The 72,089-nt window shown below is 39.9% G+C and overlaps 1 protein-coding gene across 2 annotated transcripts; it reads left to right on the plus strand.

The window, feature by feature from the left end:
* Positions 1 to 1,295: 1,295 nt before the first annotated feature.
* Positions 1,296 to 37,199, plus strand: LOC124596322. Of its 2 annotated transcripts, none has more exons than XM_047135424.1 (3): positions 1,296 to 1,356; positions 6,030 to 6,254; positions 36,906 to 37,199. In XM_047135424.1, the coding sequence occupies exons 1-3, from the start codon at positions 1,329 to 1,331 to the stop codon at positions 36,965 to 36,967; spliced, it is 315 nt and encodes a 104-aa protein (XP_046991380.1). In that variant the 5' UTR covers positions 1,296 to 1,328; the 3' UTR covers positions 36,968 to 37,199. The 2 variants fall into 2 exon arrangements, with proteins under 2 accessions (XP_046991380.1, XP_046991379.1); XM_047135423.1 differs by lacking the exon at positions 36,906 to 37,199 and adding an exon at positions 8,703 to 9,582.
* The last annotated feature ends 34,890 nt before the right edge of the window (positions 37,200 to 72,089 follow it).

Raw genomic sequence — 72,089 nt, forward strand, 5'->3', positions numbered from 1 at the left:
TGTGACATAATTAACTTCCACTTGGAAGAATGTACTACATATATAACTAATATGTCATTTATGCTAAAACCCAAAGCAATTAAACATTTCTCATGTTAAGTACGTATGTGTACCTACGTGGAGCTGTTAGTGATATGTGAAGCATCGACTCTTTCTCTGTAAGTCGTTCCTTGTGTGACATTCCCTCTAACAGAAGGGTGAGGGACAAGGTTGTAATTCGAGACAATTTACACATTTTCGCTTCTAGCCGGCTGCGTATTTGATCTTTAAATTATTTCCTTATTTCTTATCCACTTTTTATGTGCTCCAGTCTTTTTCTGCATTTTAAATGCATTTTCCAAGCCACAACATTGTCTTGTGTTAAATTACTACTTACTAAGGTGCACGACCAACGCAGTATTCGGAAACCGTCAGTACTTTATATAGGATGTCTTTCCTAAGAGACGCTACGCGCCCTTTCTCTAGAGCTGTACCACATATTTGCCATTTCCGTTATGAATTGTGTATCTAGACTCAATCCTAACAAATAATGCTCATCTAGTCTTTCGTATGACGGCCAGTGTCTACAGAAGGCGTCAGTTGGTTCTTCTTTACACGCAAAATGATTTTTTAAGGAGGGGAATTTTACGTGCCCATAGGATATAGTGCTCCCACATTTAATCTCCTGCATAAGTATATGTATAACTTGGCATAACAATCTGTAACTTAAGAATTAACCAGATATTTCAAATATATTTAATGTATTATACAGGACTTAAAGGTGTACATCTCGAAAAATTACAAACGCTGCTTTATTGAGAAAAAAAATATTCCTTTCCAGCATGTGCCTAAATTGAGTTGTACTAATGTTAATAAGTATTATCAGCAATTTCTAGAAAATCGCTTCTGTAGAAATTTGTCTTCTAATTGCGGATTTGACAAGTACTGCCCCTAAGACGTGTGTGAAAATATCAACTCCATTGTGGTGGTGAGCCTTGGCACTTAATTTCCCTGGACACCTGTCTTTTCGTTCCCTCGCCTCTACTACAGTAACACACAACGCAAAAAAAAGGAAGGGAAGAAAAAAGCAAATTAAACGACCCAGTATGGTAACCAGTTTTACTGAATGCTGTATTTGTAATGCTGATAATACGTATGACACAGCGAACGATCACAGATCCTTTCAAGTACAAGGAAAGTCAATCTGCTGCTAGTTGCTGCAACCACAGTACACGGAACGGAAAATCAGGAGGGAACTTAACGATAACATTCGATGATGCCATTGGGTGTCTAAACATATATATATGGAAATATAACGCAGAGAGCGGTAGTAGTTTTTGTCGAGTACAATGAAGGCTGCTTTGTTGCTTGTTGCTGGTAAGTATCGGTAGAATTTATTATCTTTCATTCACGATAAGCATATTTTTCTTAACTCCATTTTACATTATTTCTCATCTATTGATCCGTGTGAAATGCTATATCCATGTATTGAAAGATGGTTGTATAGCGGAAAGAAAAAAAAAGTTTCCAGTAGACTTTAAAATGCATATCTTATTCCGAATGAGAACTTTTTAATCTTCGCTACTGTGAAGCTTATCTCGTCTACTGTAAGCTGTTTGCTATATCGAATCTTCAGCAGAGTGCATTAAGCAACTGAGTAAAGCACTTAGACCACATTACATTCTTGTATCATAAGAAAATACTCACATATACTCTCCTGTGTATAAAACTGTTGCACAATAAGTGCTTCACGATGGAATTTAGACAGTTACAACCCGATCGTTATTGCACGAGTATTTTCCGTGTACAACCACCTTATAAATGTAAAAAAAAAAGAAAAAAAAGAAAGGCAACGAACGGCTGTCTTACTGTAGAAAGCCGTAATTATGTATGACAAAGTTGTATGAATGAATTTAGAAATCAGAATAAAAATTTTTTCATCTCCAGAACGATTGAAAGCTGCTTCTGGTAAATAGCTAATTACACTTAATTCACGCAAATACTGGACAACGAAGGTCACGCCTGAGCTTAGATGTAAAAGAAGAAGCGTTAAATGAATTCCAAAGACGGAAAATCTGTGATGAAATATTTTTAGTAAAAATTTTACTTGTGACTAGCAACACTTCATAGATACGGTACTGCGTCGCGCAATTCACGATAATGCTGCCTCTTTGAAAACGTCTTTAGTCGTAACAGAAAGTAATTAATTCCTTATCTGATTCTATTCGAGTAGTGCCGTAGAAACTTTCCTTTAAGGCTACAACCTATTGCCAGTAGTAATGGTATGAAGAGATATGTCATTTACAGAACACAACATAAAATCATAAAATTACTTTGGCTACAAGACAGCCAGTATACTTTTGTCACTCAAGCCTGTATTGCGCTTCTATCACATTTCGTTTCAACTGATTGTCTGCGTTACCATAGCAGTGCTGCACCACATGAAGAACGATAGTTGCTACAGCTTTCTATTACAATGACTACTTGATTGAAAATGAGTTGTCAATTAAACGGTTCCTTTTTCTTTTACCTATATTTTTCCATTAGGTTTTTCTTGGAAGTTATGATGAGAGGATAGGACTACGTTCATGGTTTGACTAAACCAATCTAATGTTCCAAGAAAGCTCCAATTGTACTGGCTTGCGTATAACACAACTATAAAATTACTGGATGGATCTTACTTTGCGGTGAGTTGCTATCGGTACAATATAATGCTTTTTATGAAATTCAATATAGACGGTAGTCTCTTTTTGATAGCGATCAACTTGAATAAACCTGGGCCACACTGATTTTTAATTAACTCTAAAAACCTTCTTGCGACCATGTACTACGCACATACACATGTGCTCCCTCACTTATACCTTACCTTTCGGTATTCTCGTACGTTGTCCACTAAATGACGATTCGGAACTGTATCGAATATTGTTCGGAATATTTCAAGGAACGAGGCTTCGATGTCGGCGACATTGCCCATACTGTGATTCCTAGTTGACGAGTACCACAAGACTTCTGTTTGCTGAATCAGTTTGGTTTCTTATGGAGGACACTTCCGTCTTCCGGGGTTCATTTATTCTGCAACGACAACGAGTTAAGCATTCAATCATGTGTGCTTTTTTCGAGTCGCTTGGAATGCTTTGCCTCTCCTTCGACTTACGATTTACTTCTGCTGGAACGGCAGGAAGTAGTATATAGGGCCTTAAAGACATCTTCCCAGATCCAGATACATTTCCACTATTGAGCTGATTTAGTTTCTATTGCTCGATCAGTTACGTCAATGTCGACTAGATGGGTCTTATGAGACAAATCAGCGAAACCTTCTTGTGTGGTGAAATAATTTCGGAAAAGCGAAATCAGTAATCCAACCTTATCTCCGTGATTTGTTGCGAGGGTTCCAGTACGGTCAAAGAGTGACTTAATAAGTGTAGTAGATGTATATATTGGACCAATACATGTTAAGATTTTTGGTCAGATCGGCTAGTGATTGTTTAATTTAAATCTCATGGCTGCTTTCAGGTTTTGCTTTTAACAAGGCTCCGAAGTCCTCTAAACTTGTACTGAAGCTCTTAATGTTTTGACAGAAACTTAGTAACGTATCACTCGAACTGTGACGGTCTTTGCATTTCTCTGAAACCTTACTCCGCACATACAGGTCTAAGATGCCGTTTGCAAATACTCGTGGAGTTGACCATTTCGTGTTTCTCACCCTCGTCACTAAAGGAGCTGGATATTCGATCTTGACAGCTGAAATACACTACAGTTCAATTCCTGATATTTCTTCTGAGGGGGAATTCTTTCCTATATCCAGTAACATTCTATTGACACCAATAGCAGTTGAATTAGTAACAGCCCTACGATTACTGACCTTCTCGTTCATAATAACTGATTCGCGAACTATAAGTCTGTTCCATTTAAGAGATTTCCCTAATAGTCACTTCTGTAAGTAAAATGCTGGAGATACTTGTCAAATATGAAGTGAAATGAGCATATGGCATTTGTGATAAAAATTGCCAAGAACAGTCTCATACAAATCCTGCCTGTGACACCAGTTTTAATCGAATGGCTCTATCATTTAATAGCTATATGTATTTTGAGAGTTAGTGACTGGTGTTGCAATCCTTTTACATTTGAGAAATAAAGAAGCATGTCGCTAAAATGTGATACGTACTGGAATGCGCACGCAACACCTCTTGTAGGAATGGTGAAAAGAGTACTCCAGGTTTATTTATGCAACAAAAAAGTTACTGCACCAATTACATTTTTCTGACTTAGGACAATAGTTTTCGCAATTTTATTTCACCTTAGAGTGTTGTTGGAAGCAACATAAGTTTTAGATCATTTGCCTGCGTGTGTGTTATTCAATGATTTTTTCCCATGCGATCGTCTCTTTATGTAATTCTAAGAGGATACTACAGATCCGACAGAGAGAGGATACCTTAGTCTTCTTGGTAGATGCCATCGTGCCGAAGAACATTAAACAGTACGGAGGGGTGGACACAGTCCCCAAGCACAAACGCAAACTAGTTTAGATCAATTATGCCTTCCATTATGAAGAATAACCGACACGAATACATTCCTCAGACCATAACGCTCCCTCACTGATTGCAGGTTGTTTGCCCTGAGACGTTTCACGCCGTACACGCCGCCCGACTTATACCCGATCTAGCATAAAACGTCTTTCGCCTAAAACTATGGCCCAAAGCGGGTCCGGTTCAGGTATTGGAGTGAAAATTGAACCCTTCGTCGCCGGTGAACAGCAGTCGACGTGAGCATACGAATGTGTCACCTGCTGTGGACAGCGGTAAATAGGAACTTTTGTTGGATGGTTGTTAGGCAGACATTGTTGGTTGTCCTATTGGTTCATCTGGGGCGTCTTTCCCTCAACTGTTGCATGCCTTTCCATCCGTACACATCTCCGCACCTGTCCTTCACTCCTGTCATCTATGGCCCATTCTGCCCCACTGGTCATGGTGTCAGTTATCAATAGTGCAATTTTACCAGGCACAGTTCACTTTAAGCAGGGTGACACTTGAACAGCTTACAAACTGAGACGTGCATCCACTCTTGCCTCGAAAGGCAATAATCATACCCTTTTGGACGTCAGATAAATAGTTTCGTTTCCGCATTATGACACCGACTTCACTGTCCCCCGCGGCTCCCTGATGATCTTTACATAGCCTCCACTGTTAATGCTGCGCCCTATCTTCATTGAGTTGTTATCTGGCGCTGATGTCGAACAAAGGCGGTGGTCACATTACTGTGACGGAACCGTGTATGTACTAGTATCTTGGACTTAACGTAGAGAGTGAAAGGACTCTGATGTCTCCCATCGTACAAAATGCGGAACATCACAAGAAGTTATGTGAGACATTCCATTCAAGGCTGTCACGTCTTTGCCTCTAAATTTAGTTTGAATGTAAAAGAAAAACAAACAAATACTAACCATCTCCATCACGGGATTTCAGAGGACGAACAGGGACAATATTTTAATAGGGTACGTTCATTATCTTGATGAGGAGCAAAAGACTTTACAGAGCCATCCACTTGGAGATATGTGTGCTTTTCAGCGAAACCCCAGCTACATGATCGTAACGAGGAAGGCTTCCAGCTCTGTAATACTTTTTATTCTTTACGACTATGGGTAGAGTGGGCTGTTTGATGTCAAAACCAATGAAGAATCTAACTTTATCAGCCAAATATCTTGCTAGCTTTTAGTGTGGCAGAGCGTTACTAAAAAGGCAAACCTTCCCAAACATAATTAAGGAAAGAACTAATATTGTCAATTTAATTGTGTGATAATATCAGACCAACAAGAACTTGAAAAACCACTGTATTTGTTTACTGGAACACGAAATTAATTAGGAGAGCTAGTCCGACGTGAGCATAGCGTGCGTGTCGCTGTTGATTCGTTTTCTTTTATTTTCTGGGACGAGCGGACTGTTCAAATAACACCTATGTAGCATACAGTAGTGTTACATTGCTAAATGGGAGAGTTCCACTAACAGCCGTTAGACGAAATGGCGATCTGTAATTACGTTCACTGACTTTTACAGCACTGGTAGCAGTGGCGGAGGTCCACGGACAACCAGAAGAGTCGACCACCGCCAACATCGGGAATGAGAATCTAAGCATCGGAAATATCACGGCTGAGAATAGATTTCTGGGAAGGTCGTCCTACACGGAAGATGATGATACCATTTGTGTCGCAGCAGACAACAGGTTCTACTTGTATGCTAATTCGTTGAAGCTGTATTCTTGCTACAACCAACTACCGAAAGGTAAGTTACTTTGAACAAAACAGTTTTCTGTTCATAATTGATAAGATAAAACCAGTTTGTTCAGCATAAAAATTCGCGTAGGGTTCCACAGCGAAAGCGAAAATATGAGTGAAATCAGATCATCAATGAACAGTGGCTACCCTTGCCTCGCCGAAATGACGAAATTGCAACTTTTCATGGTTCTTCACCAAAACCATTCAGAGCAATTTGCTGCGCATATTTAGTCCACCTTTTACAATAATTTTCTTTCCCCTTAAAACACCATGTTGGCATTAAATTGGGGCACAGACTCATTCACTGTTTTAGTGACACATCTACAATGTAATGTCGGAGCGAAATATAATCTACTTATAGACTATCACACACCGTACTACAATCAACCGTATAACCATCGCAAAAAATGTCCCAAATTTCAGGAATTTATGAATAGCAGCATGCCTCACATTTTAATCAGGAGTCAGTGAAGGTTGAATAAAGAACCTGATAAAAACACGTTACTTAGGCGTAGTACCAGTTAAGATATTCATTGAGTTAGAAGTTCTGCCTGCACGCGTGTTGGTTAGCACGAGAGTACATGAAAGTTAAATAATGAATCTTTAGATGGAAATGTCTAGAAAACAAGCGGTAATTTCTACATGTATAGTAAGATTGTTACTACACAAACACGACATTCTCTAGCTAGTCTTTTCGTGGCCACTGTTGTAAGCAGGCTGATACATTGCAGTCACCAAGAACAGTAGTTAAGGAAAACGCACCTTCTATCGGAGCTTTCAGAAGAGCTGAGCTTGTACTGTGAAATTGCTCATCGTGTTCTAGCAAAATATCACGATTAAAACTCACCATGAGCCGACCGAAATGCTCCAGCCCCAGGCGCCATAGTATTGGGGACGATTATTAAACAGAAGGTTGCCTCGCATCTCGCACAAAGCTGAAGTCCATAACTTCACAGAGATCGTGCAGAGTATCATGGTCTCAGTTTCAAGAGAACAATTCTTCAAACTCTAACAAAATGTGAATCTTCTAGAGTTGGGGTAAATGAAAGGTCTCACTACTACAAACGTTTGGTCTGTCTCAAAACAATTAACATTTTGGTGATCTTGCGCTCTCCAAACTAGGCATTCTGAGTGATGGAGAAAGATACCTGAGTCATTCAGTGTTTCTACAGGGTGATTGGGTCGTTTAGCATCCGCAGTTCTGATTTTGAGGACGGTTCTGACAGCGCGGCGCAATTGTAAATTCTTTGTGGTTGCGGTTATCTGTTGTCTATTCAAGTATAATAATTGAATTTATGTCAGCGATGGGTCTCTATCTGTGTCCTTTGATGTTCGTGTCTATTAAGTATCGCAAAGGCTAAGTCCCATCACAAAATTAGCAATCAACTATCCCGTTATCTGTCTAAACGGTAAAGACGATTTTACTTCACTCTGACTTCTGACTAATACTTCCAACCGTAAAACCTTTAAACTTCACATCGTCTTTAAATCAACCTAGAAGCGCTTAGCATGCGTACTACTATTGCAAGAGTACAAGAGAGAAATGACGTTACATTGTAGTCACCGCAAACTTACAGCTCGATAGGGTTACAACCCTCTTCTAGGAAAAATGTTATCTTTGGTCAGTTTATGATCTGGGGTTTAACCTCAGTAAATAATAATTTCTTGAATCCTTTCTGTCCCGTATCATATGGTATTCTCTCATTGAGTCCTTTCTTTATGATAAGTATTAGTGTTTACATAACATTCTTGTTAATTAAACTGTCAAGAGTGTAAATTTTGTTGTCAGTACCTGTCATCACTGTCGAGATGACTGATTTTTCAATTTCTTTTTGCAACAAAAGGGTGTTCGTTATGGGTTGGGCGAACGTTCACACGGCGGAATACCGTTCCTGACCTGTACACGAAGGACAGAGTAAACGCATTTCATCCAGTCACGTTGGATCGTTCTACTGTTAAGACAAAGTTTTACGGTTACTGGGGACCAGCGATGCTGAACATTTCCAAAACACACACTCAGGGATTGCCAGATCAGTTCTCAGCAAATGAAACCGAGGTCCCTCAGGTTATCGTCATTTGCCTCGTCGCAGGATACACGTGTTGCTCACTGAATGCTTCGCACGCCAGGAGCATTACCCTCCTAGAGGAACTTGGTTCTAGTGACACCCTTAAACTTTCGAAATACGCTATAAGTCAGGTTTATTCGCGTCGTCAATCTTCCAACTGTCTGCTATAGTACCAGTAAGGATAGGAACCCTGTAACGTAGCACACTGTGTGACCCCAAATTATCTCTGATACACGACCATAACATAATCTTGTCACAATGCTGACAGTGAAATTCGCGCTATGTAAAAAAGGTGAAGGCTTACCGTTGTCTTATCACTAGTAAAATTAAACTGCTATGTTATTTTTGTACTTCCTATCTTTAGCAAAGCGCATTTCTCTTCGTTGCAGTTTACGTGGTGAAACCAAAGAGTCAGTGTAAACCATACCTGTCAGATTGTCCCAGGAACTAGGAAAATTGCCAGTCCGTTGCCTCAGCTTGAATCGTCTGCGAGGGAGTGGAGACTAAATGGCTGACCTGCTGACTGAAGACATCTGCTGTTTCCAGAGGAGCCAAGAAACTGCAAGAGTGTCAGAACTTGACACATTTATTTAAACATAAACAATGGAATCTACACATACTATTCTGTGTCAGTTTCTGATTACTTCACGACATGCAGTAAATATCATTACTGTAAAGATTAGTATTAAAAACATAGCGTTTGTATTCTTTTTATGTTTCTGTTGTTTCCCAAACAGTTGTATGCCGACGCAAGAAAAGTGTAGTTTCATGACGTCAAATGTTATATTAAACGATAGAAGATATTTCTCTACCTACAGGTTCACGTAATTACTGACAAACTACGGCTTGTTATTAATAACATGAAATGCATTGCATCCGTTATCCACGCTGATCTCCTAAATTCCCAGTATCCAAATCCAACCTTAACACACTGACTGCCACGAGGACACCGGCGGCCACAGCAAAGACATACGATTGACGCCTCGGCTGGACCCTACGTGGCATGGGAAAAACGTGAAACATTTCTATTCCAGAGGAAATGGTGTCATATCTCACGGTTCTATATAAATTTATTGCAAGCTATTTGAAATATCACGACAAGATGCATTTTCGCATTATCGAAGTAGTAAAAGTGACCGTGTGCCGTCTCAATTACTAGATCTTGTCGACTGAAGCGTAAGTAAAGGAGCGTGCCGAAAAGTAATGCCTCCGAATTTTTATATGTGAAAACTTATAAAGCTTTATAAATAAAATAAACTTTATTAACACTCTACATTCTTATTCTTCCTGTCACTATGTTTATCCAAACAAGAGAACAGTTTCTTGATACCTTCACTGTAGAATGTTTGACTTTGTTCAAGGGGCCACAACATTACTTCTACTTGCACAGCTTCATCAATATCAAAGTGAAACCCTCTAAAAGTTTTCATCGAGTTTTGGAACGAGATGACGGGCTGATGGGGCATAGTCGGGGTGTATGGAAGATGATCTGTGACCTCGTATACAATGTGTCGGTTTGTTACACCTGTCGCAGCGCTTGTACATGCTCTGTCGTTGCCACGATAAAGGAAAGGTAGCTCCATCTGTGCAAGAACTCTTCGAATTCGTCTTTTCAGTCTCTTGAAGGAATACAACAAGCAGTATCTCGAGCTCTGTCACAGTTACGTAACACACCGCCATGTCACATGCTACAGTACGTAGCCCTCGATCGGCAGAGGGTTGCAATTGCGTTATGGAATCGTGAAAGTCGACCGAGTAATATGCACTATGCGTAATAGGGTAACATGCATTGATAACACGATGAAAAACTCGGAGGCATACATCCCCTCTTATCAATACTTACTTTCATATTTTTCTTGGGTAGCATCAGATATCCAAGGAAAAAAGCATGGTGCAAAGCGAATGCTACAAAATAGTCTTATATCAATAAACAGAAAGATACATAGAGACAGGTAAGAAAATCGTTATCAGTTAGATTAAGGAAACCATACATTAATCATAATTTATTCTGTTCAGTACTAAAACTAAATGTAAATCCCAAATGGCCACAAAACACATAATTTGCTTGGTAGGAGTAGCCAACAGCGCACACGTTTAAGAAAAAAATGCCGCACGTCACGGTAGGCATTTGATTGCTCATCCCAGTTCAATATAAAAGTGTATCTACGTAACCTTAGTCCGACTCACTGGTTAACTGAAATGCGATTCAGAAAATGAGGCTCTGGTAATGCTGTTACTGCATGCAGCGGGGCTAAAAGAACAAGTAGCACTAATTCTGGGCTGAGGTGGAGCTCTCCCATTAGGTCGGTGAGACGAGAAAATGCCGTGGAAATCGGAGACTCAGACTCGATGATGTTCAAGTTGAGTTTGCTCCAAACGTTCTTTTTCAGTTAAAGCATCAAAGAGTATCCAGTTGAAACCTCCACTTGTGGTATGTTATCTTTTTCTATCTCTCTTTATTTAAACATTAAGACATAACATAAACTTCTGACATATAAAACGTCTATTTTACTCTGTCCATGAGTTAATTAAAAACGGTTGAAAACAACAGTGCACACAATAACATCGTCGGTATCCAATGAGGTAAAAAAGACGCAACACGTAGGGGACACTAAATTGCACATTACGTTACCCATTATAATTCCATTCTAGACACCCATCGCCCAGGCGTATATTCACAGTGCTGGTACGTAGACACACGAACAAATTTCACTTTAGGAAAGGCGTTCAACTACCTTCCATTTGGAAAGACAACGCAACTAGCTGTATCATACGTTGCTGGACCCTACACAACCCGCCTGCATAAACTTTTGTTAATTTTGCCTCGCCCCTCCCCTCAACCACACACTCACACACATACCAAATCAGACTCTAGTGGATTGCCGTCTTGGGATTCTGGACGCCAGAATATCGAAAATCCATGACAGATTCAATTCCCTGGAAGTGCTTCAATTCCAAAGTGTGGCAATGTACCTTCGTTCCGAAGCCTAATGAGTAACTGAACACAAAGAAAAACCTTTAAAATGCATTGTGGAATGTGTTGCAAAGGAACTAATTACGCAAGGTACATGCAAATTGTCCAGTATTAGGTAAGGGATCAAAAGTACTTCTTTGACCATTCTAGCCTGTTGATTTATGTTGCTGCGTCAGGAACACAAGCCATGTGCAAGCGTGGTTTTGGGGTAACTTTTCTAAATTTCATGCAGCAATGGCTGGAAGGTAGTAGTTAAGGAACAGAATGTCGAATCGAATGGCTTTCGCGGGTGACGTTGATATTTAGCAAGCTGCTCTAGGAGGCATGTATACGACGTTGCACTTGGGAGGGAATGCAAGGCAAGACGAATACTGTATACAAGTGTGATGAAATCAGGGCAGCACGGGAAGTGCCCTGCTGTGAATAACCGATACATTGTAGATCGAAGCGCACCTAATGAACTGTGTGTAGGGACCAAAGAGGGCTGAGGGAACCAGAAGTTGTAAAAATCAAAGAGCAGTCCACTTGTCTCCTCCAGAGGAAATACGTCACGGGTCTAGCCCGCAGGCTCAAATGGGGGGTAGTTGTACCGCCACTATGTCCATGTTTAGAATCCGAGTCAATAACGATTGTTTAAATTGCACGCGAACCTCGACGACATTGTGGTGATGACTCTCGGCGGCCAACGGGCCCGCTGAAACTACTGCCAACCTCTGCTGCACAGACGCGCAGTATCTTTGGCGGGGAGGGGCCGCACCTTGGAGGTGCACCGGCACGAGGAACGAGATCTACATCTACATCTACATCTACATTTATACTCCGCAAGCCACCCAACGGTGTGTGGCGGAGGGCACTTTACGTGCCACTGTCATTACCTCCCTTTCCTGTTCCAGTCGCGTATGGTTCGCGGGAAGAACGACTGTCTGAAAGCCTCCGTGCGCGCTCTAATCTCTCTCATTTTACATTCGTGATCTCCTCGGGTGGTATAAGTAGGGGGAAGCAATATATTCGATACCTCATCCAGAAACGCACCCTCTCGAAACCTGGCGTGCAAGCTACACAGCGATGCAGAGCGCCTCTCTTGCAGAGTCTGCCACTTGAGTTTATTAAACATCTCCGTAACGCTATCACGGTTACCAAATAACCCTGTGACGAAACGCGCCGCTCTTCTTTGGATCTTCTCTATCTTCTCCGTCAAACCGATCTGGTACGGATCCCACACTGATGAGCAATACTCAAGTATAGGTCGAACGAGTGTTTTGTAAGCCACCTCCTTTGTTGATGGACTACATTTTCTAAGCACTCTCCCAATGAATCTCAACCTGGTACCCGCCTTACCAACAATTAATTTTATATGATCATTCCACTTCAAATCGTTCCGCACGCATACTCCCAGATATTTTACAGAAGTAACTGCTACCAGTGTTTGTTCCGCTTTCATATAATCATACAATAAAGGATCCTTCTTTCTATGTATTCGCAATTCATTACATTTGTCTATGTTAAGGGTCAGTTGCCACTCCCTGCACCAAGTGCCTATCCGCTGCAGATCTTCCTGCATTTCGCTACAATTTTCTAATGCTGCAACTTCTCTGTATACTACAGCCTCATCCACGAAAAGCCGCATGGAACTTCCGACACTATCTACTAGGTCATTTATATATATTGTGAAAAGCAGTGGTCCCATAACACTCCCCTGTGGCACGCCAGAGGTTACTTTAACGTCTGTAGACGTCTCTCCATTGATAACAACATGCTGTGTTCTGTTTGCTAAAAACTAATCGCCGCTACCCTCCACTCTGTGGGTGACATCGTCCGGCGGACTGCAAGCTGCCATTCGCTGGGGCGGGTCGGGGGCACCAACTAGCGACCTCCCGGGTAAAGAGCAATCTGCGGTCTCTCACGAATATGCCCTGGCTGCTAAGGCTTACTACAACGATGACGGCCAGTTATTTTCCCTTGGGCGCTGTACGTGGGGTTCAAAATTTGTGCTTGAGGGCGCAGCCAGACACGTCCCAGGCTACCAACGCACATACACGCAGGTTAATGTATCGCGGCGAACCCTTAGCCGCCACGAGAGTAGGAGCGCTACTTATGCAACGCTGGGTGGCTGGACGCCGATGCAGCAAAACGCCATCACTGCGATCAGTGGAAGGCCTGCTGTTTAAATTCTATGCATTAAAGTCAACGAAACATTTTCCGGTTTTTCTATGCATTCGTATGCGTAAGTCACCCCTCTCTACCAAACTGTACCTCTGTGTCGTTCCGACAACCCCTGAGCGCTACAGGACGGTTGTGAAATATCATGTTCACATGCAGGTTGTGTTCCAATCAATAATGATTGTTGTGAGTTGAAAATAACTTCACAAGTGAAGCTAGATTCGTCAGTCCATCCCACGTTACTTTTAAAATGGCCTATAACTTTCAAATGGTGCTGAATCCATTCAAATAACTATACTCTTCCATTTCGGTCTTCTGGCCACTGGTGCTGAATTAGCTTGTTATGATACAGAAACAGGTCATTGTGCATCACTTCAAAAACCCGTTTTTCACATATCTGGAACAACGTTTGGTGATGTAGTAGAATGGTTTCAGGAACTGCGTTATCTGTAGGAGTAGTTTTCGTCCTTGGAAGGCCACTGTATATGAAGGTTACCCGTTTCCCAGAAGACTGTGCATCAGGTGACGAAAACCATTCTCTTCAAGATGAAGTCTTCTGTGGTACTGTGTAGCATATCCACGAGCAACAGCAGCCTATTGATCGGAAACACTCAGCAACAAAAACATATTACGATATTTATCTTTTGTGGATTTCATCGGGAAGCTGCCCTACATAAACTTGACAGGAGCAGTCATGGTTGCCCACTAAGCAGTCAGTAGACACATAAATGCCGGTTAATTTATCCCCCTCTAATGCCATAGGCCACTATCATTTTGTAGGTCATTGTCTTGTGTTCAAATAATGCCCAACTTACAAACTACGAGAGCTGGGAAAGGGAATCCAAAAAATGAAAATGAAACCTTAACAACATTTGAACAACGGCTCTATGGGGGTGTAGGTTTGATGTTTCACCAGACCACTCAGTGACCTGCAAGGCCTGGCACGGTTATGTGGGATGACACACAGTCCTCTTTACATTCCGATGCCCTACACAACGTGACAGTGTTGATAGCTCCTCGTTTTCACGAACTAAGTGCTTTCTAAACGGACACGATCTTGAAAGATAAATTTTTGATTGGATTCTGATTAAAGATTCGCCTGCTGGTATCTATTCGTCACCCTGTATGTTGATTAAGAAAGTTAGCCAACAAGAGTATGTAATAACAATTACTGAAACTACAATCGGCTACAAAACAAGAGTGTTGCTCAGTGGGAGTTTTTGTTGTTTACGTTACGGTATGAAGGAGCTCTCCAAGCCTCTTTAGGTCTCAGAATGAGTCGTTTTAACTGATCCCTTTATCCACTCAAGCTCAGACCACTATTTTCTGTTCTCCGTCGTTCTGTTCAGTGCCTTCTTAACAGTTATGTGGTGTAGGAACCTAATCTTCGGCATTATTCTGTTGCACCTCATTTTAAAGATTAGTGTTACTTGCTTGTCTAAACAGTTTATTGTCCATGTTTCACTTAAATACACGGCTACACTCCGAACAAATACTTTCACGTAAGATATCCTACACTTTAATTTAGAATCGATGTTAACATATTTCTCTCCTTCGAAGACGATTGTCTTGCCATTGCCAGTCTACATTTTATATCCTCTCTAACTCGGCCACCGTCTTTTCATAGACATCTGCATTTTTGTATCTTCTCCATTTGTCAAATGAATGCAGTATCGGACCTTAGTGTATCCCAGCGTATACAATCTTCAAAAAACTTACAGAAATACAGGCGGGAGACATCTTTGACAACCCCTAATATTTCTACAGAAGCACTGATGCCACTTTCGAGAGAAAACTGCAAAAAGTAAGCGCTATGGAAACGAATTTAATAGTTTGGTTTTCGCTGAAAGTCCGTAAAGATAACACACACACTGTCAGCACTGCCGCCAACACAAGTATGGCCGTCGTCATGTGACCGAACCCGCCGGTTCCACGTGTGACCGATTCGTAGTATTAAATAATTCTCGTACTAAATCACGCGTATTCCTATTGTCTTTATGAAATGTACACCACTGGCCATTAAAATTACTACACCACGAAGATGACGTGCTACAGACGCGTAATTTAAGCGACATGAAGAGGATGCTGTGATATGCAAATGATTGTCATTTCAGAGAATTCACACAAGGTTGGCGCCGGTGGCGACACCTACAACGTGCGGACATGACGAAAGTTTCCAACCGCTTTCTCATACACAATCAGCAGTTGACCGGCGTTTCCTGGTGAAACGTTGTTGTGATACCTCGTGTAAGGAGGAGAAATGCGTACCATCCCGTTTCCGTCTTTGCTAAAGGTCAGATTGTAGCTTATTGCGATTGCGATTTATCATATCGCGACACTGCTATGAATTACTTACTCCCTTCTTTGTACATCTCCTTCAAGTTCCTCATCCTCATCGCTTTCTCTATAGAGAGATGTTTAACCTAACTTTTGTGGTGTTTCGATAACTTCTTCTTCAATTAACGCGAACTTACTTTCATTGGCTGTACACAGGTGAACACTGCCTACAGCTTCGATTACACCTGGAGGAAAGATAAATTCATCATAACTACTGCTTTCAGCTTCATCAGTCTCTGACAGGAGCCCGTTTTTGCTATCTTTCTCTTTACAAGGTGCTAAAAATTCAGGTGTCACCCTATATATCTCTTGGATTTCTTCGTCCTCCTCTAACAATTACCGCCAGAACCGTACATGTTGCTTTCCTCCTCCTGTGTATCACTACTTGTTAGTTGAACACCATCGACTTCAGCGACACTACAGTCAGTTGCTTGCGTGTTTTGGTCGCCAGTTGGACACTCAACCAGATTATCATCACTTTCGGAATCACTAGCATCATAGGGAACATCCTTTTCTACTGACAACTGATCACAATAGGAATTGGTTTCGTACTTCAGTTCGTGGATCAGGGGCAGTTCCATCTCCGAAAGTTGCCTCCTTTGGGACAGAATGCAGTAATTGTTGTTTACATTCGTAGAATGGGATTATCTCGTCAAAATTTATTTGTGTATGCATCTTTGTGCAATACATTTTCCCTATTGAGGGTAGCTCCCCTTCCCAGTCACTACGTCTCGTATTCTGCTCAACCCTCCCATTTTTCAACTCATCATACATGTAACAAAGTTCCCCAAAATACGCAACATCATCTGACTCGTCCTCTATTAGGCCATGATTGCTACGCGAAGCAGCAACATGACCCTCCTTCAGTAATGGCAAAATACCTTGTCTTTGATCCAAGCTCTTCTCCTACGACTTTTTACATTACCCGTTCCGTTTGGCTATGTTCACCCTTCATTACTTGTTTGTCAGTAGTCTGGTTTGCCACACTATGCTTCTGTACACCGACAGTCACCATTACATTGCCACTGCTGGAAAATGTATTTACAACACGGTAACACTCGACTTGCCTACTTCGGTCTCCTTAATACTTCCGTGGTCGCTGTCGTCTTTTGTTGGGCCAGTTCCGTTCCTCCGAGCCTGGCAGACCAGAGATAAGCGCGGGCTTTGGTTTTCCTCATCGTCACTTCCATTATTGTTGAAGTTACCTCGACCACATCCTCTACCATGACCTCTACCACGTCCTTTGATCACATTTATCTGATGACCACCTCGGCCTCCTTTTTCCGATGAGTTCTGATATCTTGAAGATCGATTGTCGCGTGTTTCGCGCCATCGATCTTCATCCTCTATTTTTTCCAAGAAATCGTCAAATTTCGTGTGATTGCTTCCTACATAACGTTTGGTTGCGTCATGTAGTTTCTTCCGTAACTCTCATACGATTTCAAACTCCGATAGTCTGTGCTGAGATACATTAATCGTTTAAACCAATTTTAGCAATACTCCTTCATGGAATACCCGCCATTCTTGCGACGACAAATTCTCGCCACAACTTATCCTTCTTTTGTAAGGACCAAAAGTCATCCACAAACTTTTCTTTAACCTGGGAAAACGTCATGTTTGATGTACCCAAGTTTAAACCCCAGTATTTGTACTACCTACCATAGCATCAATCGAAAAACTGATCTTTTCTCTGTCTGTCATGGCTGTCAATATAGGTGATTCCTGGCTTCTGGAGCCAGCGACAGTACAATTATGGAATAGTTCTCGGTGGTGTGCAATCAGACATAAAAAAAAACTGCTCTCAAATAGAACTCTGTATGAATAAAGTGGCCTTCTCGAATTGACACAATCCCTATAGCAACATTGCATATTTGGCAGGTAGTCATACTTCTAACACCATAGAACAAGAAAGTTTTCTGTACTGCAACTATTTAAACAATTTATTCTAATTTTCCAATGTACTTCAAAAGAAAAACACAATCCTTGAAACTCCCATAACCGTCACCCGACAATAACGTAATTAAAATATTTGATGAACGATGCACTTCAAGCTGTAAATCTAGTCTCCAGTGACTCAAAAATTCACCAGCTGTCACACACCGCCACACTCGCAAGAACACACAATACAAGACAAAATCAATTGATAACTAACACAAATATCCACTGATCGAAAATATGACTAACAAAAATTGTTTGATTACACATAGTAAATCTATCATGTCGCCAGAAACAAAAATTGATGGTGATGTAACATCACAGTGTAGCTTTTATCTACAGAGAACACTTAAAGCTTAACCTCAGATTTGTTGGATTAGAATCGCTGTTGTCTAACTATTTGCGTATCAAGCCTGACAAGTGAAAATCTTGTCTTATTAGTCTCGGCAATTCTGCTGTTATTGTGAAACATACATCGCTCTAGTAGGAGGGGGTCCCATTAACTTTTTCAAGGTGCGTTCCGATACTACAATTAAGTGTTCCGTCTCATACGTGAGCGATAAATGTTTCACAATAACAGCGGAAATGCAAAAATTAATAAGACAATATTTCCACTTGTCAGGTTCATTATGCAGCTAGTTAGAGAACGCCGATTGTAAGTGTGCATGGTTCCTAGGTTTGCTTGATTCAGCAATTCTGGAGGTGCTACAGGAGCCCATCGACCCAAATATATTGAAAGACAGGGAAAGATATGAATAGAAGAATCGTAAACCAATACAAGCCATCCTACGAGCATGCGAAAGATTTAGGAATGCATTCCATTTGCCAGAGATTTAGGGTGAAAGAAGAAAATGTAGATCTGGATCTAGCATGCAAGGTTGCTCCAGTCATAAGTTCGTAACATAGCACATCTGTTATGTCTTCCTGAATTTCATTTGAAAAAGTTATTGCTTAAAAACTTCCCACACAGTATAAGACAGGTTAGATGTGGAAGTAACAGTCCTAAGTTCCGTAATCGTCATATGTACGTATCATATATATTATTACACAAGAATATGCAATGAGCATTGTGTTGCAAAATTTAGCCTCTGAAATGACTCTTTTTCGACATTTTTACATAATGTGCATGTCAGTTTTATAAAATGCCTTGAAAGAACAAATAGGTGATGTACAGAAGCTCTGACTTCTGTTAATTGATGTTTTCCATCCCAAATTTCCTTAAAATTCCAGTAAACAGCAGTAAATAGGGATGTTTTGTATTTGAATATTGTTGGGTCATAGAGACCTGATGTATCATATTTGATACATGGGCTACAGCTGCTTTTACTTGATAGGGACCTGCTGTAACACACGCAATACATGACGCATAGATCAGTAGGTCACGTATTTAATGACACTTTTTTTCAAATTATTGGCTCTTAGCGGTGCTAAGAAGTGAAACATTAGGAATTTTCCAATTCTTTTATTTAGAAGTTTGGTTTCAGGTCTGTGGAGGTTAACTGACTGAGGATAACAATGCAGGATATGTTTGGCAACCGTGTGACCAACAAGTTACTTCATGAATGACACAGAATTTGCCTACACATATCACTTGATATTTTTGTATGTATTGCATCAAATAATACGAGTGATTTTCACATAATGTGTGAAATAATGTTATCTACTTACGGTTTTGGGCCCATGGAAATCATGTGACTTGGAAAATGCGATTAATCTCGTCTTTCACGTTGTGAGACAATCCTTCGAAGCCAGGAGTGGAGGAGTAAGAGAGAGCACAATGCAGTAAAAATTTCGCCAGCTATGAGTAAGTTGGTTGCCAGGGAAGGGTGCCTGCTTTGGTTCCTGATTACAGTCTCGGTGGAGGATACACTTTTATCCATTTTGTGTCACAGCTAAAATAAGTTAAATTGAAAATCAATATGGAACTTTTATTTATTTTATTTGTAGCATTCCACATTAGCGAACCACTTCATTGTGACATGGGAAAGCAAGTAAACACAGTTTGTTTCTGTGCCTAGGCTAAATAATACCATAATAATTGAATCTAATGCAGCCACGCTGTTTTTATAGATACTTTATGTTTTACTAAAATCGACTTTCGTGTTATGACTATCTCGGTGATATGAATTTCATTTCAATTAGTACAGTATATATTTTCATAGCGTTTTCCGTTACTTTATTGCACACACCATTGAACATCACAGAGAAGTTAAATCTAAAACAATCTGGGAGAACTAAGTAATTTAACGATTCCACACCTGTATACATCTAGTGGATGTGAGTTAAAGATGTTAAACACAAAATATAAAGACAGGGATACTGATTTTTAAGGACAGGAAGAACCTGAACCTGAGGTGGCTATTCGAACAGTAGACGACGTTCATCTCCAGAGCAACAGCAACACTGTAGTCAAAGTGAGTACGATCTGTTTACAAGCAATCCGTCGAAATCCACTGTAATAGAAGATATTGACGACAGCCTATTAGAAAACACAAAAGAAGGCTGTGGGAATCGTGTCTTTAATTCCTGTAGCACACTAGTGAGACACTATAGGCGCATTAAAAGTAAATCAAATTACCGATAAATTGTAAATTGAGCAGCTAGTGAAAGGCAGCTAAAGATCGTTTTAAAGAAAACAGACTGTCCAATTAGAAGCTCTGAAAGAGCATGTGGTATCTCAATGTGATAGAGAGAGGTCGTGTGGATCGACAGTTCACTGTTGGCATCTGCAGATGTGGGCACTAGAAGCGTCTAAAATGTATGACTTGGATAATTTTAAAGCTTCGAATGCTTTTATCGACAGTCTTAAAGCTGAGTATCGCATTTCATCTAGGCATTTTACAAAATTTGTCACACAGAAAGACAAAGAAGACATTAATAGTATACGTCAGATGGCACAACAGTTTGTGGATGAAGTGAACGTGTTTATGAGAGAGCAGAGTGTGGAGAGAGAAAATGTTTGGAACAATGACCAGAGCCAATTCCAGTACGAAATGTCTTCACCAACAACACTGTCATGCTCTACCCACAGATACACAATTGATATGGTATTATCAATGAGAGACTGATTAATAAACAAGTTGTACATCTGGTTTCAAGAGACAAAAGACACTATTGTCCCATATATTCAAAGGAACTTGAAACAACCTGCCCACGAAACATTCATGCGGGAGCAAGCAAAAGTAGAACAAGGACCAAGGATCAACATGAAACGATATCTAACTTATATCCTTGGCGAACTCGCAGCAAGTGGAAAGAACGTGTTGCCGCATAATTGATGGGGAGGGTAGACGCATCGTACTCGTCGAGGTGCAACTTTTCCAAACAAAGATCTTATGCTGAAGATATTCCACTGTAATCCACAAAACACCACCATCTCTTGGTGGTTACATCTTTCCCCAATATAAGCTCTACATCAGAAGGATTGCTGATTATGTAAGACTACAATGTTCCAAAACACAAGCGAAGATTCACATACGTTTGTCAATATACCTTCGCTCTATTATGTACAAACAACTTGCACTATATATGTTGAAAGGCCTGTTTGACTCTGACATACCCACATCATCATTTAAAATTGTAATTAAGTAATTAATTTCACTTTTGTTGTTGGACTGATTGAATACATAAGTGATATTGAATATAGTAACGTGGATTTAGTCAGGTGTTGACTTTGTTCTAGTCTGCATTGTTTTAACCACTCCAGCATCTGCAGAATGAGGATTAGTATAAGCACTATCAGGTGTGTAGGATATGTGTGTTTTGAGCTATATGATTACATTAGGCAGACTATTTTTGCACTGTTGACTCAAAATTCATGTACACTGTCGTCATTGAATTACGTGTTAACATTCTTCCGGTTGCCTATTTACCTTTCACTTAAATCTTGCTACTTTATTTCTCTCTACTAAAATACTACTCTATGTAGAATGCAGCGTTTTGCATGGAAATTACACAGACCACTGGTTTTTCCGTGATCGGGTGTGGCCGTGCGATTCTAGGCGCTTCAGTCTGGAACCGCAGTGACCGCTACGGTCGCGGGTTCGAATCCTGCCTCGGGCGTGGATGTGTGTGATGTCCTTAGGTTAGTTGGGTTTAAGTAGTTCTAGGTTCTAGGGGACTGATGACCAGAGATGTTAAGTCCCATAGTGCTCAGAGGCATTTGAACCATTTGTTATTTTATACATGATTTTCTGCGGTTCCGAAAATTCGTTGTCAAAGCTGTCCCTTGTTAGTAAGAAGTAGAAAAGTAGCACGTCACTTTGTTCACTAATCAGGCGAAGATGAAGCAGTTAAAGCTCATCAACAAAATGGATACTATACTGGTAACAGGGATGCAGTCAAAGAAAGTCTACATTCGTGACTTCCTGTTCATGTTCTGCAGGGGCTGCAGGAGTAGTACTGCGCGTGCTCTGTGGGAAAGGGAGAGTCTGACATTTGCTGTACCAACAGTAAATAACAAGACCTCTGCAGAAGTTTTCACAGAGTTCATCTTTGTTGACACATTTGTCCACTTATTTGTTACAGAGTACGAGATACTTCCAGAAGAGAAGTGCCAGTGTGGTGCGACAGACTGTTCAGAGAACTCGAGATCATACCGGAATTTTAAGCTTGAGGAAGAGCCCGAAGTGGCTGACTCGCCGGCGACGGAACAGATTTCAAGCGGCTGTCTTCACAGATTATCATTTACACACATCAGAATTATAACACAAGCTCGAATAAGGACGTGGTGGGAAATAAAAGGCGTCTTTTTTTTAAGGGAACCATGCGGATTTGCGCCTAAAGCCATAAACTAAATCTTCACGATGTTTAAAGAGGAGTAATAGAATGAGATTTGGTATCTCTCCAATCGAAGTGAGAAAGGCTTTACCGTTCTTTATGACGATTTGTCTTCAGTACCACTTAACAGAATGTCGTCTCTCGTGATTAGTTCCAGTTATCAGTCAAATTATCATCAAACTGTTTTGTCTACTTTATTGTCAATGTTGTTAATTTCATCTTCTTCGTGAAGTCACTCAAAAAAATAGCCTTACTAATGGAGAAAATCTCTCCAAAAGTCTTTCTCAGACCACTGTAAAAAGATACTAAGTATATAAGTATTCGAAAGAAGCAGTAGGAACGTAAATGGTAGCAGGATACGTGAAACCATAAACTGATATCGTAGTTTGCTGTTTACAGCATCTCTGCACTGTGAAGCTATGTGAATTCTTCTTCATACTTCTTCGCTAGTTATAGGAAGAGCGAAGGGATAATTGTCTTGTTACAACACCTTTGGGGAAATGCAGTGCCACTGAAATTGATTATTATCTTAGCTCTGTATGGCTCACAACATCTCTGTGCACGAGGTTCAAATCTATGTTACTTATAATCCGTCTTGTTGCAAAAATGTTAATTCACGTGGCCGGCTTCGGTGCCTCTAGAACCATCTTCAGATCTGCAAATTTCCGTTACAGGACGCACCATGTGAAGGTTGCTGTGTATAGACGAGTTTCTCCTCTAAACGAAATTTGCAGATCTGAAGATGACCGAAATCAGTCATGTGAATAAATATTTTTGCAATCAAGACTAATTGTAAGTAACTTTGTATAACCAGTGATCGCGGTATCCCACCAGACATTATGTCGTTTATTGCAAAATGAGAGGTTAAATGCATTAAAAAAGTTGTTTCACTTCATTGTTCTAAGGACAATGTGACATAATTTTTTCACATGATAGAATGTACTACATATATAACTAATATGCCATTTGCACTAAAACCCAAAACAATTAAACATTTCTCATGTTAAATACGTCTGTGTACCTCCTTGTGTGACTTTCCTCTACCAGAAGAGCCAAGGACAAGGTTGTAATTCGAAACAATTTACACACTTTCGCTTCTAGCTATCTAAGTATTTGGTCTTTAAAATATTTTCTTATTACTTACCCACATTTTTGTGCTCCAGTCTCTTCCTGCATTACAAAATTTTCTCCGCCACATTCAAGGATTTCCCTTTTTCCAAGTCACAACATTGTCCTGTGTTAAATTACTTCTTATAAACGCGAACGACCGACGCAGCATTCCGTAACCGTCAATACTTTATATAGGATGTCTTACCTAAGAGTCTTTATGTGCCCTTTCTCTAGAGTTATAGCAAATATTTGCCATTTTCGTTTTAATTATGTAGCTAGACTCAATCCTAAAAAATAATGCTCGTCTGGTGTTTCATATGACGGCTAGTGTCTACAGAAGGCGTCGGCTTGTTACCCGTTACAGACAACATGATTTTTTAAGGAGGAGAATTTTACATGCCCATGTGATATAGTGCTCCCAAAATTAATCTAGTGCAATATGTATGTATAACTTGGCATAATAGACTGTAACTAAAGAATTAACCATATATTTCAAATAGATTTAATGTATTATATAGGACTTGAACGTGTAGATCTCGAAAAAATTTCAAATGCTGCAAAAACACAGCCTTACGCCCAAGAAAAATAAAAAAATTAGAAGATTGTGGAAACTGCTTCGGTAGTCTCTAGAGTACACTTCCTCATGTAATTCTAAGATTGGTAACTAGACTGTAGTATATAGGTACTTAGGTTCCTAAGTATACAAACCTCTAGGCACAAGTGTTTCCTCTTCAAAATGGAAAGCTATTTAGACTGCACGATGGACGGTATAAACGATCACTAACATTTGTTCACCTCCTTTCATCAGGATTCGAGCCGTACTGCATTAAAAGATAAGCTTTATTGAGAGAAAAAAATATTCATTTCGAATCTGTACCTAAACTGAGTTGTACTAATGTTAAAATGTTGATAAGCAATTTCTAGAAACTCGCTTTAATAGAAATTGGTCTTCTCACTGCGGATTGGACAAGTATTGCCAATAAGACGAGTGTGAAAATATCAACTCAATTGTGTTGCTGAGCCGTGGCAGTGGACACCGGTCGTTTCGTTTCCTCGCCTCTACTACAGTGACACGCAAACCAAAAAGAAGGAAAGGAAAAAAGAAGCAAAGTAAACGACTCAGTATGGTAACCAGTTTTATTGAATGCTATAGTTGTAATGTTGATAGTAAGTATGACACAGCGAACGATAACAGATCCTTTCAAGTACAAGGAAAGTCAACCTGTTGCTAGTTGCTGCAACCACAGTTCACGGAACGGAAAATCAGAAGGAAACTTAAGGATAACATTCAATGATGCCATCTTGTGTCTAAATATATATAAACGAAAATATATCGCAGGGAGCAGTTATAGTCCTGTCGAGTACAATGAAAACTGCTCTGTTGCTTGTTGCTGGTAAGTATTGACAGAATTTATAAACTTTCATTCACGATAAACATCTTTATCTTACCTCCATTTTAGGTGATTTCTCATGTATTAATCCGTGTGAAAAGTTATTTCTAGAGTTGAGGAAGTACATTTTATTGCAGCAATTTGCGACGTAAAGTTCGGAATGGAAAACACCTTAGAGCGTAGGGAGTGTTCTAAGAAGATTTTTTAATATCCTTTGCTCGCGAGCAATGGTACTTCATAGATAGTTGACGAAAGGTGTTTGTGTTGTCTATATGAAAAGTTTGAATGATTTGAGAGTAAGACCCAAGCAATTACAAATGTACAGTTTGGCTGACTAGTTCTTATACACCCATGAGAAGCAAACTAGGAATCGTAGCGAGTATCGAGATAACAGATGCAAAGATAATCATACAAATATTTTACGAAATTACAGATAACAAAATTACAGATAAAAGCTGATAACCAATATCACGTAAATAAGTACAATATGTATATATTGTAGGTACAGCCGTAGTAATCTTGTTACAGTTTGAAATATCAGTTTGACGATGAGGAGGTTGAGCTCGTTCAGCATATTCGTAAAGCCCCCGCACTTACTGAACAAAAGAACCATTCTTCGTCTTCTCCATCTTCTCAGTCTGTCCTATCGATTCAAGTCGGACGAGAAGTACACAGGAACCTACAGACATTGTGCTTTGAGAACCATCTCTTTCGTGGATGAATTTCATTTCATTATGAAGTTTCCAATAACTCTCACACTCGCAACTGCTTATCCTGCAGCCAGTTTTACTTGGTCGTTCCACTTGAGGTCTCTTCGGGCTATTACTCCTAGGTATTTCCTGGTTTCAGTGAATTTTCGCCAATAGTGTAAATGAAGTGTTGTGGGTTTTTTCACGTGTTTATGCGCAGTGCTTTATTCTTAATTACCTTCAATTTCAACTACCAGCGTCTCAAACAATAATCGATCTTCTGCAGGTTTTCATTTCCCTACAGTGTTTTAACGCAGCAACCTTGCTACAGACATCAGTGCCGTCCGTGAGATATCTTGTAGAGGTTTCGTCGGTACCAAAGGATCATTTACGTAGAGGGTGAAAAAACAATTTCCTATGTTTTGAAAGATGGTTGCATTACCGAAACAAAAAAAAATCCAATAGACTTTATAATGCATTTCATATTTAGAATGAGCACTTCGTAATCTTCGCTATTATGAAGCTTATCTCGTCTACTGTAAGCTGTTTGCTGAATCGAATCATCATCAGAGTGCAGTAAGCAACTGAGTAATCCAGTGCGACCACATTACATTCTTGTTGTATCATAACATATTACTCACGTATACTCTCCTGTGTATAAAACTGTTGCAGAATAAATATGAACAAAGCGTCTAAATCGAAGATCGATGCTTACCGACGGAATTTTGACAGTGACAACCCTATCGCTACTGCATGAGTGTTTGCTGTGGACAACAACGATAGAAAAGTAAAAAAAAAAAACGAAGGCAACGAGCGGCAGCCTTACCGTGGGAGGTTGCCTGAACGAATTTAGAAATCAGAATAAAAGGTTTCCCATCTCCAAAACGATTAAAAGCTACATTTGGTAAATAGCTAATGACACTGAATTCACGCAAATACTGGACATCAAAGGTAATGCGGTAAATAAACAGAAACCCCTGCGCGAGGTTAGATGTAAAAAACACGCGTAAAATAAACACAAAAGATGTTAATCTGTGATCAAATAATTTTAATAAATATTTTGAATGCGACCAGCAACACTGCATAGAAACTGTAATGCGTCACACAAACCACGCTGATGCTGTCTCTTTGAAAATATTTAGTTGTGACCGGAAGCAATTAATTCTTTATCAGATACTATTCGAATAGTGCCGTAGAATCTTTCCTTCATGGCAACAACCTCTTGCCAATAATAATGTTGTTTAGAAATATGTCATTTACAGAACACAACATAAAATCAGAAAAAATTGCTTAGGCTACAAAATAGCCAGTTTACTTTTGTCACTCAAACGTGTATTGCGCTTATATCACTTTTCATTTCAACTGATTGTCTGCGTTACCATAGCAGTGCTGCACCATATAGAACCGTGGTTACTACAGCTTTCTATTACAATAACCACTTGATTCAAAATGAGTTGTCAATTTAACGGATCCTTTTTTCGTTTAACTATATTCTTCACTTGTGACTTTCTCGGAAGTTATGATGAGAGGATACGACTACGTTGATGGTTAACGCGTTGTGTCAGTGAAGACTGGTGTGACAAGACAATTCTAGTTTTCCAAGAAAGCTACTATTCTACTGACATGCGTATACCACAATTATAAAACTACTCTATGGATCTTACTTTGCGATGAGTTGCATTCAGTACGATGTAATGCTTATTATAATATTCAGTATAGACAGTAGCCTCTTTTTGATTAGCGATAATCTTGAACAAACTTGGCCCATACTGCTTTTTTCGTTAATGCTAAATACTTTCTTGGACCATGTACTACTCACATATACGTGGTCCCTCACTTATATCTTACCTTCCCACTTATTACAACACCATTTCTCGCACAATTTGTCATTTCTGCCCAAAGACACACGTCTGTACAACAACGCACATTGTACGCAACGCAGCACTCCGCGCTTTCTTACGCTTGTGATATTATCGTGACATGAAAAGTATGACATGTTTCATACAAATATAACATCCCTGATATTGCCAGAGTATTTACTACAACTTTAATTATTTGTTATTTATTCTTCCAGCATATATTACAATCTCATTTACGATGGAATTCTCAAGTACATACAGTTTCAAAAATGGTTTTATACTTATGAAATTAAGTAGCTGGAAAATACGTGTGGTACTGTGTCGTGGTTTTACAAGCTATTACATACGACCTGCATTTGTGATCAAAATGGAGTTTGGTGTTTTCCTTGTGAAACAGCAGGCTTCAATTTTCTGGCAATTACAGGGATAAAATGACAATGTTTTTCGTAAGTTGCTCAAAATACGCACCGGTTCTGTTAGAATTAAGGTATCTGCTGCACTTGCAATGAACTGTGAATACGGTTTACAGTATCACCAAGTACACATAGCTCTAAAAGTATGGATCTTAGAGCTCATGTCTTCTGGATATTTTGCTTGTGTTTTCATCCAAACTACCACCTCCCAGACTATGGAATACTTCTACACTGTGTACATTGTGAACAGTTATAGACATATCACAGCTTCTTTCGGACTATCACTTTTGATCCATTAAGAGAGTTCTGTTGAATTATTTCTGAAGTGAATCACCGAATAAAATCATAAATCAGGTCTGATATCGGGTATTCAAAATGGTTCAAATGCCTCTGAGCACTATGGTACTTAACATCTGAGGTCATCAGTCCCCTAGAACTTAGAACTACTTAAACCTAACTAACCTAAGGAGATCACACACAACGACGCCCGAGACAGGATTCGAACCTGCGACTGTAGCCGTCGCGTGGTTCCGGACTGAAGCGCATAGAACCGCTCGGCCACGGCGGCAGGCTATCCGGTATCCTCGTACATTGTCCACTAAATGACATTTCGGAAGTGTATAGTATGTTGTTCGGAATAATTCAAGGATCGAGGCTTCGATGTGGGCGACATTGCCCATACTGTGATTCCGCGTTAATGAGTACCATAAGACTTCAGTTTGCTGAATAAATTTGGTTTCTTACGGAGGACACTTCATTCCTCCAAAACGGTCGTCATCCGAGGGTATAAAAGGGGTTCTGCAACGACAACGAGTTAGGCATTCAATCATGTCTGCTTTTTTCGAGTCGCTCGGAATGCTTTGTCGCACTTTCGAACTACGAGTAACTTCTGCTGAAAGGGGAGAAAGTTGTATATAGGACTTTGAAGACATTTTCTCACATCCTGATACCTTGCCACTACTGAGTCGTTTTAGTTTATATTGCTTGATCAATTACGTCAGTGTCGACTAGGTAGGTCTTTTGAGCCCACTCAGCGAATCCACCTTCCGCGGTGAAACAGTTTCGGAAAAGCGAAATCAGTACTTCGACCTACTCTCCTTGATTTGTCGAGAGTGACTTAATAAGTGAAATAGATGTATATACTGTACCAATACATGTTAAGATTTTTTGCCAGATCAGCTAGTGACTGTTTAATTTAAATCTCATGGCTGCTTTCAGGTTTTGCTTTTAACAAGGCTCCGAAGACTTTTAAACGTATATTGAAGCTCTTATTGTGTTGACAGAAACTTAGTAACGTATCACTCGAACTGTGACGGGTCTTTGCATTTCTCTGGAACCTTTTAAGGCACATACAGGTCTAAGATACCGTTTGCAAATACTCGTAGAATTGACCATTTTGTGCTTCACACCCTCGTCATTAAAGGAGCTGAACATTCGATCTTGACAGCTCAAATACGCTGCAGTTAAATTGCTGAGGTCGAATGCTTTGCTATCTCCATTAACATTCTTTTCACCAGAAGCCGTTGAATCTGTATCAGCCCAAAGATCACTGAACTTCTCATTCATAATAAATGATTCGCGAACTTTGGGTCTGTTACCAGGTCATGTAAGAGATTTCCCTATTAGTCGCTTCTGTAACTAAAATGCTGGAGGTACTTGTGAGAAATGGAATGAAATGAGCTTATGGAATTTGTCAGAAATATTGTCCAGAACGGTCTCATACAAATCCAGCCTGTGGCACCAGTTTTAATCATTTAATAACTATATGAATTTTGAAAGCTTGTGACTGGTGTTGCTAACCTTTTACACTCGAGAAGTAAAAAAGCATGACGCTAAGATGTGATACATACTGGAATGCGCATTCAAAACTTCTTGAAGGAATGGTGAAAAGAGGACTCCAGCGTTATTTATGCAACAAAAAAGCTACCGCACCATATACGTTATGCTGACTTGGGACAGTAGTCAATTTAGAGTGTTGCAGGAAGCAACACAAGTTTTAGATCATTTCTCTGTGTGTGTGATATTGAACGATTCTTCCCATGTGGTCGACTGTTCAAGTCCTCATTGTAATTAAAAAACCAGAAAATGTAAATCTTGAAGTGTAGGTTCTGCTATTTGGGATAATATTTTTGGAATATCTACTTAGGCATATCATGCCGCCTTCACAATACAGAGATTGACTCGTGCGTAACACTGCATTCTCAGTGTTTGTTTGTGTACACTGAATTGTAACACAAGACGTCACGTTCTTCGTTGCCTCTATGAAATGTTTTGGTGTGCTGACTGAAAAATTTTCTCATGTGTTTCATTTCAGAAGTTTCTTTACAAACTATATGAGGGACGTACAAACGTAAGAGGTACTGCCGTAAAGAACAGCAATGAAAAATGAGCTACAAGTCACTAACTAAACACACTACTCTCAAAGGGATTAAAGGAAGGTAAAAGATAAGTACGAGCAGGCGCATAAAAAACAATGTTAAACAATAAGTAGCATGAACAACAAAACAGAGGGAGAATCATGAAACAATTAGAAAGTCAAATAGGGGCCACATTATTGACGCTATGGAAGAAAGAGAGTACAATGAAAAAACTCTTACATTATTTACAGGAAACAACGTAGTGAAACTGACAACAAGTGTACAAAAAACCTGCTGCATAATAAAAACAAACTGCAATTACTGGAAACACATTACTAGATCACAGAGTATAAAGAGAAGTACAAGAGCCCTATAGTTACCATATTGAGTTCTCATTCCAAAGAACAGAAGGAAACATGTACAGTCATATTAAGAGCAAACTACAGATCCAGCAGTGAGAGGATGTATTGTCTTCTTGGCAGATGCCATCGTGCCTAAGAACATTAAACAGTATGGAGGGGTAGACAGGGTCACAAAGCACAAACGCATATTAGTTTGGATCAATTATGGCATCTATTATGAAGAATCACCGACACGAATACATTCCCAGACCATAGCACTCCCTCACTCATTGCAGGTTGTTTGCACTGAGTCGTTTCACACCGTACACGCCACCCGCCTTATACCCGAACGAGCATAAAACGTCTTTCGCCTAAAAAAGCCGCTCAAAACAGGTCCAGTTAAGATACTGGACAGCAATATCAAGCCTTCGTCGCCAATGAACAGCAGTCGACGTGAGCGTACGAATCTGGCACCTGCAGTAGACGCCGGAAAATACCGACTTTCGCTTGATGATTGTTGAGCAGACACTGTTGGTAACCCTTTGCTTTCGCTTGATGATTGTTGAGCAGACACTATTGGTAACCCTTTGGTTCATCAGGGTCGTCTTTTCCCCAACTGTTGTATGCCGTTTCATTCGTACACATTTCCGCAGCTGCCTGTCACTCCTGTCATCTATGGTCCATGCTGCCCCACTGGTCATGCTGTCGGTTTTGGATAGTGCAGTTTTGCCATACGCAGTACAGTTTAAGCAGGGCGTCAATTGAACAGTTTACAAACTCAGGCGTGCATCCACCCTTGGCCCGAAAGGCAATTATCATACCCCTTTGGACGTCAGATAAATAGTTTTGTTTCCGCATTATGACAAAGACTGCACTGTCCGCCGCGGCGGCCTGGCACGCTTTATACAGCCTCCACTGTTAATGTTGCACCCTACCGTCAGTCAGTGAATATCTCGTGCTGATGCCGAACAAAGGCGGTGGTCACATTACTGTGACGGAACCGTGTAAGTATTAGTAAATTGGTCTTAACGTAAATAGTAAAAGAGCTGTGATGCCTCAATCGTACAATATGTGGAACATCACAAGAAGTTAAGTGAGACTTTCCATGCAAGGCTGTCACTTCTTTGCCCCTAAATTTAATTTGAGTGCAACATAAAAACAAACGAATTCTAATGGTACCTATTAATCTTCTCAAACAAGTGATTTTCAGGAGACTTAACAAGAACAATGTTTTAACGCGTTACGTTCTTTATCTTGACGAGGAGTGAAAGACTGTTGGAGAGTCATCCACTTGGAGATATTTGTGCTTTTCAGTGAAACATCAGCTACAAGATCGTAAAGAGAATTGCTACGAGCTCCTTCAATACTCTTCATTCCTTACTACAAACGGTAGAGCGGGGTGTTTGATGTCAGAACCAATGAAAAGCCCAACTTTTTCAGCAAAATATCTGGCTAACTTTTAGTGGGGCAGAACCTTACTAGAAGGGGAAACATTCGCAAACATAATTGAGTAAAGTACTACTATTGTCAATTTAGTTGTGAGATAATAACAATCCAACAAGAACTTGGAGGACCACTGCATTTGTATATTAGAGCACGAAGTTAAATGCGAGAACTTGTCCGACATAAGCGTAGCGTCTATGTCACTGTTGATTCTTTCTTTTTTATTTTCTGGGACGAGCGGACTGTTCAAGAAATGACCCAATTTTTTGTCATATACATCATAGCCAATTACCGTGTGGGATGTTAGGCGGACAGATTGGATTCCAATACCAACCTTATGGGGAATGACTTCCAATTACAGCATTTAGCTTATAGCCAGGAGAGCACTTAGTATAATTCAATGAAAGTATGTAATTTTGGTAGGGTACACTCAGAACAAGGGATAAATTACTCGGGGCAATCGTACTACTGCACTTATGCCATTGTCGCTGCCAGCTGGAGTGGCAAGAGTATTCTACTTTCGTCGAACGGATTTCAACTGCCAGATTCTCCTAGGCCATGTGTCTCCTGTGCCAAACACAATTATCGTTTGATAGTTCAAGTTACTAACGATTAGAGTGACGTACATACTGCGATGTATTGGTACTACTCTTATGGAGTTCAAATAATGCATGAGATGATATTAGGCACTTACGACATTTGAGCGCTCTTTGTAATATTGGGTTGATATTGTAGGGTCGAGCCTACATGACTGCTTTCTTTCCCCGTCAAAAAATTATGTTTGCCCAAAAATTACCGAAGCATCACTGAGGAATGCGAATGTAAGCAAATACAAGACGCATTAAAATAAGTATTTAAAAGTGGTAAAAAATGTTAGTCTCCTGAAGAATTGATGTAGCTAACATCAAGATGCTAATACAACAATGAACGGATAATTTTTTAGGACAGTGAAATAACTCACATGGTCATCCTACGAATATTGCTTAAGAATGAAACGAAGGAACAAAAATTATTAAAGGCAATAAAGTTTGCGTGATTTTGTATTTTAGTGTTAGTAATTTCCAACTTGTTTATTAAGGTCGGACAGTCAGTAAAAACGTCCCCTGCCATCGATTAAACACAAAATATTCCCCAGTTCGTAAATAATTACAGTTCACTATAGAGTTCAACATATCAGAATTCTCTTAATCATGAGTAGATATGATAAGTTAATGATAATTAGGTATAATTACAAATTAGTGGTCATATTTCCGTCCTATCTGTTGTACTTGCCAACAAGTGTGCATGCTTTCGTGTTGCGATGCAGTACATCTTCATATATTCTACATAAATGTCAGAAATATCCGGTATTCTCTTACTGTAGCTTCCCTAAATGTAGCCACATGGTTTTCATGTATGTCGAAGACACTGTCAGTCTCAGAACCACACTACCAGACAACATCAGTATCATTACCATATGGCGGACATATGTTTAGCACGTGGCAGAGTTCGTGGTAAGAGTCTTTAGAGTTGCACTATACCTCAGTATCTGTGATTACGATCATTGTCTTTTACAGCACTGGTAGCAGTGGTGGAGGTCTACGGACAACAAGAAGGGACGACCACCGTCAGCATCACGAATGAGGAACTAAGCACCGGCAATATCACGGCTGAGAATATATTTCTGGGAAGGTCGTCCTACACGGAAGATGACGATGATACCATTTGTGTCGCAGCAGACAACAAGTTCTACTTGTATGCTAATTCCCTGAAGCTGTATTCTTGCTACAACCAGCTACCGAAAGGTAAGTTAATTCAAATACTACTATTTTCTGTGCATGATTGACAAGATAACATTAGACTGTTTTGCATCTTATTTTGCCAACGGTTCTTCCGTGAATGTGAAAACATGAATGAAACCAAATCATCAAGGATCAGTGACTGCCCTTACCGAAATTACGAAATTACAACTCTTCATCATTCTCCAACAAAACCATTCAGAGGAATTTGCTGCTTATATTTAGTCCACCTTTTACACTAAATTTCTTTCCCCGCAAAACTACTGCATGTTTTTAACATCTACACACCGTTGAATTCTTTTACGAGGATTATGTCGTGTAACGCGACGTCAAGTTCGAAATGGGCTATAGTTTCAGCATTTTACGAAAAGACATTTTAACAGGCGACGGAAGTTGCCATCTGTACCGCGGTCCATAGCGTGTGCTTAATTTTCACAGTCAATGTGTTGGCAGCGTTGTACTCAAACCTACACTAAGTTAAACACTGTAAATCGATAGGTAACGTACACTTTTCGTCGTACCCTGTAGACGGCCGAGAAGTGGATTAGTGTGTATAAACAATACCCGTCATACGTTTAGGAACATGTAGAAATAGGCATCGAAGTTTAAAATTTAGCGACGCGTTGACGTAGAGACGAAGGATTAGGTGAACATGGGCAGTGATAAGTGAACGTTCTGGACTACATCTAATCGGAAACATCATGCTAGCATTAAATTATGGCACACACTCATTCACTTAGTTAACATTGTACAATGTAATATGTGAACGAAATATATGCTACTTATAGACGATGACACAGTGCGCTAGTACAACCATTGCTGAAAATGTCCGAAATTTGGGGCATTTATAAATAGGAGCATGCCTCATATTTTAATTAGGATTCAATGAACACTGAAAAAAGAACCTGGTAAAAGCACTTTACTTAGGCCAGACCAAAGTATCTAGAAAAAAGGATAGGGAAGTAGTGTTGTCGTAGTACTACTTAAGATTTCCACTGAATTAGAAATTGTGCCTGCATGCGTTTTGGTTACCACGAGAGTAGCTGTTACATGAAAGGTAAATAATGAATCTGTAGATGGACATGTCTACAAAACTAGAGGTAAAATCTACATGTGTAGTAAGTTTGTTACTACGCAAATACGACATTATTTATCTGGTCTTTTCGTGGCCACTGTTGTAAGCAGGCTGATACATTGCAGTCATCAAGAACAGTGGTTAAGGAAAACGCACCTTCTATCGAAGCTTTCAGGACAGCTGTACTTATACTGTGAAATTGTTCATCGTGTCCTAGAAAAATATCACAATTAAAACTCATGATGAGCCGACCAAAATGCCCCAGTCGCAGGTGCAATAATATTTCGGACGATTAATAAACAGAAGGTTGCCTCGTATCTCGCACAAAGCTGAAGTCCATAACCTCACAGAGATCGTGCAGAGTATCATGGTCGCAGTTTCAAGAGAATAATTCTTCAAACTCTAACAAAATGTGAATCTTCTAGAGTTGGGGAAAATGACAGGTCTCACCACAACAAACTTTTGGGCTGTCTCAAAACAATTAACATTTTGGTGATCTTGCGCTCTCCACACTTGGCATTCTCTGTGATGGATAAGGGTACAGAATTCATTCAGAGTTTCTGCAGGGTAATTTCGTCGTTTAGCGTCCGAAGTTCTGACTATGACGATAGCTTCTGACAACACGGTGCAATTGTAAATTCTTCGTGATTGCGTTTATCTGTTGCCTGTTCAACTCTAATAATTGAGTTTATGTCAGCGAAGAGCGTCTTTGTGTGTCTTTTGATGTTCGTGACTGTTAAGTATCACTAAGGCTAAGTCCCATCACAAATCAGCAATCATCTATCCCGTTATCTGTCTAAACGGGAAAGATGATTTTACTTCTGTCCGACTTCCGACTAATACTTCCAACCGTAAAACTTTTAATCTCCAGATCGGTTTTAGAACAATCTAGTAACGCTTAACATGCGTACTACTATTGCAACAGTACAAGAGAGAACTGAATCTAACATCTCCATTGCCAAATTACATTGTAGTCACAGCGAACTTAGAGCTTGATGCGGCTCCATCCCTTTTCTAGGATAAATGCTTTCTTTGGTGAATTTATGGTCTGGGATTTAACCTTCGTAAGTAATGGTTTCTTCCATTCTTTCCTTACGGTTTCTGTTTAGTAACATATGATATTCTTTCATTCACTTCTTTTCTTATGAGAAGCATTAATACTTACATAAAATTGTTGTTTATCAAACTGCGAAGAGAGTAAATAATGTTGTCAGTAGCTGTCATCACTGTCAAGATAACTGACTTTTCTATTCCTTTTTGCAACAAAACGATGTTCGTTATGGGTTTTACAATCGGGTTGTTACAAGTGGTTGGGCGAACGTTCGGACGGCGGAATACCGTTGCTGACGCGTACACGAAGGACAGAGTAAACGCATTTCTTCCAGTCACGTTGGATTGTTCCAGGCTTAAGATGGTCTCGTGCGGCGCAGCTTTCCAATGAAATCGCTGACGTGCGACAAAGTTTTACGGTTACTGGGGAACGGCAGTTCTGACCATTTTCCAAATCACAAACTCAGGGGTCGCCAGATCAGTTCCCAGCAAAGTAAACCGAGGTCCCTAAGGTTCTCGTCATTTGCCTCGTCACAGGATACATGTGTTGCTTACTGAATGCTTCGCACGCCAGGAGCATTACCCTCCTAGAGGAATGTGATTCTAGTGACATCCTTAAACTTTCGAAATACGCTATAAGACAGGTTTATTCGCGTCGTCAACCTTCCAACTGTGTGCTATACTACCAGTAGGGATAAGAACCCTGTAAATAGCACACTGTGTGACCCCACACTATCTCTCACACACGATCATAACATAATCTTGTCACAATGCTAACAGTGAAATTCGCGCTATGTAAAAAAGGTGAAGGCTTACCGTTGTCTCATCACTAGTAAAATTAAACTGCTATGTTATTTTTGTACTTCCTATCTTTAGTAAAGCGCATTTCTCTTCGTTGCAGTTTACGTGGTGAAACCAAAGAGTCAGTGTAAACCATACCTGTCAGATTGTCCCAGGAACTAGGAGTATTGCCAGTCCGTTGCCTCAGCTTGAATCGTCTGCGAGGGAGTGGAGACTAAATGGCTGACCTGCTGACTGAAGACATCTGCTGTTTCCAGAGAAGCCAAGAAACTGCAAGAGTGTCAGAACTTGACAAATTTATTTAAACATAAACAATGGAATCTACATATCCTATTCTGTGTCAGCTTCTGATTACTTCACGACATGCAGTAAATTTCATTTCTGTAAAGATTAGTATTAAGAACATTGCATTTGTATTCTTTTTATCTTTCTGTTGTTTCTGTAATAGTTGTATGCTGACGCAATAAAAGTGTAGTTTCGTGACGTCTACTCTTATACTTAACCAGCAAAAGAAATTTCTCTACCTACAGGTTCACGAAAATACTGACAAACCAAAAATGGTTCAAATGGCTCTGAGCACTATAGGACTTAACTTCTAAGGTCATCAGTCCCCTAGAACTTAAAACTACTTAAACCTAACTAACCTAAGGACATCACACACATCCATGCCCGAGGCAGGATTCGAACCTGCGACCGTAGCGGTCACGCTGTTCCAGACTGTAGCGCCTTTAACCGCTTGGCCACAGCGGCCGGCTACTGACAAACAAACGCTTATTATTAATATCACCAAGTGCATTTCATCCATTATTCACGCTGACCCCCTATAATCCCAATATCCAGTTCCAATCGTAACACACTGACTGCCACGTGGACACCGGCGGCCACAGCAAAGAATCACGACTGACGTCACGGCTGGTCCTTACCTGCTCTGGGAAATACGTGAAACATTTGTAATCCAGAGGAAATGATGTCATATCTCACGGTTCTATATGGATTTATTGCAAGTTATTATGCAAAGTAAACTTTGAAATATTACTCTAAGATGCGGGTTCACATTATCGAAGTAGTAAAAGTGACCGTGTACCGACTCAATTAGTAGATCTTCTCAATTGAAGCGTAAGTAGAAGTGCTTACTGAAAAGTAATGTCTCTTAATTTTTATATGTCAAAATTTATAACGCTTTTTGAATAAAATAAACTTTATTAACATTCTACACCCTTATTCTTCGTGTCACGATGTTTATCCAAACGAAGAACAGTTTCTGATACACTCACTGTAGAATGTTTGACTTAGTTGAAGGGGCCAACACAATACTTCTACTTTCACCGCTTCATCACTATCAAAGTGAAACCCACTAAAAGTTTTCTTCGTGTTTTGGAACGAGATGACGGGCGGATGGGGCATAGTCGGGGTGTATGGAAGATGCTCTGTGGCCTCGTGTAGAAGGTGTCGGGTTGTTGCACATGTCGCAGCGCTTGTGCATGCTGCGTCGTTGTCTTGATGAGGGAAAGGTAGCTCCATCTGTGCAAGAACTCGTCGATTCGTCTTTTGAGTTTCTTGAAGGAATACAACAAGCCTTGTCACACGCTACAGTACGTAGCCCCCGATAGGCAGAGGGTTGCAAATGCGTTATGGAATCGAGTAATATACACGACGCTTAATAGGGCAACATGCATTGTTAACACAATGAAAAATTAGGAGACATACATGCCGCCTTATCAAGTGCAAAGCCATTTTGCACAATAACTATTAATTCAATTGGATGACATGATTTCCCTATTAATAAACTCTGACTTTTGAACTTTAATTAGTAATGTCTTTTATTGAAAGAAAAAATACTTTCAATTTTAACCTCTCTAGTACCAGAGAAGTCAACTGTAAAAAAGAGTCCTTTGTTTTCATGACTGTTAGTTTTAAACCATATGACTTTCTCCGTCAAAGAAAGTTTTATCTAGACATGATCAGTTCAGTTTTATATTTACAGAACATCGAAATTTATGTGTAGCTTTTCACTAACGGGCGCTGGGGTCAATACGAGCGCTGTATGAATTTCCTTTCTTCATGTGAATGCAGCATTTCTGCAATTATAATGATGCCTTATGCTAGAACAGTTTTTAATTTATGTTTTCGTGTTTGTTCATTAAAACACTGTAAATTACTTGCGGCTTCGATGACCTCAAGGGTACTCAGTGAAACAATGAATTTTGGTATTAGATATGTCAATTTAATAAGCCAAATAAATAAACGAAAACAATATAATGGGAATTAAAACTTATTATATTTTAGTTTTATAGTCTTATAACCAGCGAGTAGAGGCGAAGAACGACAGAGAGATGAAATTATGCATTCACAGCACTAACGGAATCGTATGCGATCGCTAACAGTGGTAAACAATATCCTAAATCGCGTTAACACGATATAACGTATTAACAGAAATTTTTTACCAGGTAAGTAAGGCTATCGCCATTGTGGTTGTACTTTCTGAATAAAAGGTAATGTTTTTCTTCTTGTGTTTTTCTTTCTCATTGCCGAATTATATTTTATATTTTATTTCAGAGGGAATTCTGATTATCTTTCACTGATATAGGAATGAGAGGATAAGTTATCGTTAAATTCTTTATGCGAAATCAACACTGAGTACTACCGTAATTTAAAGTATTATGACATGAAATAGTAAACATTGTTCCTTTCACAGAGTCGTATTTGGAGGACGAATATATTACACAATTTGCAACATCGTCATGTTGATCTTGCTACTCATCTGTTTGCATTTGCGATTGTGCCATGGATTAATATCTTCTTTTGCTGCTCCCTTCGGTGTAGTTCCACGGGAAACCAGACAAATTTCGTCCTATCTCACGAGACGATTAAGCGGTTACATTACTGTTATTCACACATATGAAAGTTCGATGATCTATTAGTAACCACGGTCTTACATTACAATATTGATTACCGAAAACTGCTTTTTTTTAGGCGATTAAAGTCTGGTACAACCCGTTCAATTATTCTTTTAGTAGAGAAACATGAATTTACGAGTATGAGAATTTATGGTAATACCAGAAGTCTTGTGTTTAAATCTCTTTTTTGGAATGCATCCAGCTTTGGTGACACGCTCAGCTGTCGTCAGATCCCTATGTACATCAGTTATTACGTACATCAGTTATTCAAGGAAAACAGCATATTGCAAATTAATGATACAAAATAGTGTTATATCCACATACAGAAAGATAAATCGAGATGGGTAAGAAAATTATTGTCAGTTCGATTAAGGAAATCATAAATTAATCATAATCAGCACTAAAATTAAATATAAATCCCAAATGGCGACAAAACAGGTAATTTGTTTGATAGGAGTAGCCAACAGTATACACGATGAAGAAAAAATGCCGCACGTCACGGTAGGCATTTGATTGCTCATCCCAGTTCAAGACAAAAGTGTATATACCTAACCTTAGTCCGACTCACTGGTTAACAGATATGCAGTTCGGAAAATGAGGCTCTGGTAATGCTGTTACTGCATGCAGCGGGGCTAAAAGAACAAGTAGCACTAATTCTGGGCTGAGGTGGAGCTCTCCTGTTAGCTCAGTGAGACGAGAAAATGCCGTGGGAATCGGAGACTCAGACTCAATGATGTTCAAGTTGAGTTTGCGCCAAACATACTTTTTCAGTTAATGCATCAAACAGTATCCAGTTGACACCTTCTATTGTGGTATGTTGTGTTTTTCTTTTTAACATAAAGACGTAACACATACTTCTTACATACAAAACGTGTGCTTTGCTTTGTCTATGATACAATTAAAAACGGTTGAAAATAGTAGTGCACACAATAAAATCGAGGGTATCCAATGAGGTAAAGAAACGCAGTACGTAGAGGACACTAAATAGCATATTATGTTAGATATTATATTTCCATTCTAGACATCCATCGTCCAGGCTTATCTTTACAGTGCTGGCACGTAGACCCAAGAACAAATTTCACTTTAGGAAAGTTATTCAGCTACCTTGCATTTGCAAAGACTACACAACTAGCTGTATCATATATTGCTGGACCATACACAACACGTCTGCATCTACTTTTGTTAACTTTCCCTTCCCGCTCCCCTCACACACACATACACACGAAATTAGACTCTAGTGGATTAATGTCCGGATATTGTGGAGTCCAGGACATCGAAAATCCATGACCGATTCACTTCCCTGGAAATGGTTCTATTCTAAAGTGTGGCAGTGTACCATCGTTCCGAAACCTAAGGTGTAACTGAACACCAAGAGAAACTTTTTGAATGCATCGTGGAATGTATTGCAAAGGAACTAACGATGCAAGGGCACATGCAAATTCTCCAGTAATAGGTAAGGGATCAAAAGCACTTCTGTCACGATTCTAGCCTGTAGATTTGTGTTGCTGCGCCACAAAAACAAGCCACGTGCAGATGTGTTTTTTTGAGAATTCTTCTAAATTTCGTGCAGCTGTGGCTGTAAGATGGTAGTTAAGACACCGACTGTCACATGAGATCGCTTTCGCGGGTAACGTTGATATATAGCAAATAATTCTGGTGCGCACGTTTATGACACCGCACATAGGAGTGAAGGCAAGGCACGGTGGGCACTGTACACAAGTGTGATTAACTCAGGGCAGCACAGGGAACTGACGTGTTGTGAAGAACCGATACATTGCAGATAGAAGTGCACCTATTGAACTGTGTGTAGGGACCGACGAGGGCTGAGTGGACCTGACGTTGTAACTATAGAGAAAATACGTCATGGGTGTAGCCTGGAGGCGCAAATGCAGAGTAGTCTGGTCGCCACTATGTCCATGTTTAGAATCCGAGTGAGTAACGATTGTTTACGTTGTACACCAACCTCGACGAGATTCTGGTGATGAATTTGTTGGCCAACCGGCCTGCTGAAACTACTACCAAGCTCCGCTGCAAGGACGCGCTATAGCTGTGACGGGGCAGGCCCACCTTGGAGCTACACCGGCGCGAGGAGCGAGAGGACCGCTAGCCTCTGCTCTCTGGGTGACATCGTCCGGTGGACTGCAAGCTGCCATTCGCTGGGACGGGTCAGAGGAACTAACTAGCGACCTCCCGGATGAAGAGCAGACTGCAGTCACTCACGAATATGCCCTGGCTGCTAAGTCTTACTGTAACTATGGTGGCCAGATACACTCCTGGAAATTGAAATAAAAGCACCGTGAATTCATTGTCCCAGGAAGGGGAAACTTTATTGACACATTCCTGGGGTCAGATTCATTACATGATCACACTGACAGAACCACAGGCACATAGACACAGGCGACAGAGCATGCACAATGTCGGCACTAGTACAGTGTATATCCACCTTTCGCAGCAATGCAGGCTGCTATTCTCCCATGGAGACGATAGTAGAGATGCTGGATGTAGTCCTGTGGAGCGGCTTGCCGTGCCATTTCCACCTGGCGCCTCAGTTGGACCAGCGTTCGTGCTGGACGTGCAGACTGCGTGAGACGACGCTTCATCCAGTCCCAAACATGCTCAATGGGGACAGATCCGGAGATCTTGCTGGCCAGGGTAGTTGACTTACACCTTCTAGAGCACGTTGGGTGGCACGGGATACAAGCGGACGTGCATTGTCCTGTTGGAACAGCAAGTTCCCTTGCCGGTCTAGGAATGGTAGAACGATGGGTTGGATGACGGTTTGGATGTACCGTGCACTATTCAGTGTCCTCTAGACGATCACCAGTGGTGTACGGCCAGTGTAGGAGATCGCTCCCCACACCATGATGCCGGGTGTTGGCCCTGTGTGCCTCGGTCGTATGCAGTCCTGATTGTGGCGCTCACCTGCACGGCGCCAAACACGCATACGACCATCATTGGCACCAAGGCAGAAGCGACTCTCATCGCTGAAGACGACACGTCTCCATTCGTCCCTCCATTCACGCCTGTTGCGACACCACTGGAGGCGGGCTGCACGATGTTGGGGCGTGAGCGGAAGACGGCCTAACGGTGTGCGGGACCGTAGCCCAGCTTCATGGTTGCGAATGGTCCTCGCCGATACCCCAGGAGCAACAGTGTCCCTAATTTGCTGGGAAGTGGCGGTGCGGTCCCCTACGGCACTGCGTAGGATCCTACGGTCTTGGCGTGCATCCGTGCGTCGCTGCGGTCCGGTCCCAGGTCGACGGGCACGTGCACCTTCCGCCGACCACTGGCGACAACATCGATGTACTGTGGAGACCTCACGCCCCACGTGTTGAGCAATTCGGCAGTACGTCCACCCGGCCTCCCGCATGCCCACTATACGCCCTCGCTCAAAGTCCGTCAACTGCACATACGGTTCACGTCCACGCTGTCGCGGCATGCTACCAGTGTTAAAGACTGCGATGGTGCTCCGTATGCCACGGCAAACTGGCTGACACTGACGGCGGCGGTGCACAAATGCAGCGCAGCTAGCGCCATTCGACGGCCAACACCGCGGTTCCTGGTGTGTCCGCTGTGCCGTGCGTGTGATCATTGCTTGTACAGCCCTCTCGCAGTGTCCGGAGCAAGTATTGTGGGTCTGACACACCGGTGTCAATGTGTTCTTTTTTCCATTTCCAGGAGTGTATTTTCCCTTTGGCGCTGTACGTGGGATCCCAAGCTACCTATGCAGCCAAAATACTCGGCGACCCGTTAGCCGTGAGGTGCGTAGGAGCGCTATGTCTGCAACAGCTGGTTGGCGGACGCCGATGCAGCAGGTTTCACCATTGGTATTGATGCTGATCCACTCATGAACGCCATGTGGCGTCATCAGTGGGATCAGTGGAAGGCCCGCAGTTTAACTTTGATGCAGTAAAGTCAACGAAACAATTTCTAGTTCTTTCTGCATGCTTACACGTAAGTCACCCCCTTTCTACCCGACCACACTTATCAGCGGTCATTTCTTGTACGTGAAGGTTACCCCTTTCCCAGAAGGCTGTGCTTGAAGTGACGAAAACCGTTCTCATCATGATATCTTCTGTGGTAATGTGTACCATATTCACGAGCCACAGCAGGCCACTGATGGGAAACACTCAGCATCAAAAACGTGTTAAGATATTTATCTTTTGTGCATTTCCTCAGGAAGCTTGAGAGACTGCAGGGCATACTCACTTCTGATTCGGTGTTATGCCACTTCGTGTTCATAGGGAATATGATCTTTACTGTGATTTGACTCCATACGTTATGAAACGGTAGGCAGTAGTTAATAGTCGTGTTTGCGTGCTCTGGGGAAGGTAATATGGTAAGCTTTACATGCGTTCAAATGAACAGGGTGCCGACTTAAAGACTGCAGTGGAAGCAAGACGTTGGTGGGCCGACAAAGCGCGTTTTTCTGGGGAATGGTGAGGAGGCACTTCCAGACGGCTGCGTGCCATGGTCGCATTGTGCAAAACACATTACGTTGGTGCCAGATGGGAGGCTGGCGTCCAGGTATATGGGGGAGCGCCGAGGAGTCGTCGACAGCGCATTGTAGCCTGGGAATAAAGCAGGGAATGGGCTTCTGTTAGTGACCAAGCCGCCAAAAGAAATGTAAACGTTCTGTGAATTTCGGTGGGACAGGGAAATTGGCGTCCAGATGTCCAGACTCTGTTTCAAAACGTGTTTGTGAAAACATGAGGCTTTTGGCTAGTTTATGGCTATTCTTTGGAATCTTTTAAATGGACGCAGCAGGGATGTTGACAACAGTTTATGGATGGCTGTGCTTCCACTCTGTGGGATAGAGGCTGCGGAGCTGAATCTTTTTACTGTTTTCTGCCAATTAACTTTAAAGTCTCTGATTGGTGCAATCGGTTTGCAGTGCTGAGACCATTATCCGAGCTTAGAATGCCAGGCTCTAGCTCGTGATTGGCTTGTACGAAAGTGGGGGAAGTCAAAAATGAGAAATGTGCTTTTCGAACCGAGATGAGCAGGAAGCCCAGAGAAAGGAAGACAGATCACTCTTGTACAAGTCTCTTGTACTGGGGCTTCGGTAGTAAAGAAGTGCAGGTCTCTACCTAAATAGTGAGACTTGCGTCCATTGCTAGTGTGCAACTTAGAGCCTGTGCCCGTCACATTCTGAACCGTCATAGGTACTGCTTACGTTATCATGGTCACAACGAGTGATGCGTGCGTGTGCTTATTTGTCTTCAGTCGGCTGTCTAAACATTTGACATATTGCAACACACACAGTTGTGGCACTGAGTCAAATTGGTTTGGCAGACCAGCAAATAGGTCCACCTGCACGTTGCAACCCATCAGGATTACCGTGGCTCATAGGGAAGTACCTGTGTTCTGAATTAACTGAACTCAAGGCCGTGTACTTGCATTTTTCGGGAAGGTGCATTTAATAACAGATTGCCGCCATCCATGAGTTCAGTCGCCGAACGCATCGTGGTGTGGCGCTTTCAACTGCAGGAGGATAAAGTGTTCACTGCTGCGACATAGGGCTATAACATATATTTATTAGCACACTTTTCTTTCAAACCATATCTTTCTTTTTTTTTTTTTTTTGCATGTTAGAATATAGACACTTCCTGGTGGTGTAGTTTGGTGCCTTAACCCGAATTCACGTGTATGGAGTCAGAGAGAGAGATTAGTGTTTTAGTTAGTGTCAAGCGCTGATCCACAGCAGATCACTTGTCCACCATAGATCCAATGTTAGTAAGGCGTTTGTTAAATAAAAATGTTTGTGAAATGTTTCTTTAATATTTTTGTTGTCTTGCCACGTTTAAGATAAATAAATAGAATGTCAATTAGAGTACAACTTCTCCCTGAGTTCTAATTAACAGTTCCTTCCCATTCTATTATTGCAGTCTAGATCTGGTACATAAGGAGTACCTTTTCACTTGGTGCCCGCTGCATGGATCTTTTACTTCATTATCGATAATCTTCTTTCGAGCTGCCCTAAATAAACTTGACAGAAGCAGTCATGGTTGTCCACTATGCAGTCAGTAGACACATACACGCAGTTTAATGGATCCCACTGTAATGCCATAGGCCACTATCATTTTATAGTCCATAGTCCTGTGTTGAAATGATGCCCAACTTACGAACGATGAGAACTAGGGAACGGGAATCCAAGAAATGAAAAAGAAACCGGACAAGGATTTGAACAATTGCTCTATGGGGGTGTAGGTTTGATGTTTCATCGGACCACTCATTGACCTGCAAGGCCTGGCACGGTTATGTGGGATGACACACAGTCCTCTTTACATTGCGATGCCCTACAAGATGTGACAGTGTTGATAGCTTCTCGTTTTCACCAACTATGAGTTTTCTAATAGTACCCAATCTCATTATGACAGATAAATATTTGATTGGAATTTGGTTAAAGATTCGCATGCTGGCATTTATTCGTCACCCTGTATATTGTTTAAGAAAGTTAGCCAACACGATTATGTAATAACAATTAGTGAAATTACAAACGGCTACAAAACAAAAGTGTTGCTCAGTGGATGTTGTTGTTGTGTCGTTGTTTATGTTACGGTTTGAAGGAGCTCTCCGAGCCTCTTTATGTCTGAGAATCTGTCGTTTCAACTGATCCCTTTAACGCTGAAAGTCCACAAAGATAACACACACACCGTCAGCACTAGTGCCAACACAAAGATGGCCGTCGTCATGTGACCGAACCCGCCGATTCCGCGTGTGACCGATTCTTAGTATTAAATAATTCTCGTACGAAATCGAGCAAAATCGTATTGTCTTTACAAAAAGTAGCTGAAAAAAAACTGTTAGCTACATACGTCTCTCCTTACATCTTTCTTTCTACTATTTCTGTTTAAATAAATACATTTTCAGTGTACATAATAACCTTAGCTGTTTGCTGAGAAGGAGATTTTCACTCTGCAGCGAAGTGTGCGCTGATATGAAACTTACTGGCAGATTAAAACTGTGTGCCGGACCGAGACTCGAACTCGGGACCTATGCTTATCACGGGCAGGTGGTGCAAGTTGTTTGCTGCTGAGTGAAAGTCCCACGCCAGCTGTCCAGACTAGAGTGAACGCCCTTCGATAGCGGGTAGCGGCTGCCCCTCCTCTGACGCCTAGCGGACACTGGAGAAAAAATTTTAACAGTGTCTCTGTGGTAGCTTTCCGCTGCTTTTCTCCATCTTTACACGCAGAATTCCATCATAAAATTCCGAACTGATGCATACTGGAGACGTTTTTGGGGCTTAAAAGCCGCTGCCGTCCTAATGTTTGATAGCACTTTTTTCACAACTTTAGCAACAAATACCCCCAATACCCCCCCCCCCCCCCCCCATGAACCATGGACCTGGCCGTTGATGGGGAGGTTTGCGTGCCTCAACGATACACGATACAGATAGCTGTACCGTAGGTGCAACCACAACGGAGGGGTATCCGTTGAGAGGCCAGACAAACGTGCGGTTCCTGAAGAGGGGCAGCAGCCTCTCCAGTAGTTGCAGGGGCAAAAGTCTGGATGATGACTGATCTGGCCTTGTAACACTAACCAAATGGCCTTGCTGTTCTGGTACTGCGAACGGCTGAAAGCAAGGGGATACTACAGCCGTAATTTTTCCCGAGGGCATGCAGCTTTACTGTATGATTAAATGATGATGGCGTCCTTTGGGTAAAATATTCCGGAGGTAAAATAGTCCCCCATTCAGATCTCCGGGCGGGGACTACTCAGGAGGATGTCGTTATCAGGAGAAAGAAAACTGACGTTCTACGGATCGGAGCGTGGAATGTCAGATCCCTTAATCAGGCAGGTAGGTTAGAAAATTTAAAAACGGGAATGGATAGGTTAAAGTTAGATATAGTGGGCATTAGTGAAGTTCGGTGGCAGGAGGAACAAGACTTTTGGTTCGGTGAATACAGGGCTGTAGATACAAAATCAAATAGGGATAATGCAGCAGTCGGTTTAATAATGAATAAAAAAATTGGAGTACGGGTAAGTTACTACAAACAGTATAGTGATCGCATTATTGTGGCCAAAGTAGACACGGAGCCCACGCTTACTACTGTAGTACAAGTTTATATGCCAACTAGCACCGCAGATGACGAAGCAATTGATGAAATGTATGATGAGATAAAAGAAATTATTCAGGTAGTGAAGGGAGACGAAAATTTAATAGTCATGGGTGACTGGAATTCGGGAGTAGGAAAAGGGAGAGAAGGAAACGTAGTAGGTGAATTGGATTGGGGGTAAGAAATGAAAGAGGAAGCCGCCTGGTAGAATTTTGCGCAGAACATAACTTAATCATAGCTAACACGTGGTTTAAGAATCATGAAAGAAGGTTGTATACATGGAAGTACCCTGGAGATACTAAAAGGTATCAGATAGATTATATAATGGTAAGACAGAGGTTTAGGAACCAGGTTTTAAATTGTAAGACATTTCCAGGGGCAGATGTGGACTCTGACCACAACCTATTGGTTATGAACTGTAGATTAAAACTGAAGAAACTGCTAAAAGGAGGGAGTTTAAGGAGATGGGAAATGGATAAACTGAAAGAGCCAGAGGTCGTACAGAGTTTCAGGAAGAGCATAAGGTAACACTTGATAGGAATGGGGGAAGGAAATACAGTAGAAGAAGAATGGGTAGCATTGAGGGATGAAATAGTGAAGGCAGCAGAGGATCAAATAGGTAAAAAGACGAGGGCTAGTATAAACCCTTGGGTAACAGAAGAAATATTGAATTTAATTGATGAAAGGAGAAAATATAAAAATGCAGTAAATGAAGCAGGTAAAAAGGAATACAAACGTCTCAAAAATGAGATAGTCAGAAAGTGCAAAACTGCTAAGCAGGGATGTAGAGGCTTATCTCACTAGGGGTAAGATAGATACTGCCTACAGGAAAATTAAGGAGACCTTTGGAGAAAAGAGAACCACTTGTATGAATATCAAGAGCTCATATGGAAACCCAGTTCTAACCAAAGAAGGTAAAGCAGAAAGGTGGACGGAGTATATAGAGGATCTATACAAGGGCGATGTACTTGAGGACAATATTATGGAAATGGATGATGATGTAGATGAAGATGAAATGAGAGATACGATACTGCGTGAAGAGTTTGACAGAGCACTGAAAGACCAGAGTCGACACAAGGCTCCGGGAGCAGACAACATTCCATTAGGTGAGCAAGATGTACGAGACAGGCGAAATACCCTCAGACTTCAAGGAAAAATATAATAATTCCAATCCCAAAGAAAGCCGGTGTTGACAGATGTGAAAATTACCGAACTATCAGTTTAATAAGTCACAGTTGCAAAATACTAACGTGAATTCTTTACATGCGAATGGAAAAACTGATTGAAGCCGACCTCGGGGAAGATCAGTTTGGATTCCATAGAAATGTTGGAATACGTGAGGCAATACTGACCCTACGACTTATCTTAGAAAATAGATTAAGTAAAGGGAAACCTACATTTCTAACATTTGTAGACTTAGAGAAAGCTTTTGAAAATGTTGACTGGAAAACTCTCTTTCAAATTCTGAAGGTGGCAGGGCAAAAATACAGGGAGCAATAGGCTATTTACAATTTGTACAGAAATCAGATGGCTGTTATAAGAGTCGAGGGATATGAAAGGGAAACAATGGTTGGGAAGGGAGTGAGAGAGGGTTGTAGCCTATCGCCGATGTTATTCAATCTGTATATTGAGCAAACAATAAAGGAAACAAAAGAAATGTTCGGAGTAGGTATAAAAATCCATGAAGAAGAATTAAAAACATTGAGGTTTGCCGATGACATTGTAATTCTGTCAGAGACAGCAAGGGACTTGGAAGAGCAGTTGAACGGAATGGACAGTGTCTTGAAAGGAGGGTATAAGATGAATATCAACAAAAGCAAAACGAGGATAATGGAATGGAGTCGAATTATGTCGGGTGATGCTGAGGGAATTATATTAGGTAATGAGACACTTAAAGTAGTAAAGGGGTTTTGCTATTTGGGGAGCAAAATATCTGATGATGGTCGAAGTAGAGAGGATATAAAAAGTAGACTGGCAATGGCAAGGAAAGCGTTCCTGAAGAAGAAAAATTTGTTAACATCGAGTATAGATTTAATTGTCAGGAAGTCGTTTCTGAAAGTATTTGTATGGAGTGTAGCCATGTGTGGAAGTGGAACATGGACGATAAATAGTTTGGACAGGAATAGAATAGAAGCTTTCGAAATGTGGTGGTACAGAAGAGTGCTGAAGATTGGATGGGTAGATCACATAACTAACGAGGAGGTACGGAATAGGATTGGGGAGGAGAGGAGTTTGTGGCACAGTTTGACTAGAAGAAGGGATCGGTTGGTAGGACATGAACTGAGGTATCAAGGGATCACCAATTTAGTATCGAAGGGCAGCGTGGGGGGAAAAATCGTAGAAGGAGACCAAAAGATGAATAAACTAAGCAGATTCAGAAGGATGTAGGCTGCAGTAGGTACTGGGAGATGAAGAAGCTTGCACAGGATAGGGTAGCGTGGAGGGCTGCATCTGGCCGGTCTCAGGACAGAAGACCACAACAACAACAGCACCAAATAAGCCTCATCTTAGAGGACCCATCGCAGCTCGTTACACACGCTGTGAAGGCTCCCATGCAACTGCCTTTCTTTCCACCATCTTTTCCCTTGGCGCTCCTCTTGCCAATGTCACCTCCACAACTGGTCACATAAAACCCTTTGTACTTCCCCTCATGTTATTCTGTACATTTGTTTAACATTGTAACCATGAAAATTAGCCCTGAGGTAGTAACAGTCACTACAATTTTTTCATTGAATGACATTAACATTTTCCTTATCGTTAATTTACAATTGGGTATGAAGACGTCAAAGAGTTTTGCATACAAACACAACCCTTTCACACATTCATTTGCTGACTCCCATTACATCTCTCTATAGCACCTAATATCGATCTTTCAACGTACCAGTACCCTAAAGCAAAGTTAAAAAATATTGAAAAATTTATTTAATTTTTAACAGTGGCTTCACAAATGCCGCACATTTCGTTAAATCTTCCTAAAGGGATGAGCTTAACGAAATGTTTCTTCAGTGAAATTCTATTCCTCCATGATCAAAATTTTTGTTATACCTTCCAGCAAGATAACACATTACCAAGAGAAAAACACAAATCTAGGTTACATCAAATTTACATAATCTACTATTCCTTCACCATATCCTCCTCTTATTTTTGCATATTTCGTCCACTCTTTGGTAAAATACACACTACTCATTACTTGCTTTTGTTCAAATTGTAGATGTTTCTATGTTACTCTTATAACTTCAAATAAAATTGGGCCAAAACATTAACACGTACAGTAACGTTTCGTTTAGCTTTTGTTTTTAGTTACGCTTGTAATTCCGACGTTCGAATGAAGTAGGCGATAGCTTCCATTTAAAGAAACTTATTCCAGAATGTTAGATGAGTTTAATGCACATTTCCAAAAGTGTTGATGAAAGAAAGGTGGTGTTTTAGGGCACAGCACTCGAATGCATCAGACAGTCACATCGAGAGACTACAATTTTTTGCCATATTTATCGCAAAGAGGCACTATCAGCTAATGGTACGTCACACCATTAATTATGTCATATACATAATGCTGCAGCCTCCATTGCTCCCAGGAAAGGATCTTGGAGGCAGGTATGATGTAGGTGTGATATCACAAGATGTGGGATGTTTCTAGGCTAGGATTTTCCATTTGACTTCGGACACTCGGACGGAATGCTTTTGTTGCACGGTAACGCAAGACCCCACACTGCCAACCGGACTAAGCCTAATCTTCAACAATTCGGTTGAGAAACACTGCAACATGCTCCGTTCAGCCAGAACCTTACTCTGCGTGATTCTCACACCTTTGGTGACCTGAAGAAAAACATGTGTAGACGTCCGTTTCTGCCGGTCAAGGAAGCACAGTTGACAATGTGCTTGTGAATTCGTCAGCGGCCGACCACATTTTACGAAACAGGAACGGTTCATCTGCTGACACAATGGTATAAACATCTTAATATGTGTGGTGACTCCTTTTGACTGGAACCATTCCAAGATACCCTTGTTAAAACAACATGTACGCAGGACAAATTTCATTAAGTGACATAAATGTACAACTTCACTAAATATTTACAGCTCATTATTGATTATTCTAAGTGTCTTCCACAACATGGCAACTAGTTAATAATGCATGTGTACACACACTATTCTATGTATACATACACTTGTACCAAGCACATATGTGCTTCGTTCTAAATGCAAATGGTCGAGTTACATGGACTTTTATTTACAAAACGTGGAATCTAAATTCATTCAAAAATCATTATGTGGACATCAGCATTGAAAACCATTTCAGATGCTGCTCATTAAATAGTGGTGTGTGTATAGTCTTTAATATTGTTTATCCAGGATAAACATCCAAGTAAGCACCAACATTTAAAAGAATGCCTATTTCAAATGGACCAGTATATAATGTTTGCCTGTTGTTGTCTTTTCTACTCACGAGAGAGGATTTTGTGTGATTACTGATGAGGTCTCTACCTCCTACAGTTAATCTTTCCATCTCGATACTTTTTTGTATTCTCCAGTGACAGCGGGTCTGTTAACTTACTATGTGACTTGTAATGTGTTTGGTAAATGGAAGGCAGGATGTTGCTGTCGAGTAGTAAGCTGAGCAGAATGTCTCTTTCATTTCAAATTTTTAACAGAAATTAAGTCAACCTTTCAGTATACCTGCTTCCTGGCTTCTGAAGACAGCGACAGTGCAACTGTGGAATAGCTCTCGGTAGTGTGCAATCAGACATGGCAAAAAATTTGCTCTCAAATAGAACTGTGTATGAAAATTTGGCCTACTCTAATTGAGACACTCCTTATGGCAACATTGCATTTTTGGCAGGTAGAATTACTTCTAACACCATAGAACAATAAAGTTCTATGTACTGCAACGATTGAACAATTTATTCTAACTTTATAATGTACTTTGAAAGAAAAACACATTCCATGAAACACCGGTAACCGGTAACGTAATTAAAATATTTGATGGACAATGCACTTCAAGCTGTAAAACTAATTTTCAGTGACTTAAAAATTTGCACAACTGGCACATACTGCCACACTCGCAACCACACACTATAAAAAAGAAAAACAATTTATAATTAACACAAATATCCGTTTATCGAAAACATGACTAACGAAGATTGATTACACACAGCGAATCTATCATGTCGCCAGAAATAAAAATTGGTGCTGACAATAGGTAAATATGTGTGCCATTCAGAATTGAGTAGTAACATGTGACATCTCAGTTTAGCGGTTGATGGCATCTTGGTATTCGTGGGGAGAGCAGAGGGAGCGGAAACCGACAATAACTCAGACACCACGGCGAGGACAGACTACTGGCATCTCCAGTTAGTGAGGGCAGATGACCACATCGTCTGCCATGATTACTTTAGGTCTAGCTTAAATACCTTCCATTTGAGAAGCCACAGTCTCATTGTCTGGTCATACTGAATGAATCTGATTCTGACAGCATGACAGTCTTGCTAGTTACAGCGTAAACTATTTCTGCAACTCGTTATGTGCTCCCGCTGCCTGAGTGAAGACTGTTTCCAAGACATCTGCCAGCTGGCTGTGATGGAACATAGCTGAGAGGCACTGAGATATTTATCCCCCGGGGTGTTACCCCTAGTATTAGATGTATGGAAGTTAACTGTGCGATTAGATCCACTCTTCCTACAAAAGGATTATTGTGAGTCATTAATTCTTAAATAAATCCCTTAATTTAGATGTAGACAGTGCTCAGCGTACGAACGATATTTGCCACCACCAAACAGATTGCGATTTGGTGCCTATTCCATAAGATTCAGTTAAAATTGAACACTGCACATATACTGCCTAAACAAATGTATGTCATGAATAATAAGCAACTCTGACAGGTAGTCCGAATATTCCACCATGACTGCGACAAACAAAGCATTTGCAGCCAGGCATATGGCAACAACAAATTTTCCTTACACATGTGTGCAATCAATTTTTTTAAGAATAATCACTACAGATGATATTAAATAGAATCGATTCATTTATCCAACGTACACAAAACAGAGTCCAAGTAACCTCACGTCCCTCTGACATTCTGGAAGAGTACCTCAATGTTGAACGAATCAGTTTAGGGGGAATATGAAGAGGACTGTGGCATCAGTGGAAATCTGGATTGAGGCAGGGGGATGCTAGGGTAGTCCCTGCAGTTGAGCAAAGCCGTTCTGCCAGGGTGTTGCAGCCAGCAGGAGACGCAGTTCAGAATGCCGTCTTTGGTACAAAAATGCGCAGAAAAGTATAAGGAACAATGTTATGGCAGAGCAAGGGGGATATCAAGTGGGACGAGACGTGAAACGGAATGTGGACTGCAGTGTGACGCATGCTATGGTAATGCGTGGAGCTGTACAAAGCCTCTGTGCACAGGGGTTCGTCGTAGTAAGCGCATCTATCTATTGAGCAGGAATCCTGCTTTCTGCTCTTGGCCTTGCAAGAGATTCTCATTTTTCACTTCGGTGTACCAATATATGTTTGAAACTTATAAACTTGCCTGGAACCACATAGTTTCATATGATCTATATGTAGACGTCTTCATTTGAGGTCTGGGCATCGTGGGGAGAAGTTCAGTATTGCCATAAACAAAACGTTATAAACTATTATTCTGAAGTAACAGGGTTTGGAAGTAGTAACTACAATATAAGAAACTGACTAATAATTTATAATAAAAAATTACTTCTTCTGATATATTATATACAATCCTTTGTTGTTTATTACATTTTTGTACAATACTTCGTGCAGTATGCATATGATTTCTTTATTTGCAATAACTTATTGTTTAATAACAATTTGTAATTATTTGCTACTTCCATAGCGTTTTTTACTTAGATTTTCTGAGATCAGATTTGTTTGCTGTATTTTCACACACACACACACATACACACACACACACACACACACACACACACACGCACACACACACACACACGCACACACACACACACACACACACACACACACACACACACACACACACACACACACACACACTCGATCATTTTCTCAAGAGATATTATTGTAGTGGATGAAATTTAAATACCTCACAGTCTTCAGTTATCAACAGTCTTACTTCCTGCTTTGGTATTAGAGGATTGGTGTGCTACGAGAGAAAGTAATCTTTTCTCAAAAATTTAATGTGTTTGATCTAGTGGGTGGGATCACTTAATGAAAATAGGATGTCGGCTCGTTTCGTAAAGAATTTGATTGTTAGAAATTCGCTTAGACACACTTCTCCAGCTCCTAAGAGAAATACGAATTTTGGAGTAACGAGCATATCTCCCAATGTAACCACATTACTCTGAATCTTCATACTATTTTGAGAATGTTTTAATTGGAATTTCTGAAGACGAAACAGGTGTAATCGAGGATTGCACGAGTCAGACATCTGTCTACTCATAATGAAGAGTGATCAGTTCTTCGTCAAACATCACATATTGCCAGGTGCACACAATGGATATTTCCTGTAAATACGTATTTGTTATGAAACCATTTTTCCTTTAATTATTACATAAAATTTTTTGTAGGTGTCCCAGTATAGGAAACGGTTAATGAAACAGCTACGTAATCCAGTCTGGTTATCTTTAGTTTTTCATTAATAACTCTATTTAATCCTCATAAACTGCTGTTACAGCTCTCTGGTCAGATCAAGTTTCCTTCCCTTTTTCCCTACAAGCAGTAACTCTCAATTCTCTTCAGCTCCTATCGGTGGGTGACCTGTCACATGTATGTCCTTGGAAATGTTTGATTTTTTTGTAACTGCCTAGTCCAAAGACGTCTCTGGGTTCTTAACATCTCTGCGTTGGACACTAGTGTTTGCTCTATGTTAGAGTCTGTTGCAGCTGGAGTATTTTTTATTTTATTTTACTTCATATTTGTGGTACACAGTTAGGAGACTAGTAAATTTACAGTTGATTTACTTATTATTTCCATAGCATTCATCGCTTGGGAATATTTACATAAACCTACATACTTTCGACAGAGATTTTAGATGTTTCTGAATGTACAGGTCATTCCTCCATTCATTCATTAGACCATAAAGCTTTTTTTTGTAAGGCACAATACAATGGATGAACTTCTAACGAGTCGCATGTTTACAGCAGTTGAAACGTCCCCTTAGAAAAATTATACATGACTGTGCTTAAACTGAACCACAATATTTTATAGCGCAGCGCAATCTGACTTTCAAAAATCCCTACAAGAAAATGGCCCTGACTAAATTAACCAATACGTTTCACAAATCACTTACCTCACAAAAATCTTCGCTACTCAAACTACTGCAATACAGCGAGCGCCAGTACTGCTAGCTAAATAAAAGATTTAAACTACTGAAGGCACTAACTACTGATAGACATAATTAGCAAATGAAAGATTTTGATAGAGAACAAACAATGTGTTTACCTTAAAAGTGTTCAAAAGTCATAATATAAACAGCAGTTCATGACATCCATTCTTACAAATGTACTGTTTCTGATAGACACTGAACCACAATATTTTATAGCGCAGCGCAATCTGACTTTCAAAAATCCCTACAAGAAAATGGCCCTGACTAAATTAACCAATACGTTTCACAAATCACTTACCTCACAAAAATCTTCGTTACTCAAACTACTGCAATACAGCGAGCGCCAGTACTGCTAGCTAAATAAAAGATTTAAACTACTGAAGGCACTAACTACTGATAGACATAATTAGCAAATGAAAGATTTTGATAGAGAACAAACAATGTGTTTACCTTAAAAGTGTTCAAAAGTCATAATATAAACAGCAGTTCATGACATCCATTCTTACAAATGTACTGTTTCTGATAGACACACGTCCAGACCATCCGCTCTCAAAATTCCGCCATTTCTCTCCCCACATCCACCACTGCTGGCGGCTCACCACCAACTGCGCAACGCTACGCGCTGTTCACATCCAGCTGCCCAACACTACAATGGCAGACAACAATACAAACTAGCCACAGACTGCACACAGCACAGCCAGTGATTTTCATACAGAGCGTTACATGGCGTTACCAATAAGAAAACCTAACCAGCCTACTTACATAGCCCCCATGCTCCCCACAAAAAATTTTACAAATTGTTTTGGGTAGTGGCCAATAATGATTTGATGAATTTTTTTTATAATTACAATAACAAAGATATCAAATGCACAAAGTTATTGATGCAATGTTGGTCAAAAGCTAAAATTTTCTCACAGTCCATAAAGACAGTCCTGATCATTCATCACAGTAAAATTGCAGTGTTTTTTTTTTTTTCTCAATGTCTGAGCAGTAAAAGGGAATGCACACGGAAGTAGTGGATTTCCGTGCAGTCTTGAAGATATAGTGTTGTCCTTCCAACGGAAAGACAGTGCTGACTCTTGACATGCAGGCAGGTAATGGGCCACAACAGAGCAAACCCACCGCAGAGTCAGTCGAAATTTTGAAGAATATTGGTAGGTAGGTCATCACAGAGTAGACCCACTGTAGTCCTGGTAGAGATTACGGCATTGGTAGGCCACCAGAGGTGCAGACCAGTGCAGTCCTTGTAGATATAATGGTATTGGTGGGCCATCAAAGATGCAGACCCACTGTAGCCCTTGTAGAGATAATGGTATTGATGGGCCATCAAAGATGCAGACCCACTATAGTCCTTGCAGAGACGGCCAGCAGCCATCTATTGCGATTGTGCAGGTGCACAATCACCATCGAGGAGTCTTTCAGAGAATATGGCATGTCCATAAACCACCACTAGCGCACGCACAAAGTTTTTGGAATTGTCCTTAGAAGTCTTGCAGACAATATAGCAAGTCCATAAACCACCTCTTGTGAACTCACAAAGTTTTTGGAATTGTCCTTAGAACCAGCAATGCTGTTAACCAGTCCCTTGCTGAATTATCAACACACATGCAAACACTAACAGTCCCTACTTCTCACATATTGTCCATATACTATGACCAACAGAAACGTGTGCACTGAAACGAATGCTTACAAGTTACTTCATTTGCTGAAATGTGTCCATTACAAATTTATAACATGAGAATACAATTACAAAGATACAGAAAACATCATTAAAACATAATACTACAGATAACATTTGTAGTAAAACAGGTTTTACATAAGAAAAAAAATAAACATGCACACGAGTGTTACAAGAATTATGACATAAGTACATACATAAAGATCAGAATAACTTTTGAAACATCTACTTCACATATGAGCAACAAAACAGAACAGAATAAATAATGTCTAAACATCTGTACAAAGTAAATAACATATTATCAGAAAAATTCTACAATGTAACTCTCATCAGATAAACACATCAAGACAGGAAGAACACAAATACCCAGCGGTACACAAACACATAGTGGGATAACACAAGGAAAGGACAGGGTTTGTTTTACTGCAGTATTTTCATTATTTCCAAAAGGTCCTATCTATACCCGCTTTCTGTACTTTTTTCGTATAACTTCTCAATGCATTTCTTCCAATTCATCACAACGAATTCTCTTATATAGTCTACCCCCTCTTAAGCTAACTTAAATCTACTGAGCTCAGATGCATAAACTAAGGGACGAGGCAATGCAGCAGCACAAAGCAATTAATACAAACAGCAATGACAAAATAATGCAAATTGGCAAAGCAAGCAGCATTATAGAAATTAGCAAAGCAAATACAGCTAATATGAGGCAATGAGCAGCAACAAGAAAAATAAATCAGTAGTAAAACTGGCTTAACAGAGTAATACAAAGCGAAATTTAGTAGCACTATGCCTGGAAAACAGCAGCAGCAGTTGCAGTAACTAATATCTGAACATGACAAAGCTCAAGCAGAAAAAATAGTACACTAAAGACAACAATGCAGATAAGGAAAATATCTATTCACATTTCAATGTCTATGTCATTAAAGTGGTGCACCACAACGTACTCTACCATAAAAATTACCAAGTACATGTAAGGAAAATTATGTATGCAGTTACTGTTACTAGTCCCTTCTTATTGTTCTTTTCTTTCCAAGTGCTCCTTTTCTTTTTGAAGAATGTGGATCATAAAATTATAATCTAACAGATCTGTTGACAGAAAGTGTCACATTAGCAAATGCATTTAATTTTATTTTATAAAACCAATGATGCAACACACCTGGAAAATAGATATCAAATAAAATAAGCAACTATGTACAAAGTAAAGCAGATGTCAAATAAAATAGGCAACTATGTACAAAGCATAAAAATATCATTCAATAGTGATGAGGGATTTCATAAGTTAGTAGAAATTCTCTCAATTCTTGTAGAAAGACACTTGTCATAATCAGGTGTGGAGATGTACGAATATTTCCCATCAATTCATAAGCATTTCAGTAAGTAGCACAAAGTACGAGTAATCATATTTCTCCAAGTAATGGTGTGTCATATTTGCGATGCTTTCTACAAAGGAATGTCAATAGCGAGGTTAATGGCCTCTTTATTCTCCACCTGTGCCTCTGAAAGGCACACACTAATGGCTTTTTTCCAGACGACTGTCACACAGCTGGGTGCTTACAGTGCATTACGTCAAGGTGACCTACCTTCTTTCTCTAAACTTATTTCAGCATCGTGAAAGTTTAAGATTGCTTTGTATTCATTCAAAAAGTGTACTCCCAATATAATGTCCATCAACAATAATGGAACTATAAGAAAGTTCATAGAGAAGCTATGGCTTTGACAAAAGTATTCTAAGTTGGTTTTTTGGCGTACATCTACACTTTTTCCAAAGATTGCATCTTGTAATTTAATCTTACGTAACGGAAGTGTGGGGCAATCGTTCGATTTGTTCCATTTGCTAAAGGCTGTTTCACTAATTACTGAAATGGGACTGCCAGAGTCAAGTACTGCCGTTAATTTTATGTCATTTACTGTAATGTGAATCACAGGATACGCATTGTTGTTATGTTTTACTTCGTGTTCCTGGAGTTAGATGTCCCTACTGTCTTCCGTTTTTCCATAATTACTAGCTACGACAGCTGCGTCGTCAGTTTCATAAGTATGTTATGTGGCTGCCAGCGGTATGAGACATTGCCTAATGTCTCTTTGATGGTGCGCATCATAATTGGGATTTGGAGACCTAACTTCTACAAATTCACCTTGTCGAGAGGGCCCTGCCCTGTTTGAACCCCACCAGTTCTGATGCAATTCAGGTCTGTTGTTACGATCATATCGTCTGTCGTCATGTTGGTAGATTCCATAGTTTCTTTCTTGTTCGTCACATGGTGGAGAATTTCTCCCTGAATCGTAACTGCGCGCAGGACCGTTGCGTCTAAAGTTATTCTGTCTCCCTTGATAATAATTATTTTGGTTCCCATATTGTCTGTTTCTCTGATTGTCGCTGTGATAGTCACTACTGTGGAGAGGTGATCTTTCCCTGTAATTATTACTACTCTGCCAACGATAGTCATACAGGTGGTTTATGTTTTGGTCACGATTTGTGTTGTGAGAATAGCCTCGTCATGTCGAGTTATTATTTCTTTCATCGCGGAATTGCGACTGACGTGACCTGTAAATGTTGTGTTCCTGTTTTCGTGTTCCGCGATTGTCAGGGACAATTCCTAATTCTTGTAAGAGTCCCCGAAAAGCTTCAATGTCGTCTTTGCAACGTCCTACCAAAATAATATGTCGTAAATGTTCAGGTAATTTCATTAAGCAAATGTGGATGAATTCTGAGGGGCTGTATGGTTTTGACAGGTACTGATTCCTGTGCAACATGTCTTCAAAATATTTCACAAGACTGGGAAATTCAGATTGTTCGAAATGTTTCATCATTATGATGCTATGTTTTACTTGGTCTTGTGTAGCTTGAGACCAATATGCTGAGAGGAAGGCATGATAAAATTCTCCTTCACTGTGTCACCCGTGAATGACCGATCATATTCGTACAGCTGGTTCCTTCTCTAAATAGCCACACATAAATTCTAATCGGTGCTCTAATGACCAGTTCGGAGGAAAACAATGATAGAATTGATGAAGCCACGCTTGTGGATGAATGTCGTTGCCGGAATTCTTAAATGTTTTTAATTTATGTGTAGTAATAAACAGCTTATAGTCAAATCATCATGTTGGCGAGTCGCATATCGATCATTGTTACTTCGTTTCGGTGGTTCCATCTCAAAATTCGGTGTACCTTGCCAAATTCTTTCATTATTTCCGAAGTACCCCGTGTTATTATTTTGTGGCTGTTCCATATTTCTATATCCCTCTTCCCGTATTGGAGCGCTAGTGTCCTCTGAAATACGTAATTCTTGTATTACCTGTGTCAGCTGATCTTATACTTCCCGGATTTCTCTTTGGTGTTGCGTATTAATTTGATTCTGATTTTGTTTGAATTTCCTAATTTGTTCCCACTCTTCTGTGTGACTAAAGACTACCGGTTTTGTGCAATTGACATTATCATCTACCTTTGTAGATAAATTATTTAGCTGATCCGAAAGTTCAACTAGATTCTCTGATAATGAACTAATGTCCTCCATGTGCCTTTCTGAACCAATTTTCATTGTATCTACTGTGTCCTTTAAGTTTTCCTGAGTTTTTGCAAGATGCGTAACCGAATCGGTAGATGCAACTGAGTCAATTTTAGCTTGCAAGCTCTCATGATTTTCATGATCAATAGTTTGCAGTTCTTTTATGGCTGCTTCGTTATTCTGTAATGCATTATCATGCAGCGAAAAAATAGGTTGAAAATGCTCACAAATTTGTGTTTTTACATCATTCCAGACATTTTGAGATATCGATTCAATGTTATGTAACTCAGCAGTTAAATCTTCACGTGTTTGTTCAAGTGTGGTGTCTAACTTCCTAAGATTTTCTTCCATTGTATCTTACTTTTGAAGCTTTTGCTGTGTTTGTCTCTGATTTTGTTCCATTGTGTCTAACTTTTGAAGCTTTTGCTGTGTTTGTCTCTGATTTTGATCCATTTGTAGCATTAATTGCAATAATAATGTATTAGTGTCTGGAATCTGTTCCCCTATGCTTTTTGGCGGTGCATTTTCACCGGCAACATTCACATTTTGACAAGCAGAAAAAGTGTCTTTACTCATTTCAGAAAACGGTGAGGACCCAAAACCTGAGTCTACAGTATTTGCAATATTGTGTTCAGTCCTTTCAGATTCCTGAGGCGAGCTGTTGCCGACCGATCGATCGATAATTCTTCCCTGTTCAATATTTGTTTCACTGAATATACCATTATTTGCCACCTGCTCCATTTCCATACGCACAATTACCAAATTACTATTTCGAATGTCTGTTAATTTATTACACAGTGCTGCTGATAAGCTACGCTCGTCGTCACTATTATTTCTCAGTTTACTTTGGAGCCTAGTGTTACGTTTTTCACATGCCATTATTGTCACAATATTTCACACGATAACACAGAAAAGCACAATTTGAGGAGCAAAAATAAGAGAACACATTAACATAGCACTGAAAATAATATCTAGTTAATTGCAAGCGCAGCTGCGAAATACTTGGTGCAAATCTACATCCATGCCACAACTGTTTTACTGTACAACAATGAAAGACTGCAACTACAAAGGAGATTCTCTCTACAATTACGTGCTAGCAATAAACAAAAGCTACACTAATTACACAAACTACAAGAAAAAATCAGAAGATTCCAGTGAGGTATCCTCGGCTAAGGGTCGCCATATGAAACGTCCCCTTAGAAAAATTATACATGAGTGTGCTTAAACTGAACCACAATATTTTATAGCGCAACGCAATCTGACTTTCAATAATCCCTACAAGAGAATGGCCCTGACTAAATTAACCTATACGTTTCACAAATCACTTACCTCACAAAAATCTTCGTTACTCAAACTACTGGAATACAGTGAGCGCCAATACTGCTAGCTAAATAAAAGATTCAAACTACTGAAGGCACTAATTACTGATAAGCATAGTTAGCAAATGAAAGATTTTGATAGAGAACAAACAACGTTTTTACCTTAAAAGTATTCAAAAGTCATAATATATATAGCAGTTAATGACATCCATTCTACCAAATGTACTGTTTCTGATAGACACACGTCCAGACCATCCTCTCTCAAAATTCCGCCATTTCTCTCCCCACGTCCACCACTGCTGGCGGCTCACCTTCAACTGCGCAACGCTACGCGCTGTTCACATCCAGGTGCCCAACACTAGAATGGCAGACAACAATGCAATCTAGCCACAGACTGCACACAGCACACCCAGTGATTTTCATACAGAGCACTACGTGGCGTTACCAATAAGAAACCCTAAACAGCCTACTTACACAACGCATTAACATTGGTTATTCATGGTGTTGTCGCATGTGTCGTGTTGATGTGTGTGTCATGTTGTTTTTTTCTGGTTTTGACCATAATGAAAAATGCGAAAAGAAAGTAATTAAATTCGGAAGTGTGTATAATATGTGTGTAATCCCTATAGTAAAGTCACTGTTACCCTTGGTACGAATAAATGAAACCAAATCTACATACACAAAATTTAAACTTAGTGGCTTATCACCATGTTATGTGAAATGAACTTGAATACAACCATTTTGTATGTTGAAAAGAAGCCATCGTTTAAGCTGATAACGTCGTAATTCCGATGCACTCGCGAATTCTCAGAAAACTAAATATAATGAAATGAATCTGAATTCTGAATGAATTAAACGTTTAATCTAGAGATTGATTATGCACACTGTAAACTGAATGCAAATGCGCATATGCTGTGTCTTACCGTAATCTGGAAACTGGATCCAAAAATTCAGTTTCGGCCAAGTCATATCCGAAAATTCTTGATTGTTTTCCAAACAATGGTGGTAATTGTTTCTCTGGTTGTTGTTGATTGTCATGGAAAAGAGGACAGATTGTACAATGCATGTAATAAAGTCCTAACACGCAGTCGCCAATATAAATAATAATAATATTCCCACATGTGAGGATGAGAATTCAGATCATATAGTTAATAATATTTGAAAATAATAAGATTAAACAATATTATTTCCCCATACATTGCCTGGAGTGCGAACAACGGCATTGGCAGCTGATGTGCGTTCTCTAAGTATTTTTGCATTACTATGAAGACTGAATTATGATTCCTTTACGCTAGGGCTTTATAAATTTCCATCAGATTGCACACAGACCTCTGCCATGTCGCAGCCGCTTACATCCTTGTTAACATCATTAAAATGAAAAAAGGACATAGAGATTACTGAAACATATATTCAAGAAATCACCTACGCACATTAATTATGAAGTGGCATTTCGATATAAATAATAATTGTTGCCTGACGTACAGTATATTAATGTAAATGAGTACATCGATACGCCTCTTCAAATCTGCCTGTGTTCAGTACGTAATTAAATGTGTCAGCGTTATGGAGCAATGACAAAATGCCTCCGTACAGAAACAGGTTATTACACCACTCCAAATAGCGCGACAGGTGTCAGAGATGAAGTACAACATTAAAACATTTGCGGTTTTTTCTCACCACAAGTACATATTATGCCTTTGACAGCGCGAAAAAAATATATTATCGCTTTCGTGTGCAGATGAGCACTTAAAAGTAGTTTTCGGTCGTGTGCAATCAGAAAATGGCTAACAGTTGGCTCTGAAACATAGAACTATGAATAAAGTGGCCTACTCTAACTGACACACTCCTTATGACAACATTGCATATTTGCGCAGGTAGAAATATTTGTAATATTCCGTATACACCATAGAACATAGAAGTTCTATGTACTGCAATGATTTAAACAATTTATCATAATTTTCTAATCTGCTGTAAGTGAAAAACACATTCCATGAAACACCCAAAACAGTCAGCCTTCAATAACATAATTAAACTCTCTGATGAACAATGCACTTCAAACTGTATAGCCAATCTGCTGTATGCTTTGTTAGGGATCAGGGACTTCAGCCTTCATGACAATCGCCATCCACGGTGCACTTCTGTTACATGTCACTCCATCTTCAGGAGTGCTGTGTGAGCTGCATTCACTGATGGTGAGTCACTGCGTGTCTGTGCCTGATGACTTCCGTTATGCCTACCTGCGTCACAACGCTGGTGAATCCCGACGTGGCAGCGCCCCCAGCCTCCATAGTGCTCCATTCACATAGTTCACTATGCACGGGCGTGCGACTCGACGCTCCTGAAACACAATTACTTGCTGCAATGTGATAGACCTGATGCATATCCCATGTGTGCAACAGATGGTTCTTAACTTAGCGCAAAGTAGGGCTATGTAAACAGCAATAGCCCTTATTAGTAAGTTTTGCTGTTAGGCATTAAGACATTTATCTTTGGCGGTGTTACCCTTGATATTAAATGTATGGAAATTGTCTTATGGATTAGATCCGTTCTTCCCACACTGGTATTACAGTGACTTATTTAATTCTTAAGTTAAGACCTTATTTAGGGTGTAGACAGTGCTCAGGTATATGCAACTATCAAAGAGATATTGGCATGGTGCCTTATCCATAAGATCCACTCAAAACTGTACATGGCACATATACCGCCCAAACCAATGAATGCCATGCATTATACCCAACTATCACAAATTGACAGAAGTTTCCATCAAGAATGGCATGACTGGAACAAACAAACCATTTGCCTGGCGGCAAATGGCAACAACATATTTTCCACACACAGGTGTGCAAACTATTTCTTCAGAATTTTCACTACAGATGAAATTAATTAAAACAAAATCGAGTTACTCATGCAAAATAAGTAAAACAGAATCCAAATAACCTCAAGTCCTCTAATGTACAGGAAGAGTGTGTCAACATCGGACGAATCAGTTCAAGGGGAAAATCAAGAGGCATGTGGCATCAATGGAAATCCGGACTAAGGAAGGGGCCAAGCTAGGGTAGTCTTAGCAACTGTGCAAAGCCGTTCTGCCAGGGTGCTGAAACGAGAGGGAGATGAAGGTTCGAATCCCAGGCTTGGTACAAGTACACGCAAAACTAGAAGGAACAAATTTGAAAGTTGTAACTAATGTTATGGAAAAGCAATGGGATATGTAGTGGGATCAGGACAGAAAGGTTAATTGGAGCGAGGAGTGAGTTAAGCTGTGGCAATCCAAGCAGCTGAGCAGAGAGACTCTGCTCAGGGTGTCGTCGTAATTACCGCATCAGGCTAGTGAGCAGGAGACAGCGGATAGAATCTTTGCCTTGGTAAGATTCTCATTTTTCACTTCAGTCTCTCAGTATATGTTTGACACTTTAAAAGCTGCATGGAACCATATAGTTTCATTTGATCTACCATGTAGGTCACTTCATTTGGGGTCTGGGCATCGTTGTGGAGAAGTTCAGTAATGTCGTAAACAAAATATTGTGAACTATGATTCTAAAGTAACAGGGTTTGGAAATGATATTACAAATTAACTAAATGATATTAAAAATTAACTAAAATCTACTATAAAGAATTCCATCTTCTGATATATTATATGCAATCCTTTGTTGCTGATTACATTTTTAAACAATACTTCTTGCAGTACTAAAAGATATTTTATTGACAGTAACTTATCGTTTACTAATAATTTGTAATTATTTGCTATTTCCATGGTGTTTTTTACATAGATTTTCTGCGATAAGATATTTTTGCTGTATTTACACACACTCACACACACATGTACACACACACACACACACACACACACACACACACACACACACATGGTCGTATACTCCACACATAAGACTGAAATTCGAATACCTCAGTGTCTTTAGTAAACAACAGTGTTAAATCCTGTGTCGGAATGAGAGGATTGGTACTCTACAAGTGAAAGTCATATTTTTTTCAAAAATTAATTGTTGTGGAAACAGTAGGTGGAATTACTTAATTAAAATATGTAGACGGCTCGCCCGATTAAGATCTTGTCTCTAAGAAATTAGCATCGAATGCTGAGACACACTTCTTCAGCTTCGAACAGAAGAATGAATTTGGAGTAACGAACATATCTCCCAAATATTACCTCATTGATCTGAATCTTCATTTTTTGAGATAGTATAAAATGACATTTCAGAAGACGAAAGAGGTAAAATCGATGTTTCGTGAATCAGACATCTGTATCCAAACAACCAGTACCAAATATAATTAGGCAGACAGTTAAGTAACCCATTCTGTCTATCTTCTGTTTTTCATTAATAACGCTATTTAAGCTCCCCTGGTGAACTACTACTAGAGATCATTCAGACAGATCGAGCTTCCTAACCTTTTTCTCTGGAGCAGTATCTATCGTCCTCTTCAGTTCCTATCAGTGGGTGACCTGCCTCTTGTATGTCCTTGGTAATGCTTGATTTTTGTTACTGCCTAGTGCAAAAACGTAATATTAATGTAATATTGAAGTAATTATCCTCACACTGCAAAACTGAGGCCAGTACTTCAGGTTTCACTGCTGCAAGTGCAGACCCCTAATTCCTCACTAAGATCCTCAGTGGCCAATTCCCATTTCTGGAGTGTCAGTTAAGTTGATTATAAATGACCAGATAAATATCCAGAAATGGCCACTGGTTCATTACGAAATGTTGAAGATCATTTTACATGAAATACGCGTTATGGTGGCTTCAACGACTGAAGGAAGTAGATTCAGAGTTGAACGTCCTGTCGATGGCGATGCCAGTGATTTAGATTTACATTTCTGATTTGACATGTGAAAATGAGAGATGATTTATAATCGTTACATTTCTGGAAACACGAAGTGAACAATGGCTGTGGACAATACTTGCAATTGCCTTATGATGTACAACATATCCTGACGTATTAGTATATGAACTGACTTCGCCTTCGGCAAATAATACTTTGATGTTCTAATTCGGTAATTCTGTATTCTCTTCACGGATCAGAAATTAAATTAGTCACGGAATTGCCAGTGAATAAAAGTTTATTTAACGTACCTATTTTAATGTGCATATATGAGATCTAAATATTTTCAATACCGATTATTCACCACATCAAATGTTGTACTCATTGATTATTTTCGGAAATTGGTTGAAAATGTGTATTATTATTAACTGATAATTCCTGAACCAAAGAAGTCAGTAGCAGAAGTACATGGACAACTGTTAGTTACTTTTGGATTCTGGATGGAATCTGTCGCTTTCTTGGGTGACTCTGGCTTTAATTAATGTACACCACAAGAGTCATCAGTCCTAACCCATTAGTTTCCTTCTGGATTACCGATTCGTTAATTTATGGTCCATTAAGATTTGTTGCCTCAAACAATGTTCCGGCGTTTGGAAGGAACAAAGGAGGCGAACTGTATGGCATAATGAGTGGCGGTGGACTAACTATTAAAGAATTCTGGACACGACATTTGTTCATGGTTTCAAAACAGCCATAAAAGCTTCGGAAATAATAACCGCACTATTGTTGCCTAAATTCCACGAGAGTTTTTAACTTTAAGAATTTGTGACACTAGTTACCGTCAGTAGGTAGAAGGTTGCAATGAGGAAGGAAATCAGGGCGCACTTGGCTGATAAAACTGTGTTTTCGGAGTTAATATTTGAATTCCTTAGGCAGTTTGCCGAATAGCGGGAAGGGGGGTGGGGCCGGAGTTGGAATGCGATGTATGCAGTGTGTTCGTCACTATAATTATATGGATATGGTGTGTATCGATGCTGAAGTAATCTCTGTCACTGAAGTGACGCTGCAGCTATGCCAGAATAGCGGTAGAAGCGTGGGAGTGACTCTGTACAGCGACAGCAAGCAGGAATTTCGCGTCTCGATGTGTGCACTGTCAATGCAGATAATTTTTCTTTACTTGGCCTTAGACGGTAGGTACCGGGTGGTCTCTTACTATATGTCGTCATGTTGTATGTTGGTCGCGAGTGTACTGATCTCTGAAGTTAGATAAACGAATAAGCTGGGTAGAAATTGTCTGCCTTATCAGTGTTGTAGAGTCGCTAATTTCAGATATGGTGTGATGATCATTCTGTCTCAGGTTATGACTTCTTGCCATCAAGCAATGTTATTATCTCGGAAGTAATTTCAAGATGTGGTGCCAAAATTGAGACTCTGGTGTACACATGAACTGTAAAGGCATTGTTTGAGTCGTTGTGCTCCAGTTATATTCTCCTCCACGCTGTGTGGCCAATGTGAGTAAAATTAATATAAGGTGATTTAACTACCATTTGCGCATGTGCCGCTAACTCAGTGGTAACAACTGCTGAGAATGCATTAAAATATATACAATGTATTTACTTGAGTCTGCTTCCCCTGCATTCAAGTATTAGTGAAATAATATAGTTCTGTTTCTGATACTGCATTGTTTCAGGCTTACTATGAGATACTTTGATACTGTATGAAGGAATTATTAACAGTCTTTGATTGTTTATTTTGTATTTAATATTTAAAACAAAGTATTCATAACATTCAGCTGATGTGTTGTTCAACTGTCCGTTCGCATCTTCACAGTCGAAATTTTTTGTTAAGTACTGAACATTAATACTAGTGTCTCGCAGCAGTTTACTGAAACCTAAGGATGCACATCGTAGGTGAATTTTATATACCTCTACTTTATGAGTTAGTGCTTTTGTAGTTCTCGTTTTCGGTAGCTTTAACCATGACTTTTTGCTTCTGTGTCTCCATAACAGAAGGGTGTATGTCTTTGGATTTTTGTTGTAATTATTTTCAAGTATTCCAATAGGAATTTCCATCTCTAAATTTAATTGTGAGGAGTAAACCGAAAGAATTCTAGTAAAATTATGAAAAAACAATCTCGCTGTATATCGATAAACGTTAATTCTTTCACGTAGGTTGTTGCAAAGCAATACTAGTTCTCGTTTAACTTGCAATTGGTGACTCTTTCAAATTTGTTGAAAAAGTCTGTAGTTAGTCATATACCGGCGTAGGTAGGAACGTTCTGTATATCATAGCCACATCTTTGTGTGCTACAATTTGTTAAAATTTATTTTGATATCCACAGTCGTATATGAGAGGTGCAAGACGTGGATATTCATTTCGGTCTGTATTGCTTGTGCACACGATCAGAACTGAATACACTACATAAAATCCGTTTTCTGGAGACTGTATATAGATGCAGACCTCCATCCTATACCGGTCTAAATGAAAATTCAAGATGTAAGCTAAATTTTATTTACTGTATTGAGCAATCTAAATATGTACTAAACGCTAAATCATAACGACCTGTAATTTTCATTGCAGTTTTTAAAATCTCGGGCAATTTGTTCTCTAAATGTGAATTTAAACACTAAATATGATTATTAACAGATTGATATGCACTGCACCATGAAGGTGACATAAAAATCTAAGAGTGAAGCGAAAACATTTTTATTTGCCAAAAAGCGGCTGTAAACCCATGAGACTACAGAACTAATTGCACACATTCGCGACATTTTACTCGTAGTGGCACTGGTGCAGCTTGACTGGGTGACAAGCATCATTCTCTGTGTGCCCCTGTAGGCGAGTATAGCTGCTCTATATGGTGCTGCGATTTGGCACGTTGACTGCAAGCCTTCTATGTGTTGTAACACTTAACCGTGCTGTGGGTGTCCTCATGCTCCACACTGTCGTTATTAGTCTTTTCGTTGAAGCTAAAATTCCTGATGAATGTTACAAATACGTGACGTACCCTGACTGTAGGCATGAGAGAGATGATTTTTACTATTTTTAGCATCTAGAAAAGAAATTAATTTTTGATGATTGGAAGTCAGAGTAAGAGACCATTTTAGTTTGGACTTCCATACAGGTCACCTCTGTACTGTTAATAGTGCTGTTAACCATAGGGATTTTAGTTACAATATTAAGACTTACATTTAATGATTGTGACCGTTTACAAAATGAATCAATCATTTGAAATTCGAAACCTTTGTTATTAATCATATTCATCTATGACACTGACTAAATAACAAGTAGGAACATTTCCTCTGAATGAGCTGAAAGATTAATGTAGACTTGCAAGTTGCAAAATCGGGTCGCTATTTCCTACAAGGGTTTTTGGCTGACCGCAGAAATACGTTTCAGGCTCTTTCAGAGGGTGAAAGTAGTGTAACGTACACACAGAAAATTTAAGTGTCTTTTCATAACGACAAAACGAAGTAAAGATAATTTTTTTAATCGTTTTGACCTCAGAACAGTAGTCATGTCATAGTCGCAGTAAATTACTAAAAGTGTATATCACTAATTTAGGTCACCATCATCAAACGTAATAAGTCTGAAATAAGTCTGTCATTGATTATGAGTACCAGAAATACAACTGAAATCTAATCAGAGCACCTATGTCATAGGAAACAATAATATGAGTTAGTTAAGTTAAAGTTCATCATGCAGTAATGACAAAGAAACAGCATTACTGCAACTGAACGCTGTGTAGCTTTTATCCATACAGAACACATAAATCTTAACGTCAGATTTGTTGGATTAGGATCGCTTTTGTATAACTATTTACACATCGAAGCTGACAAGTGAAAATCTCTTCTTATTAATCTGAGCAAATCTGCTGTTATTCTGATACATACATACTCAAGTATGAGGTGGTCCCGTTAACTTTATCAAGGCGCATTCCGATACTTCAATTAAATGTTCCATCTCATACTTGAGCGATGTATGTTTCGAAATAACAGCAGAAATGCTAAAATTAATAAGACAGGATTTCCACTTGTCAGGTTCATTATACAGGTATTTAGAGAACGCCGACTGCAAGTGTACTTGGTTCCTAGGTTTGATAGATTAAGGAATTCTGGAGGTGCTACAGAAGCACATCGACCCAAATATGTCGAACGACAGGGAAAGATACGAATAGAAGTATCGTAAACCAATACAAGCCTCCTACGAGTATGTAAAAGATTTAGGAATGCATTCCATTTGCCAGAGAATTACGCAGGGAGAAGAAAATGTAGATCTTGATGTAGCATGCAAGGTTGCTCCAGTCATAAGTTCGTAATGTACCAGATCTGTTATGTGTTACTGTATTTCACTTGAAAGAGGTACAGCTTAAAAAATTGCCACACAATATGAGACAGCTTAGAGGTAGAAGTAACTGTCCTAAGTTCCGTAATCGTTATATATACGTATCACATATATTATTACACAAGAATATACAATGAACACTGTGTTGCAAAATTTAGTCTTTGATATGATTCTTTTTGGACATTTTTACATAATGTTCATGTCAGTTGCATAAAATGCCTTGAAAGAACAAATATGTGATGTGTAGAAGCTCTGATTTCTTTTAATTGATGTTTTGTAACCCAAATTTTCTTAAAATTCCATTAGACAGCTGTAAATAAGGAGTTTTGTATTTGAATAATGTAGGGTCATAGTTAACTAAGAGTATCATATTTGATACATGGGTTACAGCTA

This window comes from Schistocerca americana, chromosome 2 (genome assembly GCF_021461395.2).
Source record: "Schistocerca americana isolate TAMUIC-IGC-003095 chromosome 2, iqSchAmer2.1, whole genome shotgun sequence".
Taxonomy (NCBI): domain Eukaryota; kingdom Metazoa; phylum Arthropoda; class Insecta; order Orthoptera; family Acrididae; genus Schistocerca; species Schistocerca americana.

What these genes read in the sequence shown, in the direction of transcription:
- LOC124596322 (XM_047135424.1), top strand. Translation starts at nt 1,329, where the DNA reads ATGAAGGCTGCTTTGTTGCTTGTTGCTG. An exon ending in TGCTTTGTTGCTTGTTGCTG is followed by an intron (nt 1,357 to 6,029) that starts GTAAGTATCGGT and finishes TGACTTTTACAG; the next exon opens with CACTGGTAGCAGTGGCGGAG. An exon ending in CTACAACCAACTACCGAAAG is followed by an intron (nt 6,255 to 36,905) that starts GTAAGTTACTTT and finishes TCTTCGTTGCAG; the next exon opens with TTTACGTGGTGAAACCAAAG.